Source organism: Neodiprion fabricii, chromosome 3 (assembly GCF_021155785.1).
Source record: "Neodiprion fabricii isolate iyNeoFabr1 chromosome 3, iyNeoFabr1.1, whole genome shotgun sequence".
In the NCBI taxonomy this organism is placed as follows: Eukaryota; Metazoa; Arthropoda; class Insecta; order Hymenoptera; family Diprionidae; genus Neodiprion; species Neodiprion fabricii.
This window is the reverse complement of record NC_060241.1, coordinates 8,573,269-8,645,357: the sequence shown is the minus strand read 5'-3', so window position 1 is coordinate 8,645,357 and position 72,089 is coordinate 8,573,269. Positions and strand designations below refer to the sequence as shown.

General features: G+C 45.0%; 1 long non-coding RNA gene across 1 annotated transcript; it reads left to right on the top strand.

Annotated features, from left to right (window-relative positions):
* Positions 1-14,639: 14,639 nt before the first annotated feature.
* LOC124178169 lies at positions 14,640-38,410 on the top strand. The gene is made up of 3 exons (XR_006869756.1): positions 14,640-14,651; positions 18,417-18,423; positions 38,106-38,410. It is a non-coding gene; the product is annotated as an uncharacterized LOC124178169 (long non-coding RNA).
* The last annotated feature ends 33,679 nt before the right edge of the window (positions 38,411-72,089 follow it).

Here is a 72,089-nt window from a genome sequence, read left to right as displayed (position 1 = left end):
CCTGAAGATTTTGTTGAGAAACATGCTGCAGACCAGTTTGATTTCAGCCAGTTGCAAGCTGATTCCAAGACTCACCGCATTGACTATATGAAAGCATTGAGTCCAGGATTACCATCAATGGCGATAGATTTCTGTGCCAAAATAATCTTTGAAGTCGGGCCAGAGTCGCGGAAAGTCGAAAAGGGGACATCTGACAAAGTGTGGAAGTTCATTTTCACAAAAGTGTCAGTCAAGCATGTGGTCTTTGTTGCCACTTATAAACAGGGGACATCGGAGTACAAGCAGGACTCAGCTGCTAGGCACATGGTAGTTTCTTCGAAACAGGCAGGGTTGTAGGCTTCAGAGACTTCCTCAAGGTTGGCAATGTTTGCTTATAATTCAGCAGTACCTCACATCCTTTCAACCCCGCTTGCTGGGGCAATATTCAGTAGAGATGATATTCCTAACTTGGCAAGGGAACTAGGTGAAGAAGTGGTTGAGGTTATTGTTAAAATAAACCAAAGCTGTCAGAGTGGCGGGCATTATCTGCGTATGTCATCTTCTGAAATTGCTATGTGTGCTTCGGTTTCAGCTACAAGAAACCTCGAAAAGGCGTCAATGAGGGCTGCAATCGTCTCAAAGGTAACAAAGCAATACATAATGTAGAACAAGAAGCCAGTTATGGAGAAATTTAAAGTGATAGCTAAGTATGCAACAGGTGGCGTACCTGCTGAATTCCAGTACGAAAAATTAGTAGAGGAATATGATAAAGCTCGATTAACCAAGAGCTCAGTATTGAGGCAAAGGTCAGCAATTGCACAGGCTACTTTATATTCTACTGTGCATGCACCGATAAGCCGAGAGACAAGTGCAGAACCACACACTGGAAGCATGCCTCAAGCCCCACGTTGGGCGCCAATTCTGTGACGGGTTTTGAGTCCGCACTTATACTGTGGAAGGGGGGAACAATTAGAGACGGCGCGAGAAAGTCGGGGCCGATAGTGTCACGAGCGCCGCACATTTACCCAAAATTGTAACATAACAATAATCATTTTTTTTATTATTATTATTATCTTAGAGACAAGGAAGCATAGTTTTAGTTGAACATATAAAATATCTTATTATAATCAGTTCGTGGTATAGCCAAGCGCAACGGCGTAGCTGGACAGCCAGCAACGTCAGCGCCTTCGCGCCCGCCGGATCCCGGGTTTAATCAACACCGGGATGAGGCGAGCGCGAAATCACGCGCTCCGAGGATGATCGTGGCGAGGCGAGCCTTTGTTTAAAATTGCAAACTCAGCAAAAAGCTCGCTCGCCGTCCGACGTTCCAAGGGGTGTCGGACGAGCGAGCGAAGTCAGTCCCGTTAGAGACAGCATTAAACCAACATCTACGGAATCAGGCTCCTTCAGAGCTGTCGAGTAAAGAGTTATCAGTCTTGGGTCTCCGACGATCACAGAGAGAATTCCCTGTAAATCTATCCGCGGTCGTTCAAGCATCTCGCGTCGCGACATCAGTCTGTGAAGTTAGAATTAAGCGCAATAAGCAAAGCCACGAACTTAATCAAGCCGTGTAGAACGTAAGTGAGTGAGTGAAGGTGTAAGCTTCGGCACCTGCGAGGCCGAAGCCGAATCCACGAGTGAGATCGCGCAAGAGCGAGAACGTGAGTAGCGTAAGAACACACTGTAAGCTTCCGTGTCTTAATATCGCTGCTTCTAGTTATTCCATTAAATATTTCCACTTGCTTCCATTCAAAATTAGTACATAATAATTGAAATCCTCCAAACCATTTCCCACGGAACGCCCTGTAGAGGACGTTCACCCCCGAATCCACCAAAAATTAAATAAATAAACCTCGTTAATAACAAAGAGGGTAAGTCGTCGCGTGCGAGACCGCTCCGCACGTGACAGACTAAACTGGTGTCAGAAGTGGGATTCAAGGAGGTGATTTTCCTTGGGAATTGGAATCGAGGATTTAATTTTTGTGAAATTTAAAATCAAAATTTTTTTCGAATTTTTTTTCTTATCTTTAACAAAAGAGGGAGTCGAACTATACGTAATAGAATCGCTTATCCTTTCGATATCCTTCCCTACCCCCGGACTTATCAACATGCCAAATCACGCTCAGGCCAGAGACGCCGCCGATGTGACGGCCGACCTGGTCGCCAGTGTCTCCACTATGGTGGAAAATTTGACTATTCAAAATAATTTCGCGAACATTCCCGAATTTGACGGGACGAATATGCCGTTACGAGATTTTTTGCAAGACATCTAAAACGCGTCCATGTTCGTGCCAGCCGCGGCAGAACCGCAGTACCTCGGCGCAGTAATATCGCGATTACGCGGGGACGCGCGAAACTGTGTCTACGGCGAGAAGATCGAGAGCATGGCCGGGTTCGTGAAACTGTTAAAAAATCGACTCGCCCGCGGACACACCTACGATTACTATACAGAGGCGCTGATGACGGTCCGGATGAAACGCGATCAAACCATCGGGCAATTTTACGACAAAGTCCGAATTTTGCTAAGCGGCGGAAGAAGCGCGTACAAGTCATATTTTGGCGTCGATCCGCCAGAATTGAACCGGGACCCGCTACATCGAATCGCGCTAGGTTCATTCGTAAAAGGGTTGCCAACCCATATCGGAGCCGCGGTAGATTTGCGAGAGCCGGAAAGTCTCGAAGTAGCCTTCCAAATCGCCGAAAGGCTAGCACTTCGAAGCAGTCAATGGAAAGGAATTGAGTCGAACCAGGAGGAAATGGCGCGTGTTCTATACGCTCGCTATAACTCCCGAACTCCGTCGCCGACGGCTCGGGAAGGTAGACCGATGACTACTTATCGAAGACAGTCACCACAACCGGCAACCGGGTTTTTTTCTAAACCCACGCAAACGTCTGATAACCGCGAGACTGCTACGGGAGAGCCATATACTAGTCCGTTAACACCTTGCGGATACACACATTGCTGCAAACAAACCAGGTGTTGCCCGTGCTGCCCGTTAATGCAACGGTCATCTCAGGGACGTTCCCCGCAAAGGGAGCCTTTAAACTGCCCTGGGGCTCGCCGGGCAAATTCCCCTGCGGGCCCGAGCGGAGTGAGCGAATCGAGTCGACCCCGAGAACACCAACAGTCAGTGAGGTTCCTGGAGAACGATGTCTCGTACTCTGGACCCCCACCGACCAGGAGAGCCCAGTAGTCGAACTAAGTGCTCCCGAACTTCGTAACAAGAAGGGAAAATTCTTTCTTGACACGGGTTCATCAGCCAGCTTAATTAAATTAAATGCCCTCGACCCAGACTTAATTATAAACACTGACGATAAAATATGGGTAACAGGATTAGAGGAATCGGATATTCCGACACTCGGCTCAGTTGTCCTCCACATCTCTGAAAAACCAGCTAAGTTTTACGTTTTACGAAACCTGCCGCTGAGATGCGACGCGTTAATCGGTAAACCTTACTTTTTCGCGGAAAAAGCCGAAATTTCGTTTCACCATAATACTTTAGTTACTTCAAGCGATCCCATCCGACCTATGCGTTTCATAGGTCTACCTCCTTCCGACGCAGAACCCACGAAGCGCGTGTTAGCGGTGAAAATCGCTCCGGAGAAACGAAGTTACAAACTGCGCGCGCGTACGAGTGAGCAAATAAGCATCCCTTTAAAGAACGCGAATCTAAAGGAGGGATATTTACCGCGAATCGAAACTCAACCGGGTGTGTTTATCGGAGAAGGTATCGTTGCTCCTACGGGAGGATCGTGCTACGTCTTAGCAATAAACACGCTATTCGACGACGTCGAATTAGAAATCGAGCCTCAGGAACTCGAAGATTTCGAGCACTATCGGGAGAACGGCTATTGGAGCGACGAAAGCTCCGACGGTAGCGGTGTAGAAACTACTCCGCCGACGGATCGAGTAGAAGCTATAGTCAAATCATTGCGATTAGACGGGCTCAATGAGGTAGAGCGCGCACATGTTATAAGTCTCATTGAGGAATACCCTCACATGTATAAGCTACCAGGCGATAGATTGCGATGCACGGATCAAGTTCGCCATCGGATTCCGACGGTGGACGAGCTCCCGGTAAACGCAAAACAATACAGATTTCCTGTAGTATATAGGTCGGAACTAGAGCGGCAAGTTGAGAAAAAGCTAAGCGAGGGAATAATTGTTCATTCACGCTTCCCGTATAACTCGCCGGTCTGGATAGTTCCCAAGAAACCCGACTCTCAAGGGAATCCGCGGATGCGCATGGTCATCGATTTCCGTAAATTAAACGAGAAGACGATTTCCGACGCGTACCCCCTCCCGAATATGATAGAAATACTCGAACAGCTGGGAAAAGCTACGTACTTTTCGACATTCGATCTAGCGAGCGGGTTCCAGCAGATTCCGATGGATCGGAGAGACGGTCCAAAGACGGCGTTTTCCACAATAAACGGGTGCTACGAGTACGCTCGCATGCCCGAAGGTCTTAAAAACGCGCCTGCGACCTTTCAGCGCCTGATGGATCGGGTGCTGATTGGGTTGCAAGGGACAGAACTGTTCGTGTATCTCGATGATATCGTAGTATTTGCGGAAACTCTCGAAGAGCATAAGACTAAAATCAGGCGTCTGATGCAACGTCTCGAGGAAGCTAATCTCGTCCTCGTGTCACGTGCGGAGCGGTCTCGCACGCGACGACTTACCCTCCTTGTTATTACGAGGTTTATTTATTTAATTATTGGTGGATTCGGGGGTGAACGTCCTCTACAGGGCGTTCCGTGGGAAATGATTTGGAGGATTTCAATTATTGTGTGCGAATGTTTTGAATGGAAGCAAGTATAGATATTTAATGAATAACTAGAAGCAGCGATATTAAGACAAGGAAGCTTACAATATGTTCTTACGCTACTCACGTTCTCGCTCTTTCGTGATCTCACACGTGGATTCGGCTTCGGCCTCTCAGGTGCCGAAGCTTACACCTTCACTCACTCACTTATGAACTACACGGCTTGATCAAGTTCGTGGCTTTGCTTATAGCGCTTAATTCTAACTTCACAGACTGATGTCGCGACGCGAGATGCCTGAATGACCGCGGATAGATTCACAGGGAATTCTCTCTGTGATCGTCAGAGACCCAAGACTGATAACTCTTTACTCGACAGCTCTGAAGGAGCCTGATTCCGTAGATGTTGGTTTAATGCTGTCTCTAACGGGACTGACTTCGCTCGCTCGTCCGACACCCCTTGGAACGTCGGACGGCGAGCGAGCTTTTTGCTGAGTTTGCAATTTTTAAACAAAGGCTCGCCTCGCAACGGTCATCCTCGGAGCGCGTGATTTCGCGCTCGCCTCATCCCGGTGTTGATTACACCCGGGGTCCGGCGGGCGCGAAGACGCTGACGTTGCTGGCTGTCCAGCTACGCCGTTGCGCTTGGCTATACCACGAACTGATTATAATGAGATACTTTATATGGTCAAACTAAAACTATGCTTCCTTGTCTCTATGATAATAATAATAAAAAATGACAATTGTTACGTTACAATTTTGGGTAAATGTGCGGCGCTCGTGACATCCCTTCCCCCTTAGGTGTCGATGCCCCCATCGACTCGGTGCGCCGGGCCGACGGTGACACGGACACTGGAGGGTTGGCCCACAGCTGACCGCACATTTCATACATTCGGTATTTACATTGTTTGTGTGTTGCGCATACGCTCTTTCATGACCCGCACACACACACACACACACACACTTTTCTTTTTGTTTTCGTTTGGCTTATCACTCACTTGTCACCACACTGCTGGCTCGTCGCTCGGTCGTCCTTGCGTCTTACCAGCTGCGTTGCCCTCGTGAGCTTCGTCCACAGGTCTCCTCAGACGGCCTTGGTGTTGTCATTTCCTTCCGTCTGTGTTGACTCGGCCGTTGTGGGTGGAGTCTCCCACTGGATTAGGTCTTCGGCGACCTCCGGTTCGTCCAGCAGGACGTCCGCGAGATTCGCCGGAGATCCTGGCGTTGTGGGTGTCATCTCCCACTGGATTAGGTTCCCCTCTTCCGGTTCTTCGTCTTCCGCTGGTCCCAGGAGCTGCATCATCTCCCTTTCCAGAGTGATCCAGCGACCCAGAATCCGTGTACGGACGGCGGGAATCATCACCCTGGTCAACCTCCTGTAGTCAATTAAGAAGGGAGCTTCCTCTCCCTCCAAAATGACCAGGTGGTCCGTTTGAATGCCCTTGTCCTTCGTGTCCCGTCCGGTCTGTATCGACTTTTCTTTGGTTGCGGCAGTGTGGCGCCGTGATGTTGTCGCCTGCACCGGCGCGTTGATCCTTGGCGTTGTGTTCGGGGCTGCTTCCTTCTCGACGAGGAGGCGGCCGAAAGCTTTCACGCAGTGGCCCGCGTGTAGGCCCGGCCTGTTTCCGACACTCTCTCCGCAGAGTGTACAGATTGTGCTCGCCGACCTCCGGCGCGAGAGGAAACGTTTCAAGTAGCATTCCTCCCAATGCTGGTTTCCTCCGCTCTTCCTGCAGGTCGGGCAGGTGCCGTTCCTCAGACTCTCCGCCGCCTGGATCATCACCGCCGTTGTCGCCTTCGCCGTTGGAGGTGGTGCTGTCACCACCAGCTTCGGCGAAACGGTCGAAACCGCCGCCTCAGCCGGTGCCGGTTCGGGCGCAGTTGTTCTTGCTGGTGGTAGCTCTCGTACTGGCGCTGGTACTCGTACTGGTGGCCGGATCGCTATCTCGCACTTGGATAAGCACGAGACTGCGTGAGCCACCCGTTCCTCTCCCGGTAGCTCCGTTTTACACAGTGGACAGGGGTTGAGTTCCGACCCGTTCCCCTGATCCGCCCATTTTATATAGCAAGTTACCCAGGTTGGGCAACTCGTTAGGCTTTCGCGGCAGACCGCGCACTCCTTGGTTGCCTTCGCCCTCGCGAACGTGTTTAAGTGAGCCGCGTCGGACATATTCTACTCGATTTTCAAAGTGCTGTTTCCTTTCTAAACTTGCGACTGCTCGGGTCTAACTCCGGGAATCGAATGGCGTATGGTTAGGCCCTCTGGCTCTCCTTTCCTTTGGCGTGGTAGTGGGAGAAGTCTCGATGTTTTTGAGGGTGTTATTTTCCTAGTATGCCACCTCAGCCTCTTGCCGGGGAAGGGGGCAAGAAAACTCTCCTCCTCTTCCCTTGGGTAGACCCGTTGTTCCTTCCTTATTCACTTCGTACCGTGTACGTAGGGCGATTTCTGGGGCCGCACTCGGGTTTCCGGCGCCGCCGTGGTCTCGACATGGGTCCTGTTTTGTCTGGGCGAGCTCGATATCTTCGTAATGTGTTGCAGGTGCCTTACGCTTCGGGCGTCTGCATGGCAACCCAATCCATTTAGCCACTTTGTAGATGTTGGCTCGCCATATGTAAGTAGCCAATATTATTCCAAGAAGGAGGTCCAGGGCAAACCCGGTCGTAAACAGGATGTGCTGTTCCTCCTTGTCACGGCGGTGCCCGCCGATTTCTGAGAGTCGCCGTTGTACGTCGTCCAGGGATTCGTCAGCACGTGACATTCGCCATGCTGGGTCCTTCCCGGTATATTGCGACAGTATATTGCCTTGAGCTGAGTTTTCTAATTTTTCCTCCAACGGTTTTCCGAAGCAGGGGGCAATTAGAGAAATATTCAGTGAAATTTCCGGCGCATAAAAGTATTGTTCACGACTCTCGTAAACCCGCATTCCAGTGAGGGAGGTACTTCGGGTGCGTCCAACACAGTCAGAGCTGAGGTGGAGTATCCCGGCACCTTTCAACGTGGTTGAGACTTCCGTTCTTGCTGGACAGAGTATGTGGATATGTTCTGATGCGTGTAAAGAATAGAGCCATCCACCCTGGGAGGGTAGATGCTTCCAGAACGGGTCATCCGTCGTTTGTATCCTCACATCGCAGTGCCTATATGCGTCAATTGATGGGTTTATTAGCATCGCTACCTCGCATTGCTGTGACGTCGATACCTCCTTAAGAGGGGTCTCCATCGAGCAGATGTATCGGCGCTCTACACTGGTGCATTGGTTTATGTATGCGGAGTCCGCCATAAAGTATGTACGGTGGTCTGCCGACACAACTAAATACAGTGCCGACGGCTGAATATGGGCCGATCCGTTTAGTAGCGTTCCGCGCTGCGAGGCTGGCCACGCATGCATTCGGTAAAGATGATAAGCCGTTCGCTCGAGCAGGGGAATATGTACCACAATTAGGATCCTGCCCGAGTGAAACACTATGTCCGTATTGACTACGCGGTCCAACGATTCCCCTCGTAAGTACTCGATCGCGAGGGGAAATTCGAAATCGGGTGCCCGAGTTTGTATTTCCTTCGTTATGGCAGTCAGCTGCGTCGTTGTTAACATGCTGGGATCGTAGCGTCCTTCTCTAGCCATCGATATCGCGTGCAAGTACTTCTCGCTTGTCTGGATATACTGCTTGACCTTCGCCTCCACTCGGTACGCGAAGTTCGCTAGGATGTTCCGGCGCATCATCAAACTCGTCTGGTTGGATAGCTGATTAATCCGTGCGTGCAGTTTATCAACCATGTCTAATTCCATCCGATGTTCTCGATGCAACTCCTGGAATTTTGAGTGGGTTACATGTATTTCCTTGCTGATAATTTGAGTTAGGTTCGATTGGTCACTAAACAATCGATCGATCTGCGCATTGATATACGTAGCATCCTCTTCGTTCATGGTGCCGAACAGCGATTTGCTGAGCGACCCAATGAAACCTAGCGGGACCGATCGTTTCTTCATAGTTCTGATTTGTAATGGCTTCATCGGCGCGCTGAGTCTGGAGTGGTGAGAAATGGCCTCTAAGTTGTCCGCCATTTCTTTAGCGCGCCTCATGACTCCTTGAAGATAATCCAAATTTGTCGTTTCACGGCAAGCCTCCTTGGTCATGACCTGGCAGCATGCCTTGAATGCTTCGTTTAACTGCCTCTCGGCGGGGGGTGAATCCGTAATAAAGGCGTCTATATCCATGAACACGGTGACTCTCCAGTCCACGTGTTGCAAGCGGAGGGGGGCCACCCTCTCGTAGTAAATTCCCGGCTGGTCTTCCATGGGTGTTATGTGATACGCGTTGTTGCTGCGAGGCTCAGCGGCGGCCAGGGCCGTCGAAGCTAGAAGCATCCACACGCACAACATCGTCGAATTGGTGGACGGTGGCTCGTACTCCTACACTGGTTGTTTACGCGTCTCTCTTTCTCACTCCCGCACTCTTGTTGTTCTGCGAACACATGCAGATAACATGTTTACACACGCCTTACTGGTACCTCTCACACTCATACTTGCACACCTTCATACATGTGTTTGCTTTGCTTACGGCAATTACTGCGTAGCTCCGCTGTACATTCCGATATATATATTTTTATGGTACAATTTCAGCAATCTGGCTAGCGGCTTATACCACTGCCAGTTTTACCTTGTCGACATGCTTTCTTATCCTTTTCCCGTTTTCTGCCTCTAGTATTATATTGCTATGGTCAGTTATTTGGACAATTTTATATGGGCCATGATATTGGGAGTCGAACTTACCCTTACGAGGTTCCTTAAGGACATAGGCAAGGTCGCTCACTTTACCTGGGAAAGGACGGACTTTCTTGTCGTAGTCTTCTTTGGTTGTTTCCTTCGCGCGATTTTGATTTTCACCGGCCATTTCGCGTATTTCGGAGAGGCGTTTTATTAGCTCGATAGTATACGAATTATACGTGGATAGTTTTTCGTCCACGGGGAACTGACTCGGTAGCCGAGGCAGCCTCTCGTACACAATTTCGTAAGGGGTGAAATTTGTCGCCTCGTGCACGATAGTGTTATACGATAATTCCGCGTATGGCAACAAACGGTCCCAATCGTCGTACGTACCTGCATACTGCTTTATGTATTCCGCTAACAGTATGTGACTTCGTTCGAGCGCTCCGTTCGTCTGTGGTCGATAGCCGGATGTCGTTATTTGATTTATGTGAAAGATTTTGGATATTTCGCGTAGTAAATTTCCGGTAAAGGCTGCTCCGCGATCGGTAAGGATCGCACGGGGAGCTCCGAATTGCGCAATTAATCGCCTCGCCATAGCTTCGGCGATCGTAGTCGCTTTTAAATCGGGTATCGGTTCCGCTAAACAGTATTTTGATAAGTGGTCTTGCATGGTTATTATGTGCTTATTGCCATGTGGTGTAGTCGGCAACGGACCCACCGTATCGAGTGACACCTTATCAAAAACGTCAGCCGGCGTATCAGTAATGAGCATCGGCTCGCGCGTTTTCGCTCGAACCAATTTACGTTCCTGACAGCCTTTGCAGCTACGAATATAATTTTGCACTTCGTTTCTCAGCGACGGCCAATAAAAACGTTCACGGATTTTACGATAGGTCTTGGTTACCCCTCGATGGCCTCCGACAAGGCTCGCATGAAATTCCTTAATTATTTGCGGGTGTTGTTCGTCCGGTGGTCATCGAATGGTACCATAGCATATCGTGGTGACTATGTTTGTTTCACCGAGTATCTTGTTTAACCAATCGAGCAGTTTTGTGCGCGGTAGTTCGTCCGTATAGTCGCCCGAGCGTGAAATACGAACCGACTTCACGGCCGCTTGTTGAAGGGCGAATTTAAGATTCTCGAGAGCCTTGTATATGTGCTCGGTGTTTGTTTCGTCGTAGTACCGTTTTTTAATAACAATGCTATAAATTTTATTGGACCCGTACGGAGTCACCGCTATTTGTCCGATCGATAGATTCCGGTCTTTAATTGTTTGTCCATCTATCCTACCTAGGTCAGCGAGTAGTATTTCCACCGAGGTTGATAATTCTCCATCGGCAGAGATGAAATGGACTTAATTATCTGGTTTGTACGTTAGACATTCTCGCGAGCTAATTATCGTACTTGTTTTTGCTATAGGTTTTTCCTGGTCAGGTTCCTCCTCACTGGACGAGTCCAGTGAGGACGACGTGATCGGGGAAGAACTCGTGTCTTTCGATCCTATTATGATGGGGTCATCAGAAAAAGTTATGAATTTGCTTTTATTACCGGAAGACTTTTCGGAAGGTATAGCACGTGGTAGCGCACGTGCTCGTTATGGTGTGGACTTTGCAGCCGGGACCGCATCGTTGCTGGGCAATGACCATCTCACCCTGAGGCGGGGAGCGGGCAGTAGAGAGGTCCGAGCGGGCTGCGTGGTGTCGGATTCGCGCTCGAGTCCCACGGCCATACTTGCCTCGGGTCTCTCTCTCGCGTTTTCTCGCGGCGTGCTCTCTCTCTCAGCTGGTTGCTCGTCATTTTCGTCGTCCGCCTCGGTTCCTTCTTCTTCCGTGCGTGATGTTATCTTCTCCCTCGCACTCAGCCGCCGTACTAATTCCTGGTCCGATGGTGACTTGAACCTGTCTTCTAATGCTTTCAAGCGGCTGGCAAGCTCAGCATCTCCGACGATGTCATCGAAAGGGTCTTGCTCTTGGAGAATCATCTGGGCCTCCTCTTCTACCTCATCCCCCTCCGACAGATGATCAGGCCAGTCAAAATCTGCTTTATCGGGACCCTTTTTGGGGTCGCGGGAGGAATTGGCTTGATGCCTCTCTTCCAAACGCCTTAATGATTCGTTGAATTTGTTAATTGAATCTTCTAGGGTTGCCGTTACCGTCCTTGAATTATCTGCTTCCAATTCCTCCGTGCTTCCATCTGAATCGTTGCTGGGGGCGGTGAGCGGGACCGTGATAGTGGCAGGCCTCTGATCAGCCGTCTCGCTTGCGGATTCCGATGAAAACACCGTCTCTTGGGGACCTCCGAGGGGCTTGACCTCTACGGGGGGTGGAGACTTGGGTCTTTTCGGAGGAAGTAACTTTGAGGGCAACATACTGCGGTGTAAGCGCTGTATGGGTGGCCCTGAGCTCTCGGGTTCAGACCCAGAGGGTTTCGCATCGGCGGGAGGTGGGCGCCTGGCAGGTCTTGTAACGACCTTCCCGCGCGTTCGTGTCGCCACCGGGCCTGAGCTCTCCGAGCTCCCCTCTCTTGTTTCGGGTACTGTGGGGACCGTGGGCACGCTGCGTGGGCGCGAGCGCGTGCGCGCCGCTATGATCGATGCGTCGGCCTTGGACGGGCCAGCTGATGTCTCAGGTGTCTTGTCTTTCTTGTTACCGGAAGGTTTCGAAGATAAAGGCAAGATCTGAGCCTTCTGAGGGACATTCGTCTCTACTTCCGAATCACTTGTAGACGAGAATTTCTCTAGGTCTACGGGATTACGGGAGAGCGCATCGGCATTTAGATTTTCACGCCCTGGCTTATGTTGGAATTCATAATCGTATTTGCACAATCTAATTTTCCATCTGTTGAGCCTCTTGCCTGGATCGAGCGTAGAACGCATCCATTTGAGAGGCTCGTGGTCGCTTACGAGCTTAAATTTTCTTCCATAGAGATACGTGGAGAAATGTTCAATTGAATCGATTATGGCCAGACACTCTTGTTTCGTAGTTCCGTAGTTCTTTTCAGCGTTAGTGAAGATTCTAGAGTGGTACGCAACCGGTAGATCGTGGCCATCGTGAATTTGCGACAATACTGCACCGAGTGCAAATTCCGAGGCGTCGGTCGTTAAAATAAATTGTTTAGATAGATCGGGGTATTGTAAGATCGGTTCTCGACAGAGGGCCTTGCGAAGCCTGCGAAAGCTGTGTTTCTGCTCTCGTTCCCATACGAACGATTTTCCCTTTTTGAGTAAGTCTGATAAGGGCTTGGATATGGCTGCGAAATCCGGAATAAACCGACGGTAATAACCGGCGAGTCCCAGAAATTGCCGCACGTTTTTCTGCGTCCTTGGGTGCGGGAATTTACGCACTGCCTCTAACTTCTTCGGGTCCATTCGCAACCCGTCGCGGCTAACGATATGCCCGAGATACGCGACTTCGCTACGCAAGAACTCGCATTTATCCGGTTCGAGAACGAGATTAGCTTCCTCGAGACGTTGCATGAGACGCCTGATTTTAGTCTTATGCTCTTCGAGAGTTTCCGCAAATACTACGATATCATCGAGATACACGAACAGTTCTGTCCCTTGCAACCCAATCAGCACCCGATCCATCAGGCGCTGAAAGGTCGCAGGCGCGTTTTTAAGACCTTCGGGCATCCGAGCGTACTCGTAGTGCCCGTTTATTGTGGAAAACGCCGTCTTTGGACCGTCTCTCCGATCCATCGGAATCTGCTGGAACCCGCTCGCTAGATCGAATGTCGAAAAGTACGTAGCTTTTCCCAGCTGTTCGAGTATTTCTATCATATTCGGGAGGGGGTACGCGTCGGAAATCGTCTTCTCGTTTAATTTACGGAAATCGATGACCATGCGCATCCGCGGATTCCCTTGAGAGTCGGGTTTCTTGGGAACTATCCAGACCGGCGAGTTATACGGGAAGCGTGAATGAACAATTATTCCCTCGCTTAGCTTTTTCTCAACTTGCCGCTCTAGTTCCGACCTATATACTACAGGAAATCTGTATTGTTTTGCGTTTACCGGGAGCTCGTCCACCGTCGGAATCCGATGGCGAACTTGATCCGTACATCGCAATCTATCGCCTGGTAGCTTATACATGTGAGGGTATTCCTCAATGAGACTTATAACATGTGCGCGCTCTACCTCATTGAGCCCGTCTAATCGCAATGATTTGACTATAGCTTCTACTCGATCCGTCGGCGGAGTAGTTTCTACACCGCTACCGTCGGAGCTTTCGTCGCTCCAATAGCCGTTCTCCCGATAGTGCTCGAAATCTTCGAGTTCCTGAGGCTCGATTTCTAATTCGACGTCGTCGAATAGCGTGTTTATTGCTAAGACGTAGCACGATCCTCCCGTAGGAGCAACGATACCTTCTCCGATAAACACACCCGGTTGAGTTTCGATTCGCGGTAAATATCCCTCCTTTAGATTCGCGTTCTTTAAAGGGATGCTTATTTGCTCACTCGTACGCGCGCGCAGTTTGTAACTTCGTTTCTCCGGAGCGATTTTCACCGCTAACACGCGCTTCGTGGGTTCTGCGTCGGAAGGAGGTAGACCTATGAAACGCATAGGTCGGATGGGATCGCTTGAAGTAACTAAAGTATTATGGTGAAACGAAATTTCGGCTTTTTCCGCGAAAAAGTAAGGTTTACCGATTAACGCGTCGCATCTCAGCGGCAGGTTTCGTAAAACGTAAAACTTAGCTGGTTTTTCAGAGATGTGGAGGACAACTGAGCCGAGTGTCGGAATATCCGATTCCTCTAATCCTGTTACCCATATTTTATCGTCAGTGTTTATAATTAAGTCTGGGTCGAGGGCATTTAATTTAATTAAGCTGGCTGATGAACCCGTGTCAAGAAAGAATTTTCCCTTCTTGTTACGAAGTTCGGGAGCACTTAGTTCGACTACTGGGCTCTCCTGGTCGGTGGGGGTCCAGAGTACGAGACATCGTTCTCCAGGAACCTCACTGACTGTTGGTGTTCTCGGGGTCGACTCGATTCGCTCACTCCGCTCGGGCCCGCAGGGGAATTTGCCCGGCGAGCCCCAGGGCAGTTTAAAGGCTCCCTTTGCGGGGAACGTCCCCGAGATGACTGTTGCATTAACGGGCAGCACGGGCAACACCTGGTTTGTTTGCAGCAATGTGTATATCCGCAAGGTGTTAACGGACTAGTATATGGCCCTCCCGTAGCAGTCTCGCGGTTATCAGACGTTTGCGTGGGTTTAGAGAAAAACCCGGTTGCCGGTTGTGGCGACTGGCTTCGATAAGTAGTCATCGGTCTACCTTCCCGAGCCGTCGGCGACGGAGTTCGGGAGTTATAGCGAGCGTAAAGAACACGCGCCATTTCCTCCTGGTTCGACTCAATTCCTTTCCATTGACTGCTTCGAAGCGCTAGCCTTTCGGCTATTTGGAAGGCTACTTCGTGACTTTCCGGCTCTCGCAAGTCTACCGCGGCTCCGATATGGGTAGGCAACCCTTTTACGAATGAACCTAGCGCGATTCGATGTAGCGGGTCCCGGTTCAATTCTGGCGGTTCGACGCCAAAATATGACTTGTACGCGCTTCTTCCGCCGCTTAGCAAAATTCGGACTTTGTCGTAAAATTGCCCGATGGTTTGATCGCGTTTCATCCGGACCGTCATCAGCGCCTCTGTATAGTAATCGTAGGTGTGTCCGCGGGCGAGTCGATTTTTCAACAGTTTCACTAACCCGGCCATGCTCTCGATCTTCTCGCCGTAGATACAGTTTCGCGCGTCCTCGCGTAATCGCGATATTACTGCGCCGAGGTACTGCGGTTCTGCCGCGGCCGGCACGAACATGGACGCGTTTTGGATGTCTTGCAAAAAATCTCGTAACGGCATATTCGTCCCGTCAAATTCGGGAATGTTCGCGAAATTATTTTGAATAGTCAAATTTTCCACCATAGTGAAGACACTGGCGACCAGGTCGGCCGTCACATCGGCGGCGTCTCTGGCCTGAGCGTGATTTGGCATGTTGATAAGTCCGGGGGTAGGGAAGGATATCGAAAGGATAAGCGATTCTATTACGTATAGTTCGACTCCCTCTTTTGTTAAAGATAAGAAAAATTCGAAAAATTTTTGATTTCAAATTTCACAAAAATTGAATCCTCGATTCCAATTCCCAACGAAAATCACCTCCTTAAATCCCACTTCTGACACCAGTTTAGTCTGTCACGTGCGGAGCGGTCTCGCACGCGACGACTTACCCTCTTTGTTATCACGAGGTTTATTTATTTAATTATTGGTGGATTCGGGGGTGAACGTCCTCTACAGGGCGTTCCGTGGGAAATGGTTTGGAGGATTTCAATTATTGTGTGCGAATGTTTTGAATGGAAGCAAGTATAGATATTTAATGAATAACTAGAAGCAGCGATATTAAGACAAGGAAGCTTACAATATGTTCTTACGCTACTCACGTTCTCGCTCTTTCGTGATCTCACACGTGGATTCGGCTTCGGCCTCTCAGGTGCCGAAACTTACACCTTCACTCACTCACTTATGTACTACACGGCTTGATCAAGTTCGTGGCTTTGCTTATAGCGCTTAATTCTAACTTCACAGACTGATGTCGCGACGCGAGATGCCTGAATGACCGCGGATAGATTCACAGGGAATTCTCTCTGTGATCGTCGGAGACTCAAGACTGATAACTCTTTACTCGACAGCTCTGAAGGAGCCTGATTCCGTAGATGTTGGTTTAATGCTGTCTCTAACGGGACTGACTTCGCTCGCTCGTCCGACACCCCTTGGAACGTCGGACGGCGAGCGAGCTTTTTGCTGAGTTTGCAATTTTTAAACAAAGGCTCGCCTCGCAACGGTCATCCTCGGAGCGCGTGATTTCGCGCTCGCCTCATCCCGGTGTTGATTACACCCGGGATCCGGCGGGCGCGAAGACGCTGACGTTGCTGTCTGTCCAGCTACGCCGTTGCGCTTGGCTATACCACGAACTGATTATAATGAGATACTTTATATGGTCAAACTAAAACTATGCTTCCTTGTCTCTACGATAATAATAATAAAAAATGATAAATGTAGCGTTACAATTTTGGGTAAATGTGCGGCGCTCGTGACACTCGAACCGGATAAATGCGAGTTCTTGCGTAGCGAAGTCGCGTATCTCGGGCATATCGTTAGCCGCGACGGGTTGCGAATGGACCCGAAGAAGTTAGAGGCAGTGCGTAAATTCCCGCACCCAAGGACGCAGAAAAACGTGCGGCAATTTCTGAGACTCGCCGGTTATTACCGTCGGTTTATTCCGGATTTCGCAGCCATATCCAAGCTCTTATCAGACTTACTCAAAAAGGGAAAATCATTCGTATGGGAACGAGAGCAGAAACACAGCTTTCGCAGGCTTCGCAAGGCCCTCTGTCGAGAACCGATCTTACAATACCCCGATCTATCTAAACAATTTATTCTAACGACCGACGCCTCGGAATTTGCACTCGGTGCAGTATTGTCGCAAATTCACGATGGCCACGATCTACCAGTCGCGTACCACTCTATAATCTATACTAACGCTGAAAAGAACTACGGAACTACGGAACAGGAGTGTCTGGCCATAATCGATTCAATTGAACACTTCTCCACGTATCTCTATGGAAGAAAATTTAAGCTCGTAAGCGACCACGAGCCTCTCAAATGGATGCGTTCTACGCTCGATCCAGGCAAGAGGCTCAACAGATGGAAAATTAGGTTGTGTAAATACGATTACGAATTTCAACATAAGCCAGGGCGTGAAAATCTAAATGCCGACGCACTCTCCCGTAATCCCGTAGACCTAGAGAAATTCTCGTCTACAAGTGATTCGGAAGTAGAGACGAACGTCCCTCAGAAGGCTCAGATCTTGCCTTTATCTTCGAAACCCTCCGGTAACAGAAAAGACAAGACACCTGAGACATCAGCTGGCCCGTCCAAGGCAGACGCGTCGGTCATAGCGGCGCGCACACGCTCGCGCCTACGCAGCGTGCCCACGGTCCCCACAGTACCCGAAACAAGAGAGGGGAGCTCGGAGAGCTCAGGCCCGGTGGCGACACGAACGCGCGAGAAGGTCGTTACAAGACCCGCGAGGCGCCCACCTCCCGCCGATGCGAAACCTTCCGGATCTGAACCCGAGAGCTCAGGGCCACCCATACAGCGCTTACACCGCAGTATGTTGCCCTCACAGTTACTTTCATCGAAAAGACCGAAGTCTCCACCCCCCGTAGAGGTCAAGCCCCTCGGAGGTCCCCAAGAGACGGTGTTTTCATCGGAATCCGCAAGCGAGACGGCTGATCAGAGGCCTGCCACTATCACGGTCCCGCTCACCGCCCCCAGCAACGATTCAGATGAAAGCACGGAGGAGTCGGAAGCAGATAATACAAAGACGGTAACAGCAACTCTCGAAGATTCAATTAACAAATTCAACGTATCATTAAGGCGTTTGGAAGAGAGGCATCACGCCAATTCCTCCCGCGACCCCAAAAAGGGGCCCGATAAAGCAGATTTTGACTGGCCGGATCATCTGTCGGAGGGGGATGAGGTAAAAGAGGAGGCCCAGATGATTCTCCAAGAACAAGACCCTTTCGATGACATCGTCGGAGATGCTGAGCTTGCCAGCCGCTTGAAAGCATTAGAAGACAGGTTCAAGTCACCATCGGACCAGGAATTAGTACGGCGGCTGAGTGCGAGGGAGAAGATATCATCACGCGCGGAAGAAGAAGGAACGGAGGCGGACGACGAAAATGACGAGCAACCAGCTGAAAGAGAGAGCACGCCGCGATAAAACGCGAGAGAGAGACCCGAGACAAGTATGGCCGCGGGATTCAAGCGCGAACCCGACACCACGCAGCCCGCTCGGACCTCTCTACTGCCCGCTCCCCGCCTCACGGTGAGATGGTCATTGCCCAGCAACGATGCGGCCCCGGCTGCAAAGTCTACACCATACCGAGCACGTGCGCTACCACGTGCTATACCTTCCGAAAAGTCTCCCGGTAATAAAATCAAATTCATAACTTTCTCTGATGACCCCATCATAATAGGATCGAAAGACAAGAGCTCGGCCCCGATCACGTCGTCCTCACTGGACTCCTCCAGTGAAGAGGAACCTGACCAAGAAAAACCTATAGCAAAAACAAGTACGATAATTAGCTCGCGCGAATGTCTAACGTACAAACCAGATAATTTAGTCCATTTCATCTCTGCCGATGGAGAATTATCAACCTCGGTGGAAAAACTACTCGCTGACCTAGGTAGGATAGATGGACAAACAATTAAAGACCGGAATTTATCGATCGGACAAATAGCGGTGACTCCGCATGGGTCCAATAAAATTTATAGCATTGTTATTAAAAAACGGTACTACGACGAAACAAACACCGAGCACATATACAAGGGACTCGAGAATCTTAAATTCGCCCTTCAACAAGCGGCCGTGAAGTCGGTTCGTATTTCACGCTCGGGCGACTATACGGACGAACTACCGCGCACAAAACTGCTCGATTGGTTAAACAAGATACTCGGTAATACAAACATAGTCACCACGGTGTGCTATGGTACCATTCGACGACCACCGAATAAACAACACCCGCAAATAATTGAGGAATTTCATGCGAGCCTTGTCGGAGGCCATCGAGGGGTAACCAAGACCTATCGTAAAATCCGTGAACGTTTTTACTGGCCTTCGCTGAGAAGCGAAGTGCAAAATTATATTCGTCGCTGCAAGGGCTGTCAGGAACGTAAATTGGTTCGAGCGAAAACGCGCGAGCCGATGCTCATTACTGACACGCCGGCTGACGTTTTTGGTAAGGTGTCACTCGATACGGTGGGTCCGTTGCCGACAACACCACATGGCAATAAGCACATATTAACCATGCAAGACCACTTATCGAAATATTGTTTAGCGGAACCGATACCCGATTTAAAAGCGACTACGATCGCCGAAGCTATGGCGAGGCGATTAATTGCGCAATTCGGAGCTCCCCGTGCGATCCTTACCGATCGCGGAGCAGCCTTTACCGGAAATTTACTACGCGAAATATCCAAAATCTTTCACATAAATCAAATAACGACATCCGGCTATCGACCACAGACGAACGGAGCGCTCGAACGAAGTCACATACTGTTAGCGGAATACATAAAGCAGTATGCAGGTACGTACGACGATTGGGACCGTTTGTTGCCATACGCGGAATTATCGTATAACACTATCGTGCACGAGGCGACAAATTTCACCCCTTACGAAATCGTGTACGGGAGGCTGCCTCGGCTACCGAGTCAGTTCCCCGTGGACGAAAAACTATCCACGTATAATTCGTATACTATCGAGCTAATAAAACGCCTCTCCGAAATACGCGAAATGGCCGGTGAAAATCAAAATCGCGCGAAGGAAACAACCAAAAAAGACTACGACAAGAAAGTCCGTCCTTTCCCAGGTAAAGTGAGCGACCTTGCCTATGTCCTTAAGGAACCTCGTAAGGGTAAGTTCGACTCCCAATATCATGGCCCATATAAAATTGTCCAAATAACTGACCATAGCAATATAATACTAGAGGCAGAAAACGGGAAAAGGATAAGAAAGCATGTCGACAAGGTAAAACTGGCAGTGGTATAAGCCGCTAGCCAGATTGCTGAAATTGTACCATAAAAATATATATATCGGAATGTACAGCGGAGCTACGCAGTAATTGCCGTAAGCAAAGCAAACACATGTATGAAGGTGTGCAAGTATGAGTGTGAGAGGTACCAGTAAGGCGTGTGTAAACATGTTATCTGCATGTGTTCGCAGAAGAGTGCGGGAGTGAGAAAGAGAGACGCGTAAACAACCAGTGTAGGAGTACGAGCCACCGTCCACCAATTCGACGATGTTGTGCGTGTGGATGCTTCTAGCTTCGACGGCCCTAGCCGCCGCTGAGCTTCGCAGCAACAACGCGTATCACATAACACCCATGGAAGACCAGCCGGGAATTTACTACGAGAGAGTGGCCCCCCTCCGCTTGCAACACGTGGACTGGAGAGTCACCGTGTTCATGGATATAGACGCTTTTATTACGGATTCACCCCCCGCCGAGAGGCAGTTAAACGAAGCATTCAAGGCATGCTGCCAGGTCATGTCCAAAGAGGCTTGCCGTGAAACGACAAATTTGGATTACCTTCAAGGACTCATGAGGCGCGCTAAAGAAATGGCGGACAACCTTGAGGCCATTTCTCACCACTCCAGACTCAGCGCGCCGATGAAGCCATTACAAATCAGAACTATGAAGAAACGATCGGTCCCGCTAGGTTTCATTGGGTCGCTCAGCAAATCTCTGTTCGGCACCATGAACGAAGAGGATGCTACGTATATCAATGCGCAGATCGATCGATTGTTTAGTGACCAATCGAACCTAACTCAAATTATCAGCAAGGAAATACATGTAACCCACTCAAAATTCCAGGAGTTGCATCGAGAACATCGGATGGAATTAGACATGGTTGATAAACTGCACGCACGGATGAATCAGCTATCCAACCAGACGAGTTTGATGATGCGCCGGAACATCCTAGCGAACTTCGCGTACCGAGTGGAGGCGAAGGTCAAGCAGTATATCCAGACAAGCGAGAAGTACTTTCACGCGATATCGATGGCTAGAGAAGGACGCTACGATCCCAGCATGTTAACAACGACGCAGCTGACTGCCATAACGAAGGAAATACAAACTCGGGCACCCGATTTCGAATTTCCCCTCGCGATCGAGTACTTACGAGGGGAATCGTTGGCCCGCGTAGTCAATACGGACATAGTGTTTCACTCGGGCAGGATCCTAATTGTGGTACATATTCCCCTGCTCGAGCGAACGGCTTATCATCTTTACCGAATGCATGCGTGGCCAGCCTCGCAACGCGGAACGCTACTAAACGGATCGGCTCATATTCAGCCGTCGGCACCGTATATAGTTGTGTCGGCAGACCACCGTACATACTTTATGGCGGACTCCGTATACATAAACCAATGCACCAGTGTAGAGCGCCGATACATCTGCTCGATGGAGACCCCTCTTGAGGAGGTATCGACGTCACAGCAATGCGAGGTAGCGATGCTAATAAACCCATCAATTGACGCATATAGGCACCGCGATGTGAGGATACAAACGACGGATGACCCGTTCTGGAAGCATCTACCCTCCCAGGGTGGATGGCTCTATTCTTTACACGCATCAGAACATATCCACATACTCTGTCCAGCAAGAACGGAAGTCTCAACCACGTTGAAAGGTGCCGGGATACTCCACCTCAGCTCTGACTGTGTTGGACGCACCCGAAGTACCTCCCTCACTGGAATGCGGGTTTACGAGAGTCGTGAACAATACTTTTATGCGCCGGAAATTTCACTGAATATTTCTCTAATTGCCCCCAGCTTCGGAAAACCGTTGGAGGAAAAATTAGAAAACTCAGCTCAAGGCAATATACTGTCGCAATATACCGGGAAGGACCCAGCATGGCGAATGTCACGTGCTGACGAATCCCTGGACGACGTACAACGGCGACTCTCAGAAATCGGCGGGCACCGCCGTGACAAGGAGGAACAGCACATCCTGTTTACGACCGGGTTTGCCCTGGACCTCCTTTTTGGAATAATATTGGCTACTTACATATGGCGAGCCAACATCTACAAAGTGGCTAAATGGATTGGGTTGCCATGCAGACGCCCGAAGCGTAAGGCACCTGCAACACATTACGAAGATATCGAGCTCGCCCAGACAAAACAGGACCCATGTCGAGACCACGGCGGCGCCGGAAACCCGAGTGCGGCCCCAGAAATCGCCCTACGTACACGGTACGAAGTGAATAAGGAAGGAACAACGGGTCTACCCAAGGGAAGAGGAGGAGAGTTTTCTTGCCCCCTTCCCCGGCAAGAGGCTGAGGTGGCATACTAGGAAAATAACACCCTCAAAAACATCGAGACTTCTCCCACTACCACGCCAAAGGAAAGGAGAGCCAGAGGGCCTAACCATACGCCATTCGATTCCCGGAGTTAGACCCGAGCAGTCGCAAGTTTAGAAAGGAAACAGCACTTTGAAAATCGAGTAGAATATGTCCGACGCGGCTCACTTAAACACGTTCGCGAGGGCGAAGGCAACCAAGGAGTGCGCGGTCTGCCGCGAAAGCCTAACGAGTTGCCCAACCTGGGTAACTTGCTATATAAAATGGGCGGATCAGGGGAACGGGTCGGAACTCAACCCCTGTCCACTGTGTAAAACGGAGCTACCGGGAGAGGAACGGGTGGCTCACGCAGTCTCGTGCTTATCCAAGTGCGAGATAGCGATCCGGCCACCAGTACGAGTACCAGCGCCAGTACGAGAGCTACCACCAGCAAGAACAACTGCGCCCGAACCGGCACCGGCTGAGGCGGCGGTTTCGACCGTTTCGCCGAAGCTGGTGGTGACAGCACCACCTACAACGGCGAAGGCTACAACGGCGGTGATGACCCAGGCGGTGGAGAGTCTGAGGAACGGCACCTGTCCGACCTGCAGAAAGAGCGGAGGAAACCAGCATTGGGAGGAATGCTACTTGGAACGTTTCCTCTCGCGCCGGAGGTCGGCGAGCACGACCTGTACACTCTGCGGCGAGAGTGTCGGAAACAGGCCGGGCCTACACGCGGGCCACTGCGTGGAAGCCTTCGGCCGCCTCCTCGTCGAGAAGAAAGCAGCTCCGAAGACAGCCCGAGAAGAAAGACCTACGCCAAGGATCAACGCGCCGGTGCAGGCGACAACGTCACGGCGCCACACTCCCGCAACCAAAGGCAAGTCAATACAAACCGGGCGGGACACTAAAGACAAGGGAATCCAAACGGACCACCTGGTCATCTTGGAGGGAGAAGAAGCTCCCTTCTTGATTGATTACAGGAGGTTGACCAGGGTGATGATTCCCGCCGTCCGTACACGGATCCTGGGTCGCTGGATCACCCCGGAAAGGGAGATGATGCAACTCCTGGGACCCGCAGAAGAAGAAGAACCGGCAGAGGGGAACCTGATCCAGTGAGAGATGCCACCCACAACGCCAGGATCTCCGGCGAACCTCGCGGACGTCCTGGTGGACGAACCGGAGGTCGCCGAGGACCTGATCCAGTGGGAGACTCCACCCACAACGGCCGAGTCAACACAGACGGAAGAAGATGACAACACCAAGGCCGTCTGAGGACACCAGGACCAAGCTCACGAGGGCAACGCAGCTGGCGAGACGCAAGGACGACCGAGCGACGAGCCAGCAGTGTGGTGACACGTGAGTGATAAGCCAAACGAAAACAAAAAGAAAAGTGTTGTGTGTGTGTGTGTGGGGGTCATGAAAGAGCGTATGCGCAACACACAAACAATGTAAACACCGAATGTATGAAATGTGCGGTCAGCTGTGAGCCAACCCTCCAGTGTCCGTGTCACCGTCGGCCCGGCGCACCAAGTCGATGAGGGCATCGACACCTAAGGGGGGAGGGATGTCACGAGCGCCGCACATTCACCCAAAATTGTAACATAACAATTATCATTTTTTTTATTATTATTATTATCTTAGAGACAAGAAAGCATAGTTTTAGTTGACCATATAAAATATCTTATTATAATCAGTTCGTGGTATAGCCAAGCGCAACGGCGTAGCTGGACAGCCAGCAACGTCAGCGTCTTCGCGCCCGCCGGATCCCGGGTGTAATCAACACCGGGATGAGGCGAGCGCGAAATCATGCGCTCCGAGGATGACCGTTGCGAGGCGAGCCTTTGTTTAAAATTGCAAACTCAGCAAAAAGCTCGCTCGCCGTCCGACGTTCCAAGGGGTGTCGGACGAGCGAGCGAAGTCAGTCCCGTTAGAGACAGCATTGAACCAACATCTACGGAATCAGGCTCCTTCAGAGCTGTCGAGTAAAGAGTTATCAGTCTTGGGTCTCCGACGATCACAGAGAGAATTCCCTGTAAATCTATCCGCGGTCGTTCAAGCATCTCGCGTCGCGACATCAGTCTGTGAAGTTAGAATTAAGCGCAATAAGCAAAGCCACGAACTTAATCAAGCCGTGTAGAACGTAAGTGAGTGAGTGAAGGTGTAAGCTTCGGCACCTGCGAGGCCGAAGCCGAATCCACGAGTGAGATCGCGCAAGAGCGAGAACGTGAGTAGCGTAAGAACACACTGTAAGCTTCCTTGTCTAAATATCGCTGCTTCTAGTTATCCCATTAAATATTTCCACTTGCTTCCATTCAAAATTAGTACATAATAATTGAAATCCTCCAAACCATTTCCCACGGAACGCCCTGTAGAGGACGTTCACCCCCGAATCCACCAAAAATTAAATAAATAAACCTCGTTAATAACAAAGAGGGTAAGTCGTCGCGTGCGAGACCGCTCCGCACGTGACAATAGAATAGGTAAAACTTGGTGTGTATATTTGTGAAGGGGGGGGTACATGTGTTGCCATCGGGGGGGTGAGTCGACCTAAACTATGAAAGGTACAAAAGGGTTGTAGACTTTGACGGGGTCTGATCACGCCTCAGCCCTTAGCGTCACTTAATCCTGACTAATAGATACGCGCGCGGCAGGGGGGGGGAGTGTGTAGGGTGACGGGGAGTGTGAGGTAGAAAGGGTCGGTATTGCGGGGGGTTGGAGGGGGGGGGGGGGGGGGGTAAGGTGGGACGGGGAGTGAGGTAAAAAGGGTTGGTATTGCGAGGGGAGGAGCAGATCGGCTGTAGAATGCAGGCTAACCTGGTGTCGTCGGCGAGTGTAGGTAATGGTGTACGTGTAACGGTGTGAGTGTCGGTGTCTCTCTCGTTTTCTCTCTCTCTCTCTCTCTTGGATTGGTGAGTACCTGTCAGTTTAACGTTCTGTCGCTCTCCTGTTCTGCCCATTTTCTGCTCTTCCCTGCCCGTTTTTCGGGCTCTGCTTCCAGGTTTTTTTTCTCTCCCGTCGCTCACGCAAAATTTGAGCTAAAAATCGTCGTTGCTCTCTCTTTTGAGCTACGGGATGAGGCAATAAACTGAAGACTGGTATCCTATAACCTAACATTCTCGACTGGAACGACTTGGCAGTTGACGGACGGACGATTGCTGTTCACAATACCTACGCTACCTTCCCTCTTCCCATTGGACGACCGCTAGGGAATCTCTCGGAAACAATACACTGTAACTGGCATCAATCTTCACTTTCCTAACCTCAATATTTGGGTTACTTATTGGCACGCTTTCTGCTCACCTGTCAATCCCGCCTTTTCTCCGTTGTGTACTGGTGGCGCCATCTGTCGGGATTCATTTTTCATTTCATGAGCAATTATCGATACGAGCTCTGTCGATAATCGGATCATTTACTTATCATCTGGACTTCAAAGACTCAAATTATCTACTTGCGAACACGCTGAACGATCGATTAATTACTTCTCATTTGCATTACCATGGCCCCAACCTGTGCGATCTGCGATGTCGCTATCAAGCGCAAAGAGCCTTTTGCCTCCTGTACGGGTGTTTGTTCACGCGACTTTCACCTCTCATGCATTAAATCTGCACATAATTTTGACCCCACGGAATTTGGCTCTTCATCAGTTAAATGTGAACAATGCATGCGACGTCGGTCAACATTACTCGAGCGTTCGCCCACATCATCACCTGATCATCTGAACCTGGAGCTTCCCATCTCGATGCAAGCAGCTGCAGCGCCAACTACTGCAACTGAAATGGCCACCACTGCGACTGCAGCGTCTTCTGCTGCACCTCGCTTCACTATTGACGATGTGATGTTCCAGCTACAGGCTAATGCGGCGGCCCTAGACTCAAAACTCGATAGAAAAATCGATAAGCTCAAAATGGACCTCACTACTGCCTTTGATGCCAAACTCGACCAAAAAATCGAAACCTTGAAACATGATATGATGCAGCGGTATGACGATATTCAAGGCACAGTGGCTGGAATTATCCAAACAGTTTCCACCATTCGTGAGGATGTTGCTGGCCTATCAGCTGGTCAGAGCACCATCTTGTCGAGAGTTGCGGGTGTTGAATGCCAAGCTCTCGTATCGGCTGAGGAAATCTCCTCAATAAAACAACGACAAGTCGAAGATACTTCTGCAATTAAGCAAGATTTGGCCTCCTTTATTGCCTCGAATGCATCCTTGCCACGGGCATCTGTTGCACCAGCTTCATCTACGACAACGGAATTTGTTGTTCGTGGTCTACCATTGGAGCTCTCCCTATCCGACTCTGAGATTGTGAATGCCATCTTCTCCACTCTGGGTGTCTCTCAGCTCTTAGGTGACGTTCTTGATACACGCGTCATGAAACCCAAAACGGGCCAGCCTAATGATCCTCACGTTCGTAACTCCACTTCGAGCGCTGTGTCCAAGAGATCGCTAGTGGTTCGCCTAAAATCATCGGTAACTCGTGACTTCGTCCTAGAAAAAGTGTCAGCTAGAAGGGTCCTTACCGTCCGTGATATCTTCTCTATGAACCGTGATGACCGCATCTACATTAGCGAATTGCTTCCAACAAACATCCATAAGCTTCTACTGTTAGCCAAATCCAAAGCTCGTGAACTCAACCTAAGCCATGTGTGGGCTAATCGGGGTGTTGTCAAGGTTCGGAAAGAAGGCTGTCCTGATATTATAATTCTCCAGTCCGAGTCGGATCTCAATCGACTAACCTGACTACCGCGATGTCCTAAGCCGACTTTGCCGAATATAATAATGCAACCATCTATGTCACATCTCAAGGTTGCGTCCTTTAATGCTAATTCGCTCCTTGGCCATTTTCCGTTCTTTATTGCGCATGTTGCTCTTAACTTTTATCACATCATATCTATTTCGGAAACGTGGCTTCATGACAATATTTCAGACGATCTTGTACAACTGCCAGACTATTTTCTCTTACGCAATGATCGAGTTGGCAAAAGGGGTGGTGGGGTTGCCTGCTACATTCACAAATCGTTACGCTTTAAATTACTGGCGCTCTCAACCCCTGATTTCTCTAATGCTCCAGAATATCTGATCTTCGAGACTCGCAATACCCAGGACCGCTCAGTTCTGTTTGCCACTATATATCGACGCCCAAAAGGCTTCTTATTTCACAATTTTGAGCACATATTCTCTTCTATTGCCATAAACTACCAAAACATTATCTTAACTGGCGACTTTAACTGTAATCTACTACAGAATAATTTTGAATCAAGCTCACTTCGTGAATTTGCCAGCACACAAGCTCTTCATATTGTTGAGGCTGGAGCGACCTTTCACACAAGTACCTCTCACTCTCTACTTGATCTTTTCCTAGTTGATTCTTCCTCTAAGGTCCTATCTTTTGATAAATCCTCGGCTCCTTTCATCGCTGGTCACGATTTACTTGAGCTCACTTACAATTTTCAACCCGATCCTCGCCCAGCACATATGATTGCCCGCAGAGACCTAAAACATTTTGTTGTGACAGATTATCTGGCATCGCTGTCATCTTCTCTGTCCCGACTAAATACTCCGTCTTTCTCTACTCTTTCCTCACCTAATCACTTTGATAATATGGTCCGTGGTGTTTCGTCTGCCATCGCTCAGGCTTTTGATACCCATGCTCCGCTGAAGCAATGGACCACAAACAGAAGGATGGCGCCATGGCTAACCGATTCACTACGATCGAAAATTAAGTATAGAAACTCGCTTCATAACCGAGCTAGGCGTACGGGTGATTTACTGTCCATGGCCGTCTACCGTCAATATCGCAATGCCCTTTGTAGTGAATTACGTATCGCTAGAGATAATTTCTACTGCTCCCGCATCTCGTCGATCTCTGATCCGTCTGGAATTTGGAGGGAGCTGTCGTCTCTCGGTCTCACTAAAGCTAGGGGATCTTCTCCTTTTTCCTTTTTTTCTCCTGATAGCCTGAATCAGTTTTATTCCGCTGTCTCAACCTCTGATACTCCCTATCCAGACTCTCTATCTTCCCTATGTCTACCCCCACTGTCTCCCTCTCAACCTGTGTTCGAGTTTGCCGTGATAACCGCTGATTCATTGTCATCAGTTTTAAGTGTTCCCCACTCCTCCTCATTATCCCAGGGCCCCGACTTACTCTCTAACTATGCAATTAGTAAAGCTGTCCCGCTTCTGTTTAACAGCCTTCTGGATTTATTCAATGCAAGCCTCCGTCTGTCACATTTCCCGTCATCATGGAAACGTGCCTTCATTCGCCCAATACTTAAAACTGTTCCTCCGTCGTCTCCATCTGACACAAGACCAGTCGCAAACCTCTGTGAGCTCTCTAAAGCCCTGGAGCGAATTGTTTTCGGTCAGATTACTGACTTTCTCCATGCCAATGATCTTGCTGATCCCTTTCAATCTGGCTTCAGGAAGGGTTATAGCACGTTAACTACTTTACTTAAGCTTAATCAAGACATCAGACAGGCAGTTGATGACAGAAAAATAACGGTGCTTGTTCTCTTTGATTTTAGCAAAGCGTTTGACATGGTTCCACATCGCCTACTCCTACGTAAACTTCGTCTCTTGGGTTGCTCGGATGGTGTGCTTGCCTGGTTTTTCTCATATTTATCTAAACGACCGCAAGCAGTTGTTGATGACAGGAGAGCTGTTTCCTCCTGGTGCCCCACTAATATGGGTGTTCCACAGGGATCAGTTCTTGGTCCTCTTCTTTTTTCAATCTTCATCCGTGATATTGGCATTGGTCTGAACTATACCCAATACCTCACCTATGCGGATGATACACAGATTCATCTCACCTGCTACCCCAGTGACCTGGCTCGTGCTCTATCCGATCTGACTCTCGACGTGAATTATATCTTTGATTATGCTGTGGCGAATGGACTCAGGTTAAACCTTGCGAAGTCAAAGGTTATGATTTTGGACAGTGGTGCTTACATAAATCAAATTGATTTTTCGACTCTCCCTCGCATTCGAGTCAGGGAAAATAAGCTTCCCTATGTCTCGCACGCTCGCAACCTGGGCATCATTATGCAATCAAATCTTTCGTGGCACAGGCACATTATGCACATTTCGGCCAAGGTGAACTTTACTCTTTTTCGCCTAAAATATAATAAGAACCTTCTATCAAAGAAATTGCGCATCACGCTTATAACTGCCCTTGTTTTTCCACTTATCGATTATTGTTGCCTCGCCTATATTGATTTAACCGGTGAACAGAACCTGATATTGGAACGATTAATCAATAACTGCATTCGCTTCATTTTTAACGTACGTCGTGACATCCATATCTCCCCATATCGCAACAGCTTATCTTGGCTTACGGTTTCAAATCGCAGAAATTATTTTATGGGCATCCTTATTTTCAAGCTCCTCAAACTAGATGTCCCTTCCTACATCCATGACCTCTTCTCTCTTGCTCCCACATCTACTCGTCCAACTCGTCTCCATTCTACACCAACATTCTCTATCCCCCTACATCGTACCTCCACACTACGCAATTCTTTCGTTCTCTCTGCTTCCTATTTCTGGCATTCCCTTCCTCCTAGCATCACAACTCTGCAGTGTCTCCCCACCTTTAAAAGAGATCTGCGGACGCATTTGCTGGCTTCCCAGCTCTAATATATTTGGTTTCTTTCATTGCATGCGGTTAAATTGGCTTGCTTGCCACTCTCCTTTTCTTTTCTTTTCTTTCTTTTTATTATTATTTCTTTTTCTTTGCACTATTTGTATGCTTTACTTGTGCTATATTTATACTTTATTTGTGTTTATATTCGCTCGCGGTCTCTCCGCGTCTTGACTCTATACTCTGGATGCTTCTTCTTAGTTTTCTTAGTTTTCTTAGTTTTAAGCCTAGATTGAGTCTTATCACTTTATATTTAATCTGTTTTCATGTACCCATTGCCCACGGAGTTTTTTCTCCAGGGCATAATAAAACTTATTCATTCATTCATTCATTCTCTCTCTCTCTCTCGCCTACCCTCTTCGCTTCTCATGAATTTCTCTCCTTTTTACTTGTTGTTGCTTCGCAGGCCGTGGTCGTTAAGTGTCAAATGTCGACGCGTCGCAGCACGCTGCAACACATAGATGTACTATCTATACGAATATAAGATTACAACAGAGGGTAATACGGTAGTCTGTAGCTTTAAGAAGAGTCAAACAGGTAGTTACGTTTCTAATTTCCACATCTGTCCTTGTGGAACATACTTCAATCCGCCCGTTACCGGAGTAAGGGCAGAAGAAGTTATTGCTAGAGGCACTATTTCCTCTAGAATACCCGACCCAATATGATTCAGGGTAGAAGAGACAGAAGATAATTGGCAGCAATTACTGAGTCATCTACATACAATCGCTAGGGTTGGTAAAGCAGAACTAAAGCATTTTTCAAACTTTTGATACGTGCTTACGAGTTCAACTTCGGACTCTGCAATTATGTCAACCGAATATCATGCCTTGGGCTCCAAGCCTGAGGCATTGGCTGCACATCTGATTGAGAAGACTTACGAAATCTCAGGGATAACTCCTGAAGATTTTGTTAAAAAACACGATGCAGACCAGTTTGATTTCAGCCAGTTGCAAGCTGATTTCAAGACTCACTGCATTGACTATATGGAAGCATTGAGTCCAGGATTACCATCAATGGCAATAGATTTCTGCGCCAAAATCATCTTTGAAGTCGGGCCAGAGTCGCGAAAAGTCAAAAAGGGGACATCTGATAAAGAGTGGAAGTTCATTTTCACAAAAGTCTCAGTCAAGCATGTGTTCTTTGTTGCCACATATAAACGGGGGACATCGGAGTACAAGCAGGACTCAGCTGCTGGGCACATGGTAGTTTCTTTGGAACAGGCAGGGTTGTAGGCTTCAGAGACTTTCTCAAGGTTGGCAATGTTTGCTTATAATTCAGCAGTACCTCACATCCTTTCAACCCCGCTTGCTGGGGCAATATTCAGTAGAGATGATATTCCTAACTTGGCAAGGGAACTAGGTGAAGAAGTGGTTGAGGTTATTGTTAAAATAAACCAAAGCTGTCAGAGTGGCGGGCATTATCTGCGTATGTCATCTTCTGAAATTGCTATGTGTGCTTCGGTTTCAGCTACAAGAAACCTCAAAGAGGCGTCAATAAGGGCTGCAATCGTCTCAAAGGTAACAAAGCAATACATAATGTAGAACAAGAAGCCAGTTATGAAGAAATTTGAAGTGATAGCTAAGTATGCAACAGGTGGCGTACCTGCTGAATTCCAGTACGAAAAGTAGTAGAGGAATATGATAGAGCTCGATTAACCAAGAGCTCAGTATTCAGGCAAAGGTCAGCAATTGCACAGTCTACTTTATATTCTACTGTGCATGCACCGATAAGCCGAGAGACAAGTGCAGAACCACACACTAGAAGCATGCCTCAAGCCCCACGTTGAGCGCCAATTCTGTGACGGGTTTTGAGTCCGCACTTATACTGTGGAAGGTGGGAACAATTAGAGACGGCGCGAGAAAGTCGGGGCCGATAGAATAGGTAAAACTTGGTGTGTATATTTGTGAAGGGGGGGTACATGTGTTGCGATCGGGGGGGGTGAGTCGACCTGAACTACGAAAGGTACAAAAGGGTTGTAGACTTTGACGGGGTCTGATCACGCCTCAGCCCTTAGCGTCACTTAATCCTGACTAATAGATACGCGCGCGGCAGGGGGGGGGGAGTGTGTAGGGTGACGGGGAGTGTGAGGTAGAAAGGGTCGGTATTGCTGGGGGGGGGGGGGGGGGGGGAGGTGGGGTGTAGTGTGACGGGGAGTGTGAGGTAGAAAGGGTTGGTATTGCGAGGGGAGGAGCAGATCGGCTGTAGAATGCAGGCTAACCTGGTGTCGTCGGCGAGTGTAGGTAATGGTGTACGTGTAACGGTGTGGGTGTCGGTGTCTCTCTCGTCTTCTCTCTCTCTCTCTCTCTCTCTCTCGCTTGCACTCTTCGCTTCTCGTGAATTTCTCCCCTTTTTACTTGTTGCTGCTTCGCAGGCCGTGGTCGTTAAGTGTCAAATGTCGACGCGTCGCAGCACGCTGCAACACATAGATGTACTATCTATACGAATATAAGATTACAACAGAGGGTAATACGGTAGTCTGTAGCTTTAAGAAGAGTCAAACAGGTAGTTACGTTTCTAATTTCCACATCTGTCCTTGTGAAACATACTTCAATCCGCCCGTTATCGAAGTGAGGGCAGAAGAAGTTATTGCTAAAGGCACTATTTCCTCTAGAATACCCGACCCAATATGATTCAGGGTAGAAGAGACAGAAGATAATTGGCAGCAATTACCGAGTCATCTACATACAATCGCTAGGGTTGGTAGAGCAGAACTAAAGCATATTTTCGAACTTTTGATACGTGCTTACGAGTTCAACTTCGGACTTCGCAATTATGTCGATCGAATATCATGCCTTGGGCTCCAAGCCTGAGGCATTGGCTGCACATCTGATTAAGAAGACTTACGAAATCTCAGGGATAACTCCTAAAGATTTTATTAAGAAACATGCTGCAGACCAGTTTGATTTCAGCCAGTTGCAAGCTGATTCTAAGACTCACCGCATTGACTATATGAAAGCATTGAGTCCAGGATTACCATCAATGGCAATAGATTTCTGTGCCAAAATAATCTTTGAAGTCGGGCCAGAGTCGCGAAAAGTCGAAAAGGGGACATCTGACAAAGTGTGGAAGTTCATCGGTCTGTCTTGTTGATGCTTGGTGAACAACGTCTACCCGTTATCGCTCGTCACATTTTCTGGCCGTTTTTTGAGTTTTTCTTTTGTGAGTTCGGTCTGTCTAGTATTGATCGGTTCGCGCTGTGCCGGCTCTTAAGTGGTATAAAACTCTTTGCGCCTTGTAGTGCAGCTATTGAATAATTGAGACACACAGTGCATTATAACCCGTTAAAATTTCACGGACGGTTTGACTTTGTTGTTTCTTTCTGGAGCTGTCAGTGTCAGTGTCAGACTAGTGAGGTTGAACGCAGCCTTTGTTGACTGTTGACTGTTTTGGGGTTACCTTTGTGCTATCTATAGCCGTCTATTTATACCAATCTGTGATACCGACTTGCTGATAGTATGGCTTTTCTAAACTGTGCTTTGTACTATGCCTCTATAGATGTCCCTAGTAGTGATATTACGACTGGCGACAAATGTAAACATTCATTTCATGCTTTCTGTCTCAAAATACGGTTTCAAGTCGAAACTAGCAGGGCTGCGACAGATCGTGTACGTTGTTGCTGCCCTATTTGTATGAGAGATGAGACAACCGCCATTGGAGCAGAAATTCAAAAAATTTCAACTCTACTTGTGGCTATGAACACTCGCCTTGGTGCGTTTGAAGCCACAGCGGCCAAGGTCAACACGCTCGTAACGGTTATCGAGGATCTTCGAGGAAAATTTGACAGCATGCTAGCCGATAATGTAGCTCTCAAATCAGGTCTCAAAACTGTCAATGCCACCGTAACAGAGGTAAAGAAAGATGTTGATTCGCTGGCTGAGGTAGCGTCTCGCCATTCAGCGGAGATTAGCGAAATTGGAAGCAAGCTTGCTATCAGGCAGACTAGCGTGCTGGCACCTGCTGATGAGGCTATGTTGTTGCGGGTAGCTCGCAATGAAGTTGCGAACCAACTAATTATTACAGGGATTCGAGATGGTTGTGATCGCGAGCGTTTAGATGAAACATTGACCAAACTGCTAGCGGCTCTTAATATACAGCTGCCTCCTGATGCCATAATCCGCTTCGAACGAATGGGCCGCTATAGAGCTCAGAGTGCCCCTAGTGCTTCAACCTTGCGTTTGGATGCAACTGCTCCTGGCTCTCCTCCTGCCTTCACTGCGCGTCCTCTTCTGTTAACACTTCGGTCTCCTGCTTGGTGCGATCAAGTAATTGCGGCTAAGAAGCTGAAGCCTCAACTCCGCGCTGCAGAAATTGATGCCACCCTCTCGGACCGAAAGGTTTATATTAACAAAAGGCATCCTGTACAACTTCACCGATATCGGAGTCAGATCTTGAAGAAGTTCCCGTCGCTGAGCCCGAGGTCTGTGTGGATATCTGACGCTGCGTTGTTTGTTCGACCTGGACCGGGGATCAAACCGTTACGCTTGCAGCCTTCTTCCGACTTGTCGACCCTAACCGGAGCCCTACAATGACTCACACCTGCGACTGTTCTCAAACCTAAGCGCTCACTGACCCGCCCGGAGCTCCTCAATGTCTGCGGCCTTAACGCCCAGTCGCTGCCTGCCTGCAAAGAATTGCCCATGCCTGCCCGTGACGTATCAAAAGTCTTTTGCGTATGTTGGCGTTGACTTTTGGAACTCTCTGCCTCCGTCAATTACATCAGCGTCCACTTTGCCGGTGTTTCGTATCGGCGTGCTAGAAGATCTGCGAGCGGAAGAGACTGAGCGTGTGCAGCGAGGGTGATGTTTGTGAAACTATTGAAATCAACAGACGTATTGTATGATGTATGATGTATGATGTATGCTGTATGATGTATGATGAATGCTGTATGATGTATTATGCCCGCAGAATGTGGCTGCCCTCTCTGTATGTACGCTTTTTATTCGGTTTGTGTCTATTCCTATTTCTATTAATATTTTAATTTTATTCTTAATTTTTGTATTATCTTATATTATTTTGGTATTGTTCACCAACAGCTATATGTGTGTGTGTGCCCATGGTTGCTAGGGGGTATTACCCCGCGATCAAATAAATACTTTCTCTCTCTCTCTCTCTCTCTCTCTCTCTCTCTCTCTCTCTCTCTCTCTCTCTCTCTCTCTCTCTCTCTCTCGGATTGGTGAGTACCTGTCTAGTCCACTTTCTGTTACCCTCCTGTTCTGGCCATTTTCTGCTGTTTCCTGCCCGTTTTCGGGCTCTGCTTCCAGGTTTTTTTTCTCCCCCGTCGCTCTCGCTAAAATTTGAGCTAAAAATCGTCGTTGCTCTCTTTTTTGAGCTACGGGACGAGGCAATTAACCGAAGACTGGTATTCCATAACCTATAATTCTTGACTGGAACGACTTGGCAGTTGACGGACGATTTTGCTGTTTACAACTCCTACGCTACCTTTCCTCTTCCCATTGGACGACCGCTAGGGAATTTCTCTGAAATATTACACCGGAGCTGGAATTAATCTTCAAGTACCTGTTTACGTGAATGTTTGGTTCCTGTGTGCTTCAGCGTGTGCGTGTCTATTGTGAGTGCGATTTATGCGGTGTATTAGTATCTACACGACCTTCTACCACGTCTCTGTGACATTTCTTTCAGCTGGTATTTTTGTTACTCTCATTACACCAAATCGGTTGCATGTCTGATACTTGCTTTGAGTGCAAACGGCTTGTAGCCGGTGAAAAACTCAAGTGTGTAGACTGCTCAAAAAGTTTTCATCCAGGGTGTTACAGATACTATACGAGTAATAGAAACTCTAGTCCTTGTTGCTATAAAAATCTTGGTAACACGCCATCGAGTAGTTCTCAAAATATCAGAGAGCAGTTGACTTGTATTGTCGATACACCTGTCATGTCTCAATCGGGCAAAACTCTAGACTCGATAGCAGCCCTTCTAAATAAAAATGTTGAAACACTTAATGCTTTCATTAACTGTCAGAATACATTTAATTCTAATATGGCATCTAAACTTAATACCATTGAAAATATTGTCAAAACAGTGAGTGATCAAGGTGAAAGAATAGCACAATTAGAGGCCAGCAACGTGTTACTAACTAGGGAAATTGATTCTTTACGAGATTCATTAGCCAATACACCTGTCAACTCCTCTGCCCAGATCACCATTGCTGGTATACCATTTACGGTTACTAATAATCCGTTAGAAGTTGTTACTAAGGTTCTGACTGTACTCGGTGTCCCTGAACTTGCTTCCGACATACTCGACATTCGCTTAATCACCCGCAGACCTCCGTCGAGCCAAAATCCTGAGCAGGATAACACCAGAGAGGCATCAAAATCATTTATCGTTTCCTTTAAATCCTCTCAGATTAGCAGCCATATTATAAGGAAAAAGCGTTCGCACGGCACATTAGCGGTTATGGATGTTTTTGCGTGTGATAAACTCGGTAATATTTTTGTCAACGAGTTTCTTCACCCTAACACGTATAATTTGTTGCGCAAAACTAAGAAGATCGCGTCTGACAAAAATTGCAAATATGTATGGTCTAGGGAGGGTCAAATCTACGCACGAAAGCAAGACGGATCTCAGCTTATTCGTATTACCTCGGAGGCTGATCTCGACAAGTTAGGTTGATTAAATCATGTACAGAACTCTCGAAAAGCAGTGACATTGCACGATAGTTCTATGTACTTTAAAATCTGGCAATTTAATGCAAACTCGTTATTGGGCCACATTGACTACATCAAATCATATCTTAGCGAACATTTTTATCCCGTTATTTCTATATCTGAAACATGGCTCAAGCCTGAAATTTCTAATGATCTTGTTAAGATTCCGAACTATTTTATTATTCGTCATGATAGAATAGGAAAGGGATGTGGAGGTGTTGCGTGTTATATTCATGAGTCATTGAAAGCCAATCTATTAGCAGCTTCACCCTGTTTGTATTCTAATCAACCTGAGTTTCTCCTGCTTGACATACACTATCCTAACCAGGACTCTATATTATTCACGTCCATGTACAGGCCGCCCAAAAGTAAACTATTCACTGACTATATAAACACTTTCTGCGAGTTTAGTCATTCCTTCAAAAATGTCGTAATTGCTGGTGATCTGAATTGTGATCTTTTGTCTAACTCTGTTGAATCTAGATATCTTAGTGAGATGGTTTCGGACTTCCGTTTCCGTTTGAATGTGAGTGACAGGTGTGCGAAAGAGTGCGAGAGAAAAGGCGAGAATTTAGCAGGATAGCAAAGGTGAGGAGAAAAGGAAATAGGGCAGAGAAGGAGCGGGAAAGACATAGACGGGAGGTCGGGTGAAGGGAATAGGGAGGCAGGGATAGAAGGGAAGGGCGGGTGAAAAAGAAAGAAGGGGGAGAGTTTTGAGGTTAGGCAGAAAGAGCTGGCGGACGGCAACGATTCGGAGAAGATAGGAAGAGGCAGTGACACCTAGGGAGTAAGAAGGGGGATAGAGTAGACAGGTAGGCGGCGGATAGATAAGGTAGGAAGCGGTGAAGGAGAGAAAGAGTATGAGTAACGCGGGTGGCCAAAAAGAAGGGGCGAACAGCGAAGAGGAGGAGAAAAAGAAAGGTAGGCCGGGGGCAGTAGCAGCGTTAGGGAGGGATAGGAGGCATAGCCTGGGATCGGCGACGGTGCTAGACTTATGGAAGAGAAAGCGGGAGGAGGAAGGGGAAAAAGGGGAGGAGGAGGTAGACGGGTTGCAGGAAAGAGAAAGAGTATTTGGGAAAAGCAGGAAAGTGCACCGGTCGCCGGAGGGTAAGACAGGGGAGGAAGGGAAGGCAGAAGGAGGGGGTATACAAGATATGCTAAGGTTGATTAGGGAAGAGCTAAAGATAGGGCTAGAGGAGGTCAAGGGGCAGGGAAGGGGGATCAGGGAAGAAATGGAAAAGATTAAAGGCGAAATGACTAGAAGGGAAGAGCAGTGGGAAGTAGAGAGGGGGGAGATGAAGGAAATGATAAGGGATCTAGGTAAAAGACTAGAAGAGGTAGAAGAGCGGAGAGGGGGGGAGATGGAAAGGGTAAAGGAGAGGCTGCTAGAATTAGAAAAGAAGAGTGCAGAAGGAGGGGGAGAAAGGCAGGTACAGGGGAATGCGGAAGTGGCGCAGGTAGCTATAGATAGATTAAAAGAGATGGAGTGGGCCATAGAGAGGAAAGAAAGGGAAGAAAGAAGGGGAAATATAGTAGTGAGAGGAGCGAGACTTGAAAAGGGAAGAGAAAAGGAAGAGTTGAAAAAGATTTTGCAGCTGATAGGGGTAGAGGTCGAGGTAAAGGATATGTGGGAGGTAGGCGCGAAAAAGGGGGGAGAAAAGGGGATATGGATAGCAAGACTAGGAAATAGGGAGCAAAAGAAGCAGGTAATGGGAAGAAAAAGCCTACTCAAAGGGAGGGAGGAGAGAATAGACGAGGATCTCACCTGGGCAGAGAGAAAAATGAAATGGAAGTTGAGGGAGATAGCAGCTAGTGAGGAGAGAAGGGGAAACAGAGTGAGAATAGGGTATGCAAGGATCTGGATAGAAGGGAAAATGTGGAAGTGGGATGAGATAGGAGAGGTGCTTAGAGATGGTACAGGGAGAGCGAGGGAAGGGGGGCAAAGGGAGGGGAGGGGAAAAGTAGGGGAAAGCGATAGGGAAAGGACAGCAAGCGAGGAGAGACAAGAGGGAAGTACAGAAGCACAGGGAAGGGTACGTGGTGAAAGGCAGTCGGGGGAATGGGTAGTGGGGGGGGACAGAGGCAGGTGGGGAGGGAGATAAGGAGGAGAGAGAGGGGAGTAGGCGAGACAGTAAGGGAGGGGTGGAAAGTAGCTTTTTGGAATGTGGCGGGGCTCGCGAGAAAGGATGAAGATTTCTGGAGGGGGCTAGGGGAGTGGGATGTAATATTTCTAATGGAGACATGGATAGAAAAGAAGGGGTGGGAAAGGATTAGAAATAAGTTGCCAGTAGGGTATAAATGGGAAGTGCAGTATGCGGTGCGAAAAAATAGGAAGGGAAGAGCAATAGGCGGAATGCTGTCAGGGGTAAGAAGGGAGATAGTAAGTGGGGAGGGAGGGAGGGAAGAGGTAAAAGAGGGCATGATAACAAGGAAAATAACTGTAGGGGGGGAAAAATGGGTAGTAGTAGGATTATACATAAATGGGGACCTAAAAGAGAAGATAGGGGAATTGAAGGAGCGGGCAGAAGAGATAGAGGGAGGGGTAAAAGTGTTAGTGGGGGGTGATTTTAATGCCAGGACAGGGCAGGAGGGGGGAGGATGCTGGGGAGAAGGAGAGGAGGAGAGTAGGAGTAGGAAATCAAAGGACAGGAAAATAAACTCGGAAGGTAGGCAGCTGGTGCAATTTTTAGAGGAGATAGGATGGGCAATAATGAACGGGAACATAGAGGGGGATGAGGAGGGGGAATTTACGTATGTAGGAGGGGCAGGGGTGACAGTGATAGACTACGCTATAGGAGACATCGAGGTGAGGGATAGGGTCAAAAGGATAGAGATTGGGGATAGGGTTGACTCGGATCATCACCCGGTAATAGTGTGGTTGAGGGGGGCAGTGGCTAGGACAAGGAAGGGAAAAAGAGTAGGGGGAACTAGTAGAGGAGACTGGACGGAGGAGGGTAGGATGAGGTTTAAAACAGAAGTCAAATGGGAGGGGATAGGAGAAGTGGATGTAGGGAAAGAGATAGAGAAAAGAATAAGGGAGTTTAGACGAGCCTTAGAGGTAGGAGGGAGGGGGAGGGAAGCGAAAAAGGGATGGTGGGATGAGGAATGTAGGCGAAAAAAAGCGGAAGTTAGGCAGAGTCTAAGGAAATGGAGAAAGGGGGAGGGAGAAGGGGACGCGTATAGAAAGGGAAGAAGGGAATATAATAGGCTATGCGAGGAGAGAAAAAAGAAAGAAAATGAGGGATTCATAAAAGAAGCAGCGGAAGCAAAGACAGAAAGCAAGGTATGGGAGATAGTTAATAGGGAAAGAAAGAAGTGGAAGAGGGTGAATGAAGAAATAGGAGATCAGGAGTGGAGGGAGTATTTCATGGGATTATTAGGCGGGGTAGAAAGCAAGGTAACAGAAGGCGGGGAGTCGGTAAATAGGAAGGGGGACGGGGAAGGGGAGCTGCAGAGGGAAGAGATTAGAAAGGTGATAGGAAAGCTGAGGGATGGAAAGGCACCAGGGGGGGATGGAATAGTTAGCGAGGTATGGAGGTATGGGGGGGAAGAAATGGAGCAGTGGATATGGAAAATATGTAACAGAGTTTGGGTGGGGGAGGGCTGGCCAGAGGATTGGAGGGAGGGATTGATAGCGCCGATAGTTAAGAAGGGGGAGGGGAAAAGGGTAGAAGAGTATAGGGGGGTGACTTTGATGCCAACTCTATACAAGGTGTATGCGATGGCATTAGCGGATAGGTTAGAAAGAGAGGTAGAAGAAAAGGGCTTGATTCCACAAAACCAAACGGGTTTCAGAAAAGGCATGGGCACCATTGACAATATATACGTACTCAATTATTTAATCAATAGGCAGGTGGGAAAGGATAAGGGAAAGATGGTGGCGTTTTTTGTGGACCTGAAAGCTGCTTTTGATTCAGTGAACAGGAAGGTGCTGTGGGAGACTATGGAAAGGAGAGGGGTGAGGGAAGGGCTAAGGGTAAGGATAGAGGAAATTTACAAGGAAACAAAGAGCCGAGTAAGGAGCGGGGGAAAGCTAGGAGAGGCGTTTTGGACAGCGAGGGGGGTAAGGCAGGGATGTCCGCTCAGTCCGCTTGTGTTCAACCTGCTGCTGGCGGACTTAGAAGAGGAAATGGGGAGAGGGAGAAGGGTTGGGGGGTGGAGTTAGCCGGCGGCAGGGTATGCACTTTAGCCTATGCAGATGACATAGTGTTACTAGCGGAAAGTGAAGAGGAAATGGAGGTAATGATTAGGAAGTTAGAAAGGTATATGGATAGGAAAAGGCTGACGGTAAATGTAGGGAAATCAAAGATTATGAGATTTAGGAAAGGAGGCGGTAGAAGGAAAAACATAGATTGGAGATGGAAAGGGAAAAGGATAGAGGAGGTGAAAGAGTTCAGTTATTTAGGGTATAGAGTAAAGTGCAATGGGGGACAGGAAGCACAGGTGAAAGAGAGAGTACGGAAGGCAGGGGTAGTAATGAGGCAGGTATGGGGAATAGGAAAAAGAAGGTTTGGGAGGGATTGGGAAAAAAGGATTTGGTTATTTGACAGGCTAGTATGGACGGTAATAGAGTATGCATCGGAGATATGGGGGTGGAGGGAGTGGAGGGCGGTCGAGGCGGTACAGGATAGATTTTTGAGATGGACATTAGGAGTGGATGGGAGAACACCGGGTTATCTAGTAAGGGAGGAACTGCAGAGGGAGAAACTAAGGATTAGGGCAGGGAGAAGGGCATGGAATTTTGAAAGGAAGCTGGAGCGAGGGGAGGGTAGCGAGTTAGCTAGGAGATGCTGGGAAGAGATAAGGGACAAGGCAGAAGCTGGGAGGCAGGGATCGAGGTGGGAAAGAGAAAGGGAAAGTTTCTTTGCGGAAAGGGGAGTAGAGAGTAGAGAGGTAGTCGCGAGAAGGGAGAGGGGCGAGATGGAGTTTAGGGAAATAGAGGAGAGAGAGAGGGAAGAACAGAGAAAAGAGAGGTGGGAGAAAATAAGGGAATCGAGGTACAACAGATGGTACAGGCTAGTGAAAGGAGAAGGGATACCAGGATATCTGGGAAAGGGATGGGGAGAAAGCAGGTGGATAAGGGTGGCAAGATTTAGGTTAGGAAGCGAGATGAAGGAGGCAAGGTACTGGGAAGAAGAGGAAAAGAGAAGGTGTAGGGTGTGCGGGGGGGAGGAGGAAACATGGGAGCACGTATGGGAAAGGTGCGTAGGCTGGGATAGAAGGGAGGAAAGCTGGCAGGAGGTGGTGAGGGAGATGTTAGGTGAGGAGGGGGTGGGAGAAGTCTGGATGAGAGAATTGGAAAGGATCAGGGATGTACAAGAGAATGAAAGAGTGAGAGATGAATGGGAAATGGAAGTCGATTAGGATAAGGACGAATTAGGGAATAGAATAAGGTAAAATAGGATAAGGTTAAGTAAAGATAAGGATAAAAAGTAAGAAAAGGATAAGAGGGAAAGTAAGGGAATGGCAAGGCAATGGCACAGGACACAGGCAATTAGAAATTAAGTAAATTAAGTAAGGATAAGGTAGGAAGTAAGAATTAGGGTAAGAATAGGTTAAGAAAACATGTAAAAAAATATTGTAAAGGAAGAGGAAAAGGGAAGTCCTTGTAACCCCAAGGGGAACAATAAAGATTACTACTACTACTAGTGAGATGGTTTCTTCTCTATCATTATACCTGGTTGAATCCCAAGCGACGCATCGTACATCCACGTCCGATACGCTTATTGATGTCATAATTATTGATAGCAGTGACAAAAACATTGCCTTCACAAAGTCTGAAACACCATTTATTGCAGGGCATGACCTTCTTGAACTCTCGTATGCTTTTATTACACCGCAGAATCCTGACCAAATGATAGTTCGCCGCAACTTCAAGAATTTTGACGTTAGTGCATTCAATACAACTGTGGAATTATCTCTTGTTAAGATAGTAGAGCTTGTACCCACAAATTCCTCAATCTCTGATGATATTAACGTGTTTCTTAAGGCCTTAGAAGGTATCTTACTTTTAGCTCTTGGCATTCATGCTCCTTTCAAGAATTTTATTGTACGCAAGCCTATTGCACCATGGCTCACACCAGAACTAAAATTGCGTATTAGAAAACGCAACGCCCTTTATAAACAAGCAAAAAGGGCTGATAGCCTATTAGGGTATGCAATTTATCGGAAATTCAGAGACGAGTTGACGTCTGAGTTGAAACGTGTGAAAAGTGAGTACAACTTTACCAGACTAGCCAATGTTAACAATGTTAACAAACTGTGGAAGGAGCTTGCGACCCTTGGACTAGTTAAAACATCGTCAACCTCCCCTCTTAATTTTTTCACGCCTGATTAACTGAACTCTTATTATTCCTCAATCTCTAGTTCCTTACCAGCTTGTTCTAAAGGAGAATTGCAGTCAATTAAAAGCCATGTTGATATCTCGAATCATCTGTTTCAGTTTGAGCATGTAACGGAGAATGATGTACTCCGGTTAATTATGTCCTATATCTCTGATTCTCATTCGACTGAACCTAACGGTATTTCGTCTTTCATTATTAGAAAAGCAGCTCCATTGCTGGTTCCTTTCTTACAGAAATTGTTCAATTCCTGCTTTGACAACTCGTTCTTTCCGGCGAGTTGGAAACGATCATTTATTAGACCTTTGTCAAAACAAAATACACCTTTGTCTCCTTCAGATACTCGACCAATTGCGAACTTGTGCGAACTCTCCAAAATCTATGAAAAGATTGCTCAGAGATCAAAAGATTGCAAAGATCAGATCATTAAATATCTTACTTACTATAATATTTTGGATTCTCGCCAATCAGGGTATCGCACAGCTCACAGTACACAGACAGCCTTGCTTCGCCTTTGCCATGACATTAGAAAGTCTGCTGATGATGGACGTGTCACTATTTTAGTTCTCTTTGACTTCAGCAAAGCCTTTGACACGGTCTCTCATTCCATTCTGCTGAAAAAGCTCTGTGACATAGGTTTTTCCGAATCGTCTCTGAGCTGGGTTTACTCCTATCTTACTGGTAGAACTCAGACTGTCATAGATAAGACAAATATTTCGAACTGGCTTCCTATCACATCCGGTGTTTCACAAGGCTCTGTATTAGGACCCTTATTGTTTTCTATCTTCATCAACGACATAGGTGCTTCTCTCAAGTATTCCGACCACATAGTGTTTGCTGATGATACCCAAATCTACTTGAGCTGTCACCGGTCAGAGCTCAATGTAGGGTTAGCTAAGATACTGTATGATATCAACCAGATATCTGAGTATTCGAATGAAAATAGCCTTAACTTAAATTTAGCGAAGTCTTCAGTAATGATTTGTGGTAGTGGAGCAAACGTTCAGTCCATCGACTTTAAACTATTGCCGGTCATGGCAATAAATCAGACCTCTATACCTTATGTACTAGAGGCTCGTAATCTGGGATTTATATTGCAAGCAAATCTTTCTTGGGCTAGTCATGTAACAACAATATCTCGCAAAGTGAATTTCACACTTCACAGATTAAAATATCACAAGAACTCGCTGTCAACTGAACTTCGCATAAAATTAGTCTCCACACTAATTTTTCCTTTACTCGACTATTGTTGTGTTGTTTATAATGATTTGTCAATCGAGCTTGACTTAAAACTTCAGCGATTAGTAAACAGTGCGATACGATTCATTTTTGATCTACGTGGTGATGTACATATCACCCCGTATCGATTACGGTTGAAGTGGTTGTCAGTCTCAAACAGGAGGAAGTACTTTGTAGCTATAGTTACTTATAATATTCTGCATAACCATGCCCCGTCGTACTTACGTGAACTATTTCCCTTACATCATGATTATACTCGTCATTCGTCACGCCTGGGCATGGCTAATACTTTTCATATTCCGCTACATAGAACTTGCATTTACCGCAACTCCTTCCATCTCACTGCTGTTTACCTATGGCATTCTCTTCCTCCTGACATTACTTCCTCGTCCTCGTGTGCTGTTTTCAAGGCTAAGGTGTATGAGTACTTTTTATCTAATGAGGTTTCTGCTCTAGCTAGCTCGATTAATTAAGCTATCTTTATACTACCTAAGTTATAGTATTGCGTAGTGCTAGTTTATTTTGTTTTATTTTGTTTTATTTTATTTCGCTTATTTGGTTGTGTTTTCCATTTAATCTACTCACTTTACTTCATTCTAACTAAAATTTATTATTTCATATTTTATATTATATTTTATATTATTTTATTTTATTTTATTTTATTTTATTGTATATTATATTTTATTTTATTTCATTTAATTTTATATTACTTTTATACTTGTGTATATTATTAATATTTTATACGTAGTTTTTCTCTTGCCCCAAAGTATTCTAGGGCATAATAAAATATCTATCTATCTATCTCTCTGCCGGTGACGCGGTGACGGATAGACCTGTTTGAAGTTGCTCTGTCAGGAAAGTGAATAAGTGTGCATTTTGCTGCGTAGAGTACAAGCTATAATAGTATAGATCTTCAGTTAATCACTGGTTGTTATTGAGGTGCTTCTCCATTTTTTCTGGGAAGTGGTATTCTTCGGAAATATTGAACAATTATCTCTTCGACCAGTGGAACGGCGTGCATCTTCTGGGCTCACTGACAGTTTCGTAGTTCAGCTCCTTAATTCGATCATTGTGGGTGTTCGGTCCTTTATGGATGTTGAGTGCCTGAGTCTAATACATGCGGCAGTTTTTTTTTTTTTTTTTTTTATCAACTGCAAGTGGCGAGAAAGTGGTACTCTCTTCAAAACTTCCTCTTACAAGTTAGACAATTTAGCAGGATCGCTCGTTGCGGTTAACGTGTAACGGCTGACAGTTTGACTTCGGTCAGCTGACCACAGTGACAGCTGATCTGCTATCAGCTGACTCAATATCATTGGCGCCTAATATACTGTGCTTGGACTGTTGTGTTGTGTTGACTTTCCCTCTCTTACTGTGGGTGTAATACAGACTAGTTATCTCTCTGCGTGCTGGTGAATAATACACTTCACACCACTCATTGCTGCTCGACCGTTATGAGTCTTGATCAAAATCGGTGTCCTATTTGTAAAAAGTTTACTTCACCGTCTGACTCCTGCACTTCTTGCCAGAATTGAAGTCGAATGCCTGGCTCACTCTCTACGCGTAAATCTACGATGGTTGGCACTAACAGCGGAGGATCGGACAGTGGGGCCAACTCGAATTTGCAACCTTCGCTAGCGGATATCATGAAGGCTATTTAGGCGAATACGGCGGCACTGCATGAGTACAAGCACAGTCAGAATCGACAAACGGCGGAAATAATAAAATCATTAGAAGCCTGCCATGAAACTGCTCAGGCTAATTCTAATAAAATCGCTGGATTGGAAGCCAGGTTGGCGGAATATGATGCGCAAGGTGAATCCACTCGGGGTTCTCTGTCGCAACTGAAATTGCAGATGGATGCGCTGGAAGTCGAGAACAATAGGCTCCACCAAAAACTGGCTCTCAACTCGGTTGAAATTAGAGGAATTCCGGTAAAATCTAATGAGAACCTCTACAGTATCCTCCATTCAATTGGCAATGTACTTGGATCAACTCTAGATGCTGCAGATGTCAGCTCAATTTATCGGCTACCATCCAAAGATCCAACTCGTCCATCTCCAATCACAGCCGTTCTCACGCGCCGTGATACAGCGGTGAATCTAGTAACCTGCATCCGGAAGCGAAGGGGTAAACTGACAACGCGGGACCTGGAATGGAAGGACGAGGTTCATGACATATTTGTCAGCGAAAGCTTAACTCCGTTATCGCGTAAACTCTTTGCTGCGGCAAGGGCAGCCAGGCGGGCGAAAACTGTCATGTATGCCTGGACAAAGAATGGCAACGTCTACGTGAGAGAAAGGGATGGGGCACCACTTATACACGTCGTCAAGATTACAGATATACCTACTATATCTTCATAGCAAATAGTCCTACTTACTCCTGTTTCTGCCAACTTATTCGCTTACCTGATTGTATTAGGAAATTGGCTTCACCTGTTAAACTTGCGTTTTGTCTCATATTTACATTACTTACGTTGCGCGTTAATCCTTTTAGGCCTTTTGGTTTCCGTCTTTAACCTCTATATATGTATGATCACTGTGTATGCTTATGCCACTCTGTCTAGCTGTGCTAGGTTGGGCCATGTCTCATCGATTTGTTTTGTTTTTCTTGCTAAGTATTATATTTTCAATGGCTATGTGTAAGTATATTGATGTCTGTCATGTGAACGCCCAATCGTTGGTATCTCATATTGATGAGTTTCGGGGTTATTTCTCCTCAAAACAACATCACATCATTGCCGTATCGGAATCCTGGCTGAAACCTCATATAGCTGATCAGGCTGTTCACTTGCCGGATTACAATATTCTTCGTTGCGATCGCACTGGCATTGGCGGAGGAGGTGTAGCGTTATATGTACATAGATCATTGAAGGCGAAAGTTCTTGTATGCTCCTCTTCTGCCTATTCTGCAAGGCCGGAGTTTTTAATTGCTGAAATTTCCAGCGCATGTAGGTCTAAGTTGGCCTTCAGCGTAGTGTATCGTCCGCCTAAGATTAGTTACATGTCAGACTTTGAGGAAGCTTTCCTGCAGTACAGTCAAGCCTATAAAAGTAATATTGTCATGGGTGACTTTAATGCAGACTTGTGTTCGAATAGCTTTGATGCTAATAATCTTAAGTCATTTTTTTCAAGTGTGAGAATGGATATTGTTCCTTACTGCCCGACGCATCACACTGCTACAAGCAGTACATGGCTTGACGTCTGCGCGGTTAATGACCTCTCCAAAGTCTCGGGTTATTCACAATTACCTGTTGCCTTTTTATCAAGTCATGACCTGATTAGTGTCAGTTTTCTGTTTATTTCTGATAAGATTGAACCACGCGAAATCATATATAGAGACTTCAAGCTCCTTAACTCACAAGCCTTTAAACTTGACATTGAAGCCTGCGACTGGTCGCAGGTATTCACTGCTACCTCGATTGACGCCAAAGTTGACCTACTAAATACTTTCGTACTAGAGACAATAAATAAACATGCTTCAGTTCGTAAAGCCCAGCTAAGGCGTCCTCCAGCTCCTTGGCTGGATAACAATATTAAGACGCTCATGAGAGAGCGGGACGCTCTCTACAAAGCATTCCGGAGAACTAGATCACTTGTCGTCAGAGATAAATACCGAGTCCTGCGTGGTCGTGTCAAAGCCTGCAAAAAGCAAACACTACATGTCGAAGTTTAGAGGACTCAAAGATCAGAAGTCAATATGGCGCGAACTTCGGAGTATTGGAATAGCCAAATCGAATGAAGACAATGTGCCTGGGAATATATCTCTAGAAGACCTGAACAACTTTTTCGCTGAACCTTTTGAACGCGACAGGCATGCCAGCACTGTGGATAAACTAGCTACAATGACGTCGCGCCTTGTACCCTTCAGAGACGGTAACTTTTATTTTAATTCAGTAACTACGGAATGTCTTATGCGTAATTTGTTCAAGTCAAAATCTAATGCTAAGGGCATTGATGCTATTCCACTTGCCTTTCTGAAACTATGCATGCCTGCTATACTCCTTCCTATACTTGATATATTTAACTTCTCGTTGACAAACAGTGTCTATCCCACACTCTGGAAAAGCTCGCTTGTTCGGCCTGTTCCAAAGATTAAACACCCTGGTAGTAAGCAGGACTTTCGGCCTATATCCATTGGCTGCTCATTTTCCAAATCGCTCGAGCGAATAGTCTTCGACCAAGTTTCTGATCATCTTGACCTTTATGGTCATCGTGATCCGTACCAATCGGGATTCAGGAAGGGGTAGAGTGCGCAGTCTGCACTTATTAGGGTCACCGACGATATAAGGCGTGACATCGATGATAGGAAATGCACAGTGCTTGTCCTCTTCGATTTAAGAAAAGCTTTCGATATGGTAAACCATCCACTCCTTGTCACTAAGCTTGCGGACCTTGGATTATCTAGCTCGGCCTTGAATTGGTTTCTCTCTTATCTATGCGACAGAAAACAGGCTACTGTAGGACATGACGGCAATCTCTCTTCATGGCAAGATGTCTCATGCGGTGTACCTCAGGGTACTGTTCTAGGGCCCCTCCTCTTCTCTATTTTCATTAAGGATATGCCCCTCGCGCTGAAACACTGTAAGCATATGATGTATGCGGATGACTTACAGATATATTTACATTGTTATCCTGATGAGCTTCCTCGGGCTGTGGATAGAGTTAACGAGGACGTCGCGGTGAACCATGACTGGGTGCTGAAGAATATGCTATCACTCAATACCTCTAAAACGAAAGCACTCATAATTAGCAGTGCTCGGTACCGCAGCTCAATTGAATCATTGTATGTTCCTCCTATCCGGGTTAAAGATGAGGTTATCCCGTACGTCGTCCAGGCCAAGAATCTGGGTGTTATCATTAACAATACTCTGACTTGGTCGGAACACGTGCTGTTTATCTTGCAGAGAGTGCATAATACTCTTTGGCAATTAAAATCCAATAAAGAACTTCTGCTAACTCGCCTACGGTCCTCGTTGGTAAACTCGCTAATTTTACCTCTTTTCGACTACTGTGCATTAGTTTATTGCGATTTAACAGCTGGTCTGGAGCTTAAGCTAAAGCGCGCCCTCAATTCTTGCGGGCGATTCGTATTTGATGAGCACAAATCTGAGCATATCAGCCCATACTACCGTATGTTTGGATGGCTTGATTTGGCTGACAGGCGCAAGTACTTGTTGGGAACTTTTCTGTTCAATGCTATGAGACTCGGGTCACCTGGTTGTATCTCTGATGAGTTGGTTTTCTTGTCAGCAATACGTCACCGATTCACTAGAGGTGACCCAAAGGATCTGTTTGTTCCTTTACACCGAACAACTGTATACCAAAGATCGTTTCTTGTATCGGCTTGTGTCCTCTGGAACACATTGCCTACCTCAATTCGCGAATCATCTTCCGTAAATGTCTTTAGGCTGAAACTTAGGGAATATTTGGCCAGTAATACTGTTTAATTCTATTCAATAAGCGCAAATTTGATTTAGATATTTTCTATATATTGTTGTATGTTTATATAACACTTTGTTTTATTTATATTTCATTTTATTCTATTTTTATTTTATTTTATTTTATTCTATTTTATAGGGATCGTGCGTGAAATATAGAGGCAGCACGACTGTCGGAGCGAGCGCTATCTGGTGTTTGATTGGTGAACATGGTGGGATCAAAACAAACATTTAACAACATTAAAAAAAAGTTATAAGTATGGAGAAAATAATAAAATATAGATTTCAACCTGTAGTTAATAATATTGTACATGGCCAGAACGATGAAAAAGGCAAAAAATTATTCGAAGCAAAGCATGTGTACGGTGTTGTTGAAAAAACGAATAACATTAGAACTGTCATAACCGGTAAAGTTGTGCCACAGACAAGTGTATCAAATCTTTATGATGTGACAATTTCTGTACGTATAAAAGTAAAATAAATAAATATTCATTACATAAAAATTAGAAAGCTAGAAAATTTTTTCATTTATTTATAAGAATAATTATAGAATCATTATTTTCAGGTTGATACAAACCGACACGTTAGTAACGCGGTTTGCACCTGTAAAGCTGGTCTTGGGGGCAAGTGTCAACATATATGTGCGTTAATTCATTACGTTAATTCTCCCGAAACATCGTCATCGAAAACGAGTCATTCTCAGCAATGGGGTAAGCCTACTCAAAAAATAAATGTCCATATACTTGTCGCAATATTCCTGTTTGGGATGCTGATTCAAGCCAGTCAAATGTTCCATATTTAAAAGTCGATGAGAATGGATTACATTTAAGTACAACGCATTCGATTAACATTCAGGTCCAACTTCAGATGTATGTGACTAATATAATGTTTTGTGATTTGTACGTGTACTCGCCAAAAGGTAGTATGTTACTTACCATTCAACGTGACAATCAATTGTTGATGAATTTAGTACCTCATCTTGAGCAGTTTTATTTTACCCAATACATACAAAAATTATACTCCAAATACTCTACAGAGTAACAATACATTTGATTATCATTAGTACATTACTTTTTAGCTATAAATAATAAAATGACCAAAGAATAATTTTGCAATCGACCAAATGTGATACTAAATTGATCTTAAGAATAGTTAATTATAAATTGCAAGATTAATTATCAAAGATAAGTATAAATTTGGCAATATTGAAAAAATTATATAGTAGTTGTTATTTCTAAAACTGTTGAGATTTTCAAATTACGTAAGATTATTTTTATTATTATCTTAAATTTATAGAAATCTTTTAAAGAAATTATTTTTTGTACGAATTAATTACGAATAGTTTTATAAATGTTATCTTCGTTAAAAATATTTAAAATTACTAGCAAATAATATAATATAAAAATATTAATCTTTTATCAGCTTGTACTTACCTTGTCAGAGTTATTATAAAACAAAGAAATTACAAACATTAAATGTGAAATTAATTAAGGAAATAAAACCTTTGCTTTTTAGAAACAATTAAATCATTTTTATTTAATACAATTAGAAATTTAATTCAGTTTTTACAATTGTTTGAAAAAACTTTATTTGTCAACATATTTTTCTTTAAACAATGGCTTCTGTACATTTACCAAAGCACAAATAACAAAAACAATTTCATCAATATGAGGAAATAATGAATTAGGTACTTTTGATAGAATTCTAAAGTCCTTAATTCGTTGATTTACTCGTTCTATATGTATCCTCACAGAAGCAATGTTGTATGTTTCGTCAACTTGTTCAGGAGTGAATTGATCTTTGTGGCCAAAAGGAGGCATGATAAAAATAGCATTTTTATTTTCGACTTGAGTTTTAATCTGGGGAAATCCTTTGTCGGCAAGAACAACGTCACCGGGCTCAATTAAATCAATTAAACCACAATCGTTTGTAATGAAGGAATCACCAGCACGGCCACCATAACATTTGGAGACACAACTTATAAATCCATGTGGCGCACAACCCACCATAAACTTGACAGTATGATGATGTTTATATTCAGAATACATTAATACTTTTTGTCCAACTTCTGGTGGTACTTCAGTGTAAACTTCAGTACAATCAATTATCACACGCGTGTCTGGGTAATGCCGCTTAAAAGATTCTGGTAGAGATGCACGTATTGTTGATTTTGATGGCCAAACTATAAAACTTTCTAGCAAAATATTTAACTGCGGTACGTGTTTCACAAATATCCTATGTGCAGAAGTTCGATGAATATTAAAAATCACTGCCAATGCAGTAAATGATAAACTCGTCTTCAATTTGACTAATGTTATCAGGAAACTTGTTTTTTTGTCTACTTTTCAGGCTTTACAGTCTGGCAACATAGTTAAAACCCATGAAAAAATTGCTAATGTCACACCCGTTAAGCTGCTCATTGCCTCGTCGGTACTAATTGAAGGGAGTCCATGAAAACCTTGACAAGATTTACTAAGATCTACATCTATTGGATCACAACTCGAGTCTTGAACATTTTTTAGAATTGGTATTTTAGCTTCACACATTTTATTTTGTGTTTTTTTTATTGGAATATTTACCTGTACTGATGCCGTGCTTAAATCGTTATTATAGTTGAGATTACAAAAAAAATATGTCAAATCTTCATAAACTTCGTCTGTGACTATCTCTGTTTGACAACTTATGCTCCGTTGAACAGGCTTCATCGTAACAGTTTCAACATGAATTTCAATCTGATGTTCTTCAACACTACTTGCATGTTCTTCATCACCTGGCTCCATTACTGTATCTATCGTATTTTCAAAGCTTATATTACTTCTATTTTTTTCACTGACAATACATTTATTGATGTGGACTGTGTTTGATTCACGATTTCTGACTCGTTGGAAACGTTCTAAGGATTGAATGTTTCTTTTTATATTTTCACGTCCAGGGAAAATCGAAGGAATATAAGATGGATGTAATGGATGCTCTGATTTTTCATTATTTACAAAATGGGTACTACAAATTCTCGTATATTTATTTGGTACCCAGTCTTTTGGATTTTCTCTGAAATCAAAGAAAAGAATAAAAAGGTTAAGTCATAATTATAATATAAATGTCACAAATATTTGAAATTTCATCAACAAAATGATCGATTTTCATATACGTCGCATTTAAATGTAATAATTTTACTGAATGTTACAGTTCATTTTTTAAAATTTTAATTAATATTATACTCACACGTAATTTTTCACTGCATTCATCCACTGTTTACGTTTTACTATTTTCCATGAGGCTCCTAACACGCTCTCTGGAAATTTATAAAATTTCACTTCCACACCGAATCCACGATCTTGACGTGATGTATTATTACATCCGAAAATACAACAATTTTTTCTCGAAGCTGACATTATTAAAAAAAATTTAATATATTTTGTTTATAATTATTAAGAAGTTAATCACGTATGTTTACGTTAAATACATGATCTCAACTGCTTTGGATACTTGCCACTAGTTGGCGTAAAAGTCTAGAAGCACGGTCCCTATTTTTATTTTTTTTTATTTTTATTTTTTTTATTTTTTTTTTCATAGTGAGCTGTACATGTTCAGCGCATTTGTGTTTCCTTAGGGGGCACATTGCTCCAGGACATTTTTAATAAACGCTTTTCTCTCACTCTCTCTCTCTCCCCCTCTCTCCCTCCCTCCCTCCCCCCTCCCTCCCTCCCTCCCGCCCTTCCTCCCACCCTCCCTCCCTCCTCCCTCCATTTCACGAGATGACACTACGCGCCACTCATCACGTCTTGGAACAGCTCATACTTTCCATGTTTCTCTCTATAGGACCAATATCTATTGCGATTTCTTTCATCTCACAGCCGTGTATCTATGGCATTCACTTCTTCTCTAATATAACTTCTTCACCCTTTGTTATTGAGTTTAAAGAGCGATTATATAACCATTCACTATCGTCCGAGGAATCTACCTACAGTGTTTTAGATATACTTCAGATTAAATTAGATCAGTTTTCACTCAAGTAATAAGTCTCTATCGATATTTATGTATACATACATATATATTGTAACGTGGCAGTTTTACTGCGCGTTCCACACGGCTCCCCGAACTCTAGACGGACCACAGACTTAGGGAGCACGCGGAGTAGACCGCGGCTCATTTCGAAAAAGAGCGCCAGGACAACAGTTACGCATCCGAGACTCTAAGAGGGGACCATCGCCGGTTTAGCAAATAAGACCTTTCAGGATTTTTGTTTATTTTTTTTTGGGTGGCGAGTAAATGCGGCTTCGGACAGGGGATCGGCAGCAAGTCAAAACGACGTTACTGGATGGCAATCGCGGCGGATCGCGACGAAAGGAGGGCCTCGCACGAGGCTACGGAGAGAGCGTCAACGGAGAGCTATGCCGCGAGGGAATCCAAGGCGGACGAGATTCCCGTTGGTGGCCGGCGAGCCGTAGCCCCCCCCCCCCCTCCGTCGCCCAACTGACGACAGGTGCCCTCGCGAAGTCATCACCACGCCACTGCCAAGCTACGGGGTACACGAGACTGGTCAGCCAATCAACACCCCGCGACAGCGGAATCCAACGATAGCGATACGCTAGATTGTAAGAATTGCGTAACGAGAACCCCAATACGAGCGGGAAAATTTTGACTATGGATGACGCCTATGTTCGGGGCAGGTTCGAATTGCGGCTCCGATTAGCAGGACTCGTCACTTGCGTCCTGGCGACCGGTAGCGATAGTTGCGTGGCGAGGAAGTTAAAAAGAAAAGAAAAAGCAAAGATACTGTGTGTGCGTGATGGCTGAGACGGGCGTAGGAAAATTTCTGGTGTGGCTGCGGAGCGGTAAGCGCTTATAATTCTTTGCGGGCATATTTCGAGCGCAAGTTAAATTGGCACACCGATAAACGGTCGGCCCATGCAATCTTAGAGTTAGAGTAGCGCTCGAAATCTGTTTGCCGATCTCCTTGAGGATGACCGTAGCCTGAGTTTTCGCGATAACGCGTAGAGTCACGGTTTCGCGTGGGGAACAATTTCGGAGTGAAATTGAGTGCGGCGAAATTCCGCTGCACAGGGTCTCGTCGAGTCTGCGTACGTAAAAAGGGTGGTGAACTTAGAGGGAATAGAGACTACGACTTGAGTTCGGATGCGTCATAATACGCTATACACTCGCGCGATTAGAAAAGCTTTCTAGAGTGATTAATTTGGTCGCGATTAGCGCGTCGAGTCACGTCTTTTTGATTTAGTTTATGAATTATTGTTCATCAGCAAGGTGGTGACTAGCGCCCGTAGAAATAAGATATTAGTTAGATTTAATCACAATTGCGATTAGCGCGTCGAGTATGATCTAGATTACGTTTTGTTTAGCGGTTTATAATTAAGTGACGAGTAGCGGCGTAGTTGAGGCCGATCGCGGGCAGCGCATCGAGTCCGATTTTGTTTTTGGTTTTTGCGAGTCAAGGTATTGTTAAGACGGCGACTAGCGCAAGAAGGCCGTAGAGGTCTCCTAGATTTATTCATTTTTTTTTATTTTGTTTGTTTCTTCCTTTCTTATTTCTTTTGGATTAAATTTAACCCGTTGTATTTGGAATCGCGAAGGACGACTTGCGCAGTCGTATGATTATTTTTATTTTTAATTTTTTTTGTAACATCGCTAACGAGAAATATATTATTGGAATTTTATAGTGATTTGGCCGAACCACGCATTGGCTTACTTGTGTTACATCTCTCTCTACCCAAAATTTACCCCCCCCCCCCTCTCCGCGGTACTGAGCTATCGAGTATATGGTCGCGATATTTCGCATTACCGATTTCGAGGCGTGTTAATCACGCCAGGCGCCCAACAAATCTCGCGGTATTGTTTTAGGTCCAGGGTACATCGTGGACGCCGATTTATTGTGTACGAGGTAAGTTCTCGGTCATTTTCTCCGAGTGATCGAGGTGCAGAAAAATCCACGTCACAATATATACACACATACCTTACATCTTCATCTTCATCCTCTTTTTGTTTCATTAATTTTGTTTCATTAGTTTCCTTTATTGTAAACTACACTAATTAACCACTGTTTCTACGACTGATCTATTTCTTTTACTATCACATAATATTATTATCATACAGCGCATTGCAGCATTATTGGTATTATTTTTCATGCTATTTATAAATTTATTTTATAAAATTACAATTTTGCCCCAAAGTTTTCTAGGGCATAATAAAGCATCTATCTATATCTATCTCTCTCTCTCTTCCAGTTTACTGACTAGTCCATGATTGGAAGAAAAACAGTAGACTCCAAACAAAGAGATGGCTGAAGCTGACGCTAAGACATACACAGCAGAGACCAAGAAAATAGCGCCGGGTTACAGAGGTAAGCCTGAGAACTTCAATCCTGAACACCACCTCGCTTCCTCTACTGACCTACACCACATTACTGGCTCTTAACGATCCTCAGGAGGGATATCTTATCTGTCAGGATGATGGGAAGGTTAAATGCGGTCTCAACCACCACGACCAGTGACAGCAGACTACCACCTCTTGCTATCACTCTTTCTTCCCACGCCCTCGTCCGATCCACCATAGCAGCCAAGGCCAGGAGGCGTAAGCTGCAAACGGCGACCTGGACAAAACTCTCTTGGAGGAAGCAAGAGCTTTAGCACCGGAACACCAAGGGCTCATCAACATCAACGAGCTGCTTCCTCCAGATGTCCACAAGCTGAGAGTCAGAGCCAGTATGGCGGCCAGAAAGAGACGGGGGTTGCACGCGTAAGTGAGAGACGGGAGGATTCTCATCCGACGGTCCAAGTGACAAGGTGGTCACTATCACTAGCGACGAGGAGCTGAGCGCTTTTTTAGAGCGCCTACCGCCATCATCACAACCAACACCGCCAGCACAGACGACAACGGCAACCTGAAGATGATTGATATCATACCACCTGCACCACCAAAATCACACACACTCAACTCATCTTCATCACAGCACACCTCCAAGGTAATACTGTCCACGGCTCTGCGGGTCTGTCATTTCAATGCCAGAGGAAGTGATGGTATCCCGCAAGTGGTAATATCTAAGGCTCTACCAGTGCTTGCACCATTATTATGTAAAATCTTTAACCTTTCACTGAGCAAATCACGCTTCCCATCGGCCTGGAAGAGATCTTGAGTCCGCGCGCTGAACAAGACCACTTCACCAACAGCGATTACCGAATATCGTCTAATCTCCCTCCTCTGCTTTCTGGCCAAGGCGCTGGAGTGGCTGGTGCATAAGCAACTCACGGAGTACCTTGAGTCGAGACTATTTCTCGATGACATGCAAACTGGGTTTCGCACTGGTCACAGCACACAGTCGGGCTTGATCAAGCTGACTGATGATGTCAGGCTTGGCATTAACAATACGAAGGTAACACTTCTACTCCTTTTTGACTTGAGCAAGGCGTTTGATACGGTGTGTCACGTCCAGGCTCCTGAGAAAGCTTTCTTCATTCTGCTTCCCCAAGCAGGTCAACCGCTGGATCGCCTTCTATCTTTCAGGAAGAGAGCAGGCGGTAATTGGCGATAACAACGAACTCTCCACCTTTCGTAGTTTGAATATCGGAGTCCCATAAGAATCAGTACTTGGTCCCTTACTATTCTCACTGTACATAAATGACATCAGTTTTTGTCTCGACTCCGACATCTCTCGCTTGATATACGCGGATGACCTGCAAATATACAGCAAATGCCACCTTGAGGAGCTTGATTCTTTATTCGTTAAGATGAATGCTAACGCCGAAAGGATAATGGGCTGGGCTGCTCAGAACAAACTAAAACTAAATGTTTCAAAAACAAAGGCAATCGTCCTAAGCTCACCCTACTATATTAACTCTCTACCAACGGCAGCCAACACTTACTTTTACGTAGGGGGAGCCCGGGTCAAACCCGGGGCAAAAGACACCAAACTACAGAGACTAATCAACACGGGAATACGTTACATATATGGTGTAAGAAGGGATCAGCACATCACTCCGTACAGAAGAAAGTTGCAGTGGCTCACAACCGCCGGAAGAAGAAGGTAATGTTATGGGCTGGGTTGGCTGATGACCAAACCATTCCATAAGTATAACGCTTAGTTAAGATTAATTTTCCCAGATATAAATTATTGGAATTTTGACACCGTTTGCCCTCTTAATTGAACTGGCTTTGATATAAAAATGGTTACTTGCCTTTTGTTGTTAACTGTTGATTCGGGCTCTGTGGGGTGGGCTCTGCGTGCTCGGTGAGGACTGGATACGGTATTAATTGACTGATTATTTAGCTTTTATTAGCTTGTAAACTGTGTAACTTTACTTGTGGGGTTTCAAAAGAAAGGATAAATAATTATACCAGATGGATTAATTGAATGAATGCATTAAAGGTAATTGATTGGTTTACTCATGATGTAAGTTTTAAAACACAACTATTCGTTTATTCAATTTAGGTTTATGAAGATGGTTGAAATGGTATTAGTCATACATGTAATGGTAGAAAAAAGTTTATATTCAAGTAAAATTACACGGAATTCACTTAGCGCTTGATGTGATTGGATTCTTAGGTAATAGATACAGTGACAAAGATTTCTTGTTAAAGACTGAATGACGACCCTCTGACGACTACTGATGGCTAACTCTCTCTCTCTCTGACTGTTCTTTTTTGAAAGATTCGCGTGGTTTTGTCTAAACTACTTTCTGATTGGTTACCAGTATCCTTAAGGGATGTTGGACCAATCAGGACGTCCTGATCAAATTTTGAGTCTTTTCATTTGTCGAGATTACCCCCGCCCTTCGGGTAAGGTGTAGCATGAGAATTTATCATGGACTATCCCGCCTTTTCCACACGTACGGGTAGGAATTTCCGTGCTGTTTTGTGCATAATAAAGATATGCTTATTTTATGTTCGGGCCAATACTGCCCAAACAGACACTTGAGATAGACCCATACGGATCTATCCGTTGCACGTGTTCAGGTCATTTGGTTCCTCTTAGGGAGTTTGTATATACGAGTCTGTTGGGTGAGGATTGTCTCCAAGAATTATCCATATAAGCTATTATATGTATAGCTTAGGGTGTTCATTTCCTAAAGTAGTAAAAAAAGTAATTAAGAGAGCCGTATGCATGCAATGCATACGGAGACGCAAAATAAAAAATAGAAAATATAAATGTATTCAATGATAAATTGAAAAGTAATCAAAAATAAAACTAGTGGGTAGGTGCAGAGGACATCGAAGATGTGACACCTCCCCCCTCCGTTTCAAATGTTGAACGTGTGTTCAACATTTGACGTTCACGTAGATTATCTTCAAGCACACTGGTGGGAATAAGTTTTATTGCTTGCGAATGAGGTACGACCGGTTGGTTTTCCATGTCTTGTTCCTTTGTAGATGTTTCTTCATTGTTCTTGTTGTCCGATTGGGGTTTTCCCAAATGCGTTAGCAGGGTCGTTAATGAACCGAGTAGCGCCCCCAGCAAATGTATGCTCCAGAAATAAATGGTGTCCAGGGTATATCCATGGATTCCGACGTTGATTATAGTTTTTATTCATTGAAGTATGAAATAAACTCCTATTTCTTCAGAACTAGCGGTACCCAACATCATGAACCCGTTCCAAATTTTTCGGGATGTAGATTCTGCGATTTTGTTCAAAGAGTTTTCGTCCAGTAGGCGAGATAAAGAGATTTTCGTATCAGATACGGAATGTCCAGTTGCACCCCTTGCAACTGCGTTCAGAACGGCTGGCTTCTCGATCGAGAACATTACTCTGTCGCGGTAACTTACCAAGTCCTCTTCCGTGTAGATTCCACTGACAGAGAAAGGTGGCGGTTTGATATACTGCCAAGATAATCTGGTCATCGGTGTCAGTTTCTTAGCCATATCAAGCTGGAACCGCCACATTCGAAAATCGAAAAATTTCCGATGGAATAATTAAGGGCTAATTAGAGGCTAATTAAATGCTCTATTTTCGAATTAAATGCTCCGCGTTTTTTAAAAGAAACCTGTGGCGGTGCCAGCTTGACATAAACCTGGAACCGCCACACCGAAAAAAAACGGAAAACAGGTGAAATTTCGGAAAAGTGTTAGGGTCATAATTAAAGGCTAATTAAAGGCTCTTGGAATTGCTCATCTTTAAATTAAATGCTCCGCGTTTTTAAAAAAAAACCTGTGGCGGTGCTAGCTCGATATAAACCAGACTTGAAAAAAAACGGGAATGAGGTCAAATTTCAAAAAAGTGTAAGGGTCATAATTAAAGGCTAATTAAAGGCTCCCGGAAAACCACCCGCTCGAATTAAGTGCTCCACCCCCGAGGGGTGAAAACCACCAAAAAACTCGAAAAATCGGTGTAACTCTTGGACGGAACAACTTACAGAGTTCGTTCGAGTGTAGAAATTACTCCAGAATTAGAGGCTCCCGGAAAACCACCCGCTCGAATTAAGTGCTCCACCCCCGAGGGGTGGAAACCACCCAAAAACTAGAAAAATCCCTGTAACTCTTGGACGGAACAACTTACAGAGTTCGTTCGAGTGTTAAAATTACTCCAGAATTAAAGGCTCTTGGAATTGCTCATCTTTAAATTAATTGCTCTGTGTTTTTTAAAAAAAACCTGTGGCGGTGCCAGCTCGATATAAACCAGACTTGAAAAAAAACGGGAACGAGGTCAAATTTCGAAAAAGTGTAAGGGTCATAATTGGAGGCTAATTAGAGGCTCCCGGAAAACCACCCGCTCGAATTAAGTGCTCCACCCCCAAGGGGTGGAAACCACCCAAAAACTAGAAAAATCCGTGTAACTCTTGGACGGAACAACTTACAGAGTTTGTACGCACGTCAAAATGACTCCAGAATTAAAGGCTCCCGGAAAACCACCCGCTCGAATTAAGTGCTCCACCCCCGGGGGTGGAAACCACCAAAAAACTGGAACAATCCCTGTAACTGTTGGACGGAACAACTTACAGAGTTCGTACGCACGTCAAAATGACTCCAGAATTAAAGGCTCCCGGAAAACCACCCGCTCGAATTAAGTGCTCCACCCCCAAGGGGTGGAAACCACCCAAAAACTAGAAAAATCCGTGTAACTCTTGGACGGAACAACTTACAGAGTTTGTACGCACGTCAAAATAACTCCAGAATTAAAGGCTCCCGGAAAACCACCCGCTCGAATTAAGTGCTCCACCCCCGGGGGTGGAAACCACCAAAAAACTCGAAAAATCGGTGTAACTCTCGGACGCAACAACTTACAGAGTTCGTACGCACGTCAAAATGACTCCAGAATTAAAGGCTCCCGGAAAACCACCCGCTCGAATTAAGTGCTCCACCCCCAAGGGGTGGAAACCACCCAAAAACTAGAAAAATCCGTGTAACTCTTGGACGGAACAACTTACAGAGTTCGTTCGAGTGTAGAAATTACTCCAGAATTAGAGGCTCCCGGAAAACCACCCGCTCGAATTAAGTGCTCCACCCCCGAGGGGTGGAAACCACCCAAAAACTAGAAAAATCCCTGTAACTCTTGGACGGAACAACTTACAGAGTTCGTTCGAGTGTTAAAATTACGCCAGAATTAAAGGCTCTTGGAATTGTTCATCTTTAAATTAATTGCTCTGTGTTTTTTAAAAAAAACCTGTGGCGGTGCCAGCTCGATATAAACCAGACTTGAAAAAAAACGGGAACGAGGTCAAATTTCGAAAAAGTGTAAGGGTCATAATTGAAGGCTAATGAGAGGCTCCCGGAAAACCACCCGCTCGAATTAAGTGCTCCACCCCCGAGGGGTGGAAACCACCCAAAAACTAGAAAAATCCCTGTAACTCTTGGACGGAACAACTTACAGAGTTCGTTCGAGTGTTAAAATTACGCCAGAATTAAAGGCTCTTGGAATTGTTCATCTTTAAATTAATTGCTCTGTGTTTTTTAAAAAAAACCTGTGGCGGTGCCAGCTCGATATAAACCAGACTTGAAAAAAAACGGGAACGAGGTCAAATTTCGAAAAAGTGTAAGGGTCATAATTGAAGGCTAATTAGAGGCTCCCGGAAAACCACCCGCTCGAATTAAGTGCTCCCACCAAGTGCTTTCGAGAGTTCGTACACAGAGTTCGTACGCACGTCAAAATGACTCCAGAATTAAAGGCTCCCGGAAAATCACCCGCTCGAATTAAGTGTTCCACCCCCGAGGGGCGGAAATCACCAAAAAACTCAAAAAATCGGTGTAACACTCAGACGGAACAAGTTTGAGGGTTTTTAGTGGCGTTACATTGATTTCCTATTCATAGGCTCTCCGCTGGACAGTTCAAAAGCCTGTGTCACAGAAAATCCATTCAAGTCGAAGTAATCCATTCCAATTACCAGATTTCGGTCACTTCAAAACAGTGAATTATTGAATTGTCTCTGATAACAGAATAATTTTCAACAACACAAGCCCTGTAAAAATCAGCAGAGAAATTTGAGTGAATTTCAGGGTACGCAAAATTTTCAAGTGTTCAGTTGATTTCATGTTTTGTCAACGATCAAACCGATTATTCTGCTCTCTCAGTAGTACAAAATAATTCAAGTTTCACGGAACCGTTTCCCAGTATAGTTCACTACTTCGTCGCTATCAGGAATCACGATACCCCTTTTCAATCCATGATTCCCGAGGCTATTTTAAATAGAGTAATTTCTGGTTTTGTCCGTAACTTCGTGCTGGTGCATAAAAATGCAGTGCCGTTGGATAAGGTGTCAACATTGCTGAAAATTGTTCATCGCTCACAAATTTGTTGCGATAATGTATTCTGCCCGTATAAGCCAGTCACAGTCATCCAAACCATATTTCACCCTACGTTGACTCGGTTCATTTCTGACGATATCGCCCCTGATCCATTGAATTGAATCCACCCATTAATCAGAATCGTAAATCAGTGATAATTAATAATAAAAATAATAATAATAAAATATGACTTTATCATGATCACAAAAATGCAGGCGAATAGAGGGTATTTCGACAATTAGCAAAAAAAGCTTCTCAATACCTAAGCGCTTGGAGTAAATGCATTCAAATGACTTATGTTAAATTCCATTATGTATCAAAAACTCATTAATTTTATTCACCAGTAATTGCTTATAGTACACATTGTTATTATCAAATCTCATCGGCAGGAAAAAATCATTTTTATCCAGCAAAATAGCTATTGATACTCAAACGATACCGGCTTTAGGGTCAGTATACGAGGGTCGTATATTTGAATAAACGTAAACACAATAAAAAAGTGTTTTGATGTCTCGATTTTCATATCCAACAATAATATTTGTCAGTATATGTTTTAGTTTGCTAGTTCAGATCGGATTTAAGCAATACATCGCTATCAAAGCCATGCCGCCGTCAGCGCGCGACAATGTTGTTGACGCATTGTTGTTCGCAGCTCATCGTCGGGTCAGCTCACGAAATCGGCGTTTTTGATCTTTTTCGAATATAACGCGATGCAAGAGGTCGTGATCCTCAGTCGCGTTTATTCTTTCGTATGGAGACATACGATTCAAATTATTATCGAAGTTAAACCACATTTCTAAAAATGCTGCGCGGTCCAGGAAAACCGTTTAAAGTGGACCGAAAGGTCGTGATTAGTGCAATACGGAGACGAGAGTCGGTGATAATACGTCCCGATAAAAAGATCGTGTCAAAATTAGATCCAGTGTGGAATCTGATAGCCAAAGAGTTGAACAATCAGCTTTCGGCACGGACACTCTATTCTATGGCGTGTAAATATAATATTCGCAAACAGATATTATCATCCGATTGTCAGCCTGACTACAATGATTTGCACGATCTAAGTGCAAATGAGAAAGATGTTGACTCTTCTGGAAAAGTTGAGGACGATTCGAGCACAGAGCCAGGGTCAGAAAAAATCATCGTTTGGGCGAAAAAAGATGAGTTCGAGGAACTCCTCGAAAGAAAATTTTATAGAAGGCGAGATGCAGCTAGATGCAAAACGTACGATTGTCTCTGCACTACATTCAAGCCGGGTCTTTGGCAATACTGGTTGACAGATCAGATTTGGAACGCAAGCCGATTAAAATGTGCATTCAATTTTCATAATTCCAAGATCACGCAGGATGGTTCCAGCGGTTCAGCAAATGGTATGTATACTGTTACATCTGTGGCAGACAGGCATAACCGAATAAGTCCATAAATTGTGTTTTCCAGAAACCGCGATTTTAAGTTATAGATACTCTGCCGCATTGGGAAAATCGGTTCCAGAATTAATTACTGTTGGAAGCCATTCTATTTTATAGAAGATCGAATGTAGCAATATCATTAAAATAATGGAATCATTATTTTGTCGCTGTCAAACTGAAACAAGTCAACTCATTCGGTTATGGCGGGAACCGGTGGACTTATTTGGTTATGCTGGGAAAATGGACTTATTTGGTTCAGCAAAATCACTACATTTCCATTCAGATAAACAAATGTCGACAATTATACATCTTCAAATAAAATACGGATAATAAAGTCCAAATATCCGGCATAAACTCATTCTTCCAAACAATGGACTTATTCGTTTATGCCTGTCAGCCACAAAGATATATTGGCATTTTATTCGTTACTACTTGCACAGAGATATAATACCTCGATGCGGTAATTAGCATCCATGGTAATGATAAATATACCCTATACGATCTAACGACACGTATATAGTCGGACTAATAATAATAACAAGAAACAAAATTTACATGTAAAATTAACCATACAAAAAATAAATAAAACTATTAAACTACAAATAATAACTAAGGATATAACCTATTATAATAATGATCTGAACCTATGACTAAAGAAGAGTAACTAAACGATATAAAAGTGGTTCCATCCAGTTGGACATAATATACATACATGAAACTGTCATTGAATAAAAATAGTAGTAACAATCACGAAAATTACACCATGAATGTTTAGAAAGCGAACTGCAGCAACGACAATAATAAAAAAAATATTAATAATGATAGTAATATATAATAATATATATAATAATGAATACGATAGTACTAATAAAGATAAGGATAATAATAACAACAATAACAACAGCAATGACGAATGCGAATTTTTCTCGTATCTTTGTTTATAACAACGACGAATTTCAAATATGTTTATAACAGTTGAAAAAATTCGTTTTCTTTTCGAAAAAAAAACTTGCACTTTTTGAAACATATTTGTTATGTTGAGATCATTTTTCTAAACCCACGCTTCTCACCCCTTCTCGGGAGCTGGCCGATATTGTTGCCGCGGTCCGCGGTACCGACCGCGCATACACGGGCGCACACTCGTGTGCCCGAACAAAGGCGCATCTCTAGCTAGACAATACTACGAAACACACATTTACGAGTGAAAATAAAAATAAACCGAGTATGTGCGGCCGGTACCGCGGACCGCCGCAACAATATCGGCCAGCTCCCGAGAATGGGTGAGAAGTGAGAGCGAGGAAGTGCTGATATTCAATTCGTAAACGAATAATAATAATTCACTCAGACTAACAAAACGGCAATTTCCGTGGCGGCAAATCGAGATGAAATGCTGCACTCGGATTGGCCTTGCGCTATCGCTTATAACTAAAATCTATGCGTCGGACGATCTTTCGGTTAAGAAATTTTCGGTTGGATTTTAGCTAGATATTACGCTGGCTGATCCGTGGGTCCCAATTTAGGGACACCCTGTATATACCGTTACCGCGCGACAACTTTGCATGTTGCATTGTTCTTCGCAAATCATCAGCAGGCAACCTACAAAATATTATTGAAATCATTAAACTACAAATAATAAAAAAGTATATAACTAATTATATAATCTAAACCTACAAGTACAGAAAAGGATATGAAATTAAAAATATTAACAAATGTGTAAAACTAAACTGAAACAAAATTAATAGAACCATTGAACTGCAAACTAATAATCAAAGATGCAACTTACTATATAATCCAAATCTACAACTACAGAAAAGTATGTGAAATTAATAAAATAAAAAATATGTGAAATTAAACCGAAAAAAAATTAATAAAACCATTAAACTACAAATAATAACTCGCTTTTTGTGTAAGAAAAATAATAACTGAACAAATTGAAAACTTAAATGTACAAAAATGTTGTTTTTGGCCTGGTAATAGTACTTATTAATTTTCGTTCGATGTTTTACAGGTACCTGCAATTGTGGAGGGAAACTGGTGTGCAAAATTGACAACGGTATCGATACTGCCAGTGACAAAACTCGTCTCGAATGTATTGTGACGAAAGGCACCGGAAAGTGTGGTAAACGATACTTACGTGCGCCCATTCGACGAGACATAGCTAAAGAATTGTGCACGAAATCAACCACAATATACCGTGCCGAAAAAGCTGACACGTTGATGTTATCAGGGGATTCCGAGCCTCCTCAGCTGCCCAAGAAAAGTGCTTTGGTTAATGCTAAGCATGAATATGTATTGTCACAGTACTTACATCGTGACCCAATTCAAGCATTACAAATTATGAAACTGAGGTCAGAGCAAAATACGATTCACGCCATCGGGATGGACCCAATCCACCTTTTTTACTGGACTAACCATCAGCTCCATGTCTATAGAGCCTACGCAAAGGAAGAGCCAGCCTGCATTTCGATCGACGCTACTGGCAGCATTATAAAGTCGATAGAAAGGACCGATGGTTCGAAATCCAAGTCTATTTTTTTGTACCACTGTGTAGTACATAATCGAAATGGACAGTTTTCAGTTGCTCAAATGCTCAGCGAAAAGCACACCACTGTGGCAATTTCATACTGGTTAGCGGAGTGGGTTTCTCAAGCTGGTGCATACCCGAAAGAAGTTGTGTGTGACTCATCCAAGGCGTTATTAGGTGCGGCGGTTAGGGTCTTCACGGACTACAAGACTATCGAGGATTATGCCAACGCATGTAATCATACCTCTACGTTGCCACAATGTTACATCAGACTTGATGTAGCTCATTTTATGAAAATGTACGCAGATTTTCTAAAAAATTCTTCGAGACGAGTGAAGGTCTTTTACATGGCGGTATTAGGCCAATTTGTACAAGTTCGCGACATGCGTTCTGCCAGCGAGATGTTAAAATCGCTGTTGACGGTGGCACGATGTGAGACAGACGGCAACTTATCTTCTGGTCAGCAGTCACAATGTGATTACCATAAATCGAGGCTAAAAAATACCATCAACCCATCGTTGGAAGCTTTTGAAGAGGACGATAGCCCGCCAATCGAAACTCTCCCGGATGATAAAAACATCTTTGAAGACATTGACGTCGTCAATTATTGGTGGTCATGGGGTAGAGACATTGACCTAGAAGTAAAAAGCGTGTCAAGAATTGAAGAGGGCGATCACGATAATGCGCATTATTTACCTGCGTTTGCAGATCGCCTGTTGAAAGATATTCGATGGTTCCCATTATGGTCGAGTGTATGTCGTGACCAATTTGGCTACGGCCGAGTGCCTGCTACAAGCGCATCGGTGGAAAGTGAGTTTAGCATAATTAAAACTCACCTATTGAGGAATGATCCTAAGCCGTTGAGGGCGGATGTATTTGTGGCCAAGCATATCAATTATATCAATGGTCGAACTAAAATTGTCCACGCAAACATCGTCTCCAAAACAGTTGATAATCCAAACAGTGCGGAGGATAGTATGAATTTCAACGATTCTTATTTTGATATTCCCAACGTAGATGACTCATCTGAATGCCACGATATTATTCCTAGCGATATAGCTCAGGATGGTTTCTCTGAATTCCAACCAGCAATGCGAGCAGATCCCGAAATTAGCTCGTTGTCAAAACAGAACAATGAAGTTCTCGTAGCTGCGTCTTCATCTCAAACGCGACCTGTAAAAAAAATTATTGCTCAATCATGTACTCTGTGTTCCTCTTCTATTAAACCGGAGTCATCAAAAGCGGCGAAGGAATCCATGGTATGCTTGGATTGTACCAAACTTGAGGGCACTACTAAAATTCTCGCTTCTCGAGAATTCGAAGACTGGGGCGGATTAGTATCTGCGACAATAAAATCCAAAAAATCCAGATACTTGGATAAAAATCACACCACCTTCGATGCCATATCGAGTGAAAAACTGAAAAAAATTCCGATCATGAAGAATGGAAATACTACAACGCTCCAGGTAATACTGAATTATTTGTGCTACGAACTAAAATATAAAGATGCAGGTATACTGGGAATAGAATCATCTTCGAAATTTTAGTAATGCATTGATCCTCCCAAAGGGTTGGTTACTTGTAAAATCAGGTGTGAGCCTCTGCGTGAATCCATTGAAATCCTTAGAAATCTCCAGAATCTTGTGAAGTCTGCTGATATCTTACGAAGCTAGTGAAATCCAAAGAAATTTGAAACCCTTTTTGATTTTAAAATTCTGAAATCAGACTCACGCGAAAATTGAGGAATGATTAAGCCTGCCACGACCCTCATAATTGAATGACCAAAAATTACGGCGCGACGACAAGCTGGATAAAGAAAACGAACTTTTTAACAATTCATTACTAGGTTATTTTGATTTGAATGCTGTTGTTATCGTTGATTTTTATAAGTCATATATTATTTCTGCAGGCCTCAAAGGTTGGCAAGGAACAATATTCGTTCGTCAGGACCTGTGCCTTCGATAGTGTCTTGCACGGTGTCCTTGTTTCTGCCTTTGACAGACCAGAGGTGGAAGAAGCTGTAAGCAGCTTACAAAGTCGGAATCCGCTTTTTGATTTGGTGATGGATATAATGCACCATGGTTTGCGAGCGCATTCCTATCAACTGAGAGCTAACATCTTGATAGAGATACACAGATCTGTTCAGTCATTTGGAAGCAATCGATTAATTGATTGCGAAACAAATGTCTGTTACTTGGTTGGCAGGATATTTGTGAATACACCAAGCATCCGAGAAATTTCACCGTGCTCCCAGGGATGCGAGTTTGTTAACAAACAGCTGCGCACGCTAATAATCGGTCGCAAAGAATTACTCGATCCCTACATATTCGAGGACATTCTCACCAAACTCCGTGAGAATAGAAATCGGGGAACATGTGCAAAATGCGGTGCACCCACGACCCATCAATATACCACTACTGGTTAGTTTTAATTTTGACGCATCAATTTTCTTATTTTTTAGATTCTACCATTTTCTTCTCTGTGCTTGCTTTTCTTTTCGCTCTTCGCTCTTCTCTCTTCTCTCTACTCTCTTCTCTCTTCTCTCCTAACTCTTCCCTCTTCTCTCACCTCACCTCTCTGCCGGCGCCCCTCGCTCCTATTCCTTTTTTTTTTCTTTCACCGAGAGCTGTACATGTTCAGTGCATTTCTGTTGTCCTTAGGGGGCACATTGCTCCAGGACATTTTTAATAATCGCTTTTCTCTCTCTCTCTCTCTCTTCTCTCCGCTCTTCTACAAATTCGAAAAAACATGCAGTATGTTACTATATCATCAGAATTTTGTTGTACCTTTGTTGTACCTTTACCTTCATTTTATGCCCATAGGACCATTCCTCATGTTTGAAATGGATGACGATGTCGGCTCGGTTACGTTAGACGAGATCCCAAAATGTTTTGTTGATCCGTTAAACAGAGATTTGTCCTGTTTTCGTTTAATTAGCGTGATTGACTTCACACCGGCAACCACTCGACGTTCCGCTGACATGGAACAATCACCTGTTCTGGGTACTGGTCATTACACGACAATTGCGGTGAGGCCAGCTGGAGTGTACGAGAGGTTCGATGATACTAGGAATAAATCGCAGAGGTTATCCAGTCGATGTCAAGCCAGACCTCACATGCTTATATATTTTAAATACAAGAATGAACCATAAAAAAATTCAAATTAAACCATCTCAAGTTATTTGGGTGGGAGTAAGAAAATAGAATAGCCGATTCATAGAAGGACAAGGAGATCGAGTTTTCAAAGACGCGAAAATCTCATTCATAGAATAATCGAAACATATCCAAGTAAAGTCCAAGTATATAAAATTGAAAATATAGAAAGTCGAAATACGGAGGCAAAATATAGAAAGATCAGAAGATAGAAAGCAAAATCAAGAATCTGGGTATGATTTTTTATTATCGAGACGAATTCTGACGATTGTACATTTTGACATTCTTCATTCTGTTCTTTTGATTTTTTCAATTCTCCATAATTGGATTTTCGACATTTTTTAAATTCTACAATAGATATTTTTGCTTTTTTAAAGATTCGATATTGTGGCCCTTCTATTTATCAATCTTTCTATACTTTCACTCCCACCAGGATTTACTCGATTTATCCTTCTGTCCTTCAGTTTTGAATATTCTCAGCTGGAATTTGGGACGCACATTCACTTCACTAATCCTTCATAACAGAACTCTCTGTTTACTTTACCTTCAATACAGCTCAGCACTCTGCCTCGGTCTTTGAAGCCTCACTCTCGTTGACACACAATACGTTTCACTAAACGTTTTTCACTTACACGCAGAATGATTCACTGAAATAACCCCCCCTCCCCGGGGTGACAAACAAATATCCCCCTGCAAGAGTACGAATGATGTCCGGAGAATATTACTACGTGGGCGAATGCAGTTAAGAAATCCGCGATTTTATCGATTCGATTGTACCACTAAGACGCTTCAAACGGTCTCACAGGTGTATAACGTTCTTGCCGAACCGATATCTTGTCTCACTGGCGCGGCGGCGTGCTCGACACGTGTTGCCGGACCTTTTGTTTGTGAGAGCGGTCAAGTGCGCGCACCTAGCACAGCTCTCGCCAAAGCCCAGAGTCGACTCGCAGGTAGGGTTGCCAATCCTATAATACAAAAGCCGGACTCGGCGCTATATTTGGCCGGACATTTTGGCCTAAAAGCCGGAGATATATTTTTTTAGTAACCAAGCGTACCTTTTTTCAAGCCAGACATACGTTTTCAAGGCTAGACATGACTTTCATAATGAAGAACAATTCGATTACGTATTTTGAATGTTTAAAAATGTTTACCCGCCGCCCCGTAAGCAGTGGTGGCTGCAGCTTTGTAAGTGACCGTGGACATTGCTGAGTACTCATAAGTCACAGTTTTGTTCCAAAATTAACCAGTATAACTAGCAGCCGTCAATAATTAGTCCCATCATCATTTGGTATTAATTTAAAACTAACTCACTAAAAATACGGTTACCGCTGACTGATGTTCAAAATGCATAGGCTGAGCACACCACGCGTTCTTACCGCTGACTAAAAACAAAACCTGCTGCGAGTAGTACAAACATAAAGGTGAGCCGTTGCCGTGAATCGGCATATGCTGCATTGCTTCGCTCGCTCTGCAGGCGCTTCATCTGCAGATGCATGCGACAAGTAAAACTGACAAAAAGTCTAACAGAAGCCGGACAGACCGGACACGTGAATATTTGGCCGGATATGATCGTAAAAACCCAAACATATGCGGCTAAAGCCGGACGTCCGGCAAACCTACTCGCAGGCCCGTTTCTTTCAAGAGTACGCAGGCTCGATATCTACTCTACGCACTCTTCTTGCTGCATAGTGGCGCACTAGAAGCCCGGGAGTTGACAACAAATTTTACTATACCATTTTCACGAGCTTCATTTTTTTTGTATGAGTAATCCGTGTAACATATGACAGCCAGGGTGGCGACAATTTTGCTCAAATGAACATCCTTGACTTTTCCCGTCAAAAGATGCAGAATTTCCAAACTTTTTAATACGAAACTTAGACAATGGTGAGCAGTTTTTACGACCCAAAGCTCTCAAAGTTGTTTACCTTAAATATATAAATTTGGATCTAAAAAACAAATAGTAGTTCTCTATTTCACACAACTGATTACAAATTCAACGATACCATTTCCGAAAGTTGGCTGAACTGAAATTACGAAGCCCTGCTGCAGAAGTATGCAGAAGGATTCACGAAAAAAGTACGTTTTTTCCTATGGTTCATCATAATTATCTGACTTTTCCCGATAAATGATATTCCTTGACTATTTCCGGTTTTCTCGGTCTGTCGCTACCTTTTTTTTTTATTTTCAGTTTTTTATCGCTGGATAAATGCCTTATGCGCACCCCGAGATCCGCGTAAGGGCTCTACCCTGATAGTAATATGAACAACCTCTAACGCACCACCACGACGGGGAGTTACAGGAGGGTTACGATTACAGCTAAAAAACTGTTCCACCCACATAAGTGGTGGAATTTTGCAAATTTCACCCGTATATTTGAGTCTCGATTCTTACGGTAAAAGATCTATTACAACTATCCGCCAGAATTTGAATTTATTCACTGAATAAATGTATAACATGAAAAAAACAACTTTATGATAGTCTTCCAATAATTCAGAACAACAACGATCGTCTTTAAGGCAGGTAGAGATGTGCAGCGTTGTCGCCTCGTCGCTCACGTGCCACATGCCCAGCGCAGTTTCACAGTCCTGGACGACCGTCGTTGTATTTTATAGATAAAACACTATTCTT